Source organism: Aulonocara sp. 'chitande type north' Nkhata Bay, linkage group LG12 (assembly GCF_057382095.1).
Source record: "Aulonocara sp. 'chitande type north' Nkhata Bay isolate Kocher_YH1m ecotype deep benthic linkage group LG12, A_spYH_male_GT1.1, whole genome shotgun sequence".
NCBI classification, from domain to species: Eukaryota; Metazoa; Chordata; class Actinopteri; order Cichliformes; family Cichlidae; genus Aulonocara; species Aulonocara sp. 'chitande type north' Nkhata Bay.
In genome coordinates, this window is record NC_141355.1 from 32,200,866 (window position 1) to 32,271,290 (window position 70,425).

Sequence of the window (70,425 nt, forward strand, 5' to 3'; positions counted from 1 at the left end):
GGGAGTTTGCAGGTTCTCCACGTGTTTGCGTGGGTTCTCGCCTGCTTCCTCCCACAGTCCAAAGACCTGCAGTTAGTGAGGTTAGGTTAATTGGTAATTCTAAAGCAGCAATAGGTGTGGATGTACATCTCTCTATGTGTTAGCCTTGCGACAGGCTGGCGACCTGTCCAGGGTGTACCCTGCCTCTCGCTTTCTGGTAGCTGGGACAGGCTCCAGCCCCACCCTGTGACCCTGACAAGGATAAGCAGAAGAGGCTGGATGGATGGATATTTTCTGTATATTATTATTGCTAGCACATGCCCATACTACATTAGTGTTGGGCCTTTTTGCACTGATGAATAGGAGCGGTAGATTTTAATAATATGCTTTTAAAAATTTGCCCATTGATGACATAAATTAGATGTGGATATAAAGGAGATGTTTTTGTCGTAAAATGAAAATAGTACAATACGTACAATAAGGTGTTAAAGGTGCATAAAGGCTAAAAACAAGTCGTTTTCATCTGTTGTTAGGTGGCTGCAGGGCAATGAGATGACATCATAATACAGCATGCATAATTCAACTTCTGTGAATACAAATTAAATGTTACTGTCACGAAATAATAATAGTATAAAGCATAAATGCTTAATACTGATCATTTTTCCTCATTGTTGATTGGCTGCGAGGCAACATTTTGATGTCATACTGCCTGCAATAGATAAGAACCTTCAGGGGTCTTTTTGGATGTACTTTTGGTTACTCCAGTCCTGACCCTGTGGGATGAGTTAGCTATCAAAGACACACAGATTTTATTTATTATAACAAGATCAGAAAATATTTTGTTAACCAGTTTAAAAATCAAATTTCACATATAAAAATCATGAATATTTTACAGGTTAAGCTATAAGGATCGAGGCTTGTTTTTAATCATCTTGGTTTGGCAGCTCCTTTGATCACTGTTGAAAGTTATTGATTCTATAAAAATTGCAGCATATATCTAAAGTCACTTTTTTGTATGGTTTTTCATATACAATCATTGTTCACTACGAAGAGGGAAGAATTGAGGCTTGATTAGCACTGTGTTGCTGCAACAAGGTGGCAGAGATCCTCAGTGGCCATTGTTGCAGAGCAAGACCAGAAAATTGCACCACACAGTCTGTCTCAAGAAGTTTCTTAACTGTGTTGAATCTGTTGACTTTGTGGATCTTCCCTTTTCCTTTTTTTTTTTTAAATAATTTTTCGTCTTCTCCCTCATGCTCTTTATAATGTGTCTTTTCATATTTTTTTTAACAATGTATTTGCATGTTTTTCTTTTTCTGTTGCCCTTTAAGCATAATTTTTTACCTAAACAGTTCCAGATAAACTTTGAATGACTACTGTCTCCTTGCCGAAAGATATGAAAACAATATCATGGTGTGCAGAAAGCTTCTTGCTAGCATCTTGTCAGAGTGGACACACAGTGCATACAGGATATGGACTCATGAAGCACATGGTGACAGTTACAGCGTTTTAATAAAGTAATGCAACTAACATTTTAACAGCATGAAGGTGCTCCTCCAGTGTAACTATTTTTGGTGTACTGCCTACATGTTCACTGACATACCAGTTACCATCCTTTGGTTTCAAAAAGGTGTAACAGTCAACCTCAACATAATGATGAGTCATGAACCAAAACAGGTTTGCAGGACTGGATCACAAAAAAATTGCAAAGCATGTATCCTTGGCTGTTTAACAGAAAAAGACACAAATTACAGTATTTTTACTCAAACTACCCTACATCCATTTAGGCCTGTAAAACAGATAAATTCATACTACATATACATTTTCTCTTTCAGGGTTAAAGAACAAAACAAAACAACCTGACAGTAAACGTAGCCAATTAAGTATAACACATAAATTGTGCCCTAAAGCTAATAAATACATATATTAAGAAAAACAATGTGAATGCTAATACTGAATATTTGCTTCCTTAGTCAGCTGTTTTACATTCATTTTGGGAAATGTATTTGTATTCCTTGGCAAAAAGTGTGCATGAGGATTCCACTCATGCATCAAGTATGCAGCTAAAGCCAAGAAAACATTAGCACTGTTTGGTTATGACAACTAGAAACTGGGAAATCTGCTAACACTTACCTCTACTCGTCAATATTTAACAGATTTAATCTAGGTGTGTTAAATCCTTGCACAAACATAAAAAACTGTTTCGCACAATTGCTATGAATAGCACCTGTGACACTGCACAGATGTGTAAGGTGAACTGATAAACTGGGGTTTCATCAGCAACTACTGATGATGGCACATCATTATCTATAGCAAGTTTAGCTGGCCTTTCTGCTGGTTCTAGTTTCATACTTAATGGCAAAGAGAACTGAGTTATTATAATGTGTTCTTTTGCAAATTACTCAGGTGTCATATTACTTTGTCTTTTGCTGCAACTTTCCTCACTTTGTCACTTGCGGCATTTTCACACCTATAGGTGTTTGACTCTGGTCTGCATCACTTTTTTTCACATTTGTTTTTTTTTTTTTTCACACAGAAAAAATCTCTAAATGAACTCCAAGAGAAATATAATATTCTGCTTATCACCACTGGTGTAAAACACTCTTAAATGTGATTTGGATCAGCTAGACAGCCCGTTAGTAATCTATGCATTCCTATCTCCACACCATCAAGCTAGCCAAAGCTTTGTTCCCATTTCACTTAATGTGTGCCAGCACTGAAGATTTGTCCTATAATGTAGCTATTTACACTGATGCAGCCTGGAAGCTGACTGATCATTCTCCTGGCTGTTAGCTAACGTGGGGCTAAAAAGAGGTGCAGTCACTGCTGAGGAGTTTGAAACTGAATTAATGTGAGTACTAGTCCCTACTGCCATTGGAGCAGTAGCTGCAGGGTAAAAATGGACATCAACAGCTACTGTGGTGAGGCCCACAGAGACGTTGTGAGACAGCAACAGTGGAGGGTTGCCATGTGAAATGCTGAGACTGTGGTGGATAGGTGCAACGCATGGCTCAGCACTCTGCAGTGTTAAAGAAGAGTGCACGCTTTCCTCCCGCCTGGATGGTGGTGATGGGGAAGGAGAACGGGAGATTAAGGGTGAGGGAGGAGGCAACGTGTCCTGGCATGGGCTTTGGTTGTCTCCTCTGTTACTGGTCCAATCCTCAGTACAGTGCACCTGAATGCTGGGCTGGGACAAACTGCACCCTTTCTCCTCCTCCAGAGAAGGATCAATCTGAAAGTAGAGAGGATTTGTTAATAATAACATAGGGAAAAATGTTTAAAATGCAGTGAAATCATTACACTGTTGCCACATTGTTATCTTTAAAGACAACTCTGATGATTGAGCATTTTATTACTATAAGGCTGTTGGTTTAGTCCTTGCATGTGCCAGTTTAAATTAAATGGAGACATCAGCACTGTTTTCAGTGCAGTACTTTTTTTTATTATCTTAATGGTTTGTTCTTTTTATTAAACTGTGCAAACTGTGACCGTTTGTACACTTATATAGGGTTTTAGCTCCCCCTATAGGTTATATAGTATGCCACAGTTGTTAGTTAAATAAACGAAGCTGGATATGCTGTTTTCATAACTAAATATAATAATTTCTAATATTTATCATTAACAGTGTGACCCATCCAACCATCCTCTTCCAGTTATCCAGGCTGGATGGAGTGGGTTGAGATGAGTTTCAGGGGTGATTTGTGACAGAAGGATCGCAGCAAGAGGCAGCAATCAGGTTTTTATCTTCTATGTAAAGCATATGTGCTATTTAAATAAAATTATCATTGCCAAGAGGGAAAGCACTGACAAAAAGACAAGAGGCAGAGCGAGAGGTGGTAGACGTGAAGATGCTCAAATTTTGACTGAGAGTTACCAGGACAAAATTTGAAATGAGTATATTGGAGGGACAGCTCAGGTTGACCAGTTTGGAGACAAAGTTAGAGAGGGTAGGGTGAGATAGTTTGGATATGTGCAGAGGAGGGATAGTCAATATAGTAAGCAAAATATGTTAGTATTTTATGTTAATATGGAGCTGTCAGGCAGGAAGAAAAGGGGAAGACCCTAGAGAAAATTCATGGAGGTAGTGAAAGAGGACATAAAGAAGGTTGGAGGATGTAAGGGATGGGCTGAGATAGAGGCAGATGATCTGCTGTGTTGACCGCCTAAGAAGTCCAAAGAAGAAGAAGAATCATCAGTGGTTGTTCTGGACCCTATCCCAGCTGTCACAGGGTGAGAGGTGGGGCACACCTTGGATAGGTCACTAGTCTATCTAGTCTATCAGAAGGCCGGAGAACATGCACACTCCAAGATCCACACAGAAAGGCTGTTGCTGTGGCTCGGTGGATTCAATCCCAGGACCTTCTTGCTGTGGGACAATGGTGCTGACCACCATACTATTGGGTTTCCTCAATAAATTTGTAACTTTCTTAACTTCCCCTTAAACACGGATAAAAATGTCTGGATACATTTTTTTATGGTAAAGTGTTTCTGTGTTACCAGACCTTGATGTCAAGAATAGGCTCAGGGTACGTCTCTACAGTGACTGAGTGGTTGTCCAGAGAGCGCTGGGTATCCTCTTGTAGTTCATCAAACGTGCTCTCCATCTGCACCGTAACCAAGCTGGGCCCTGGGGGTCTGGCTCTGGTTTCTGATGTGTTGGGGCTCTGTTCAATCACTGCAACACAGTCGTCATCTTCAAACGCTCTGCATAAGACATACAACACTTGGTATTAGAATGCAGAAAGATGGGTTGTGAAGGATAATTTATTTTTCTATTCTGAGAAGTAGAGTACCTGTTTTCATACGTACGTCCTGCTGCTCGACGTTCAGCATGTCGTATGGGAACACCTAAATTCCTCTGAGCTGTCAAAGACATGTAATGTGGTTTTGACGTAATAATAAAAAGTAACATTTGGGTTAAAATGCTCTACATATGTGCTTTCTGGTAGAGTGACACAAGTGGATCAATTACCTGTTTAAAATAAAGCTAATTTAGCTTACCTTGGCAAAAAGATATAAGAGGTAACCAGACTGTGTTCAGTGTTAAAAATTCATCTGAAAGCACATGTAGAGCTCAGTTATTATTATGTTATATCATTTTTGTTTGAGCCAAGTATATATGGAAAACCTGCAGTTCTTTAAATGGCCACTTGAGGGTGGCTCTTTAAGCGAGTTAATTCATAAACAAGTCAATGTTAAAATGCCCAATGTATTGAAAGTCAAAATACAAATGTTCACTTCCTAAGTAAATTTAAACTATAAACTAAATTATAGTTTAATTTTACTAGCCAAACCTAGCACTCTAATACACAGTTAATTACAACTTGTTACACTAGCACCTCACTTGCTAGCCAGTGCAGTGTTGGTTAATAACTTTCTATCAATTCCATCAAGATCCATCCTCTTTCACTTATCCAATGCAGGGTCGAGGGTGGGCTGGAGTCTATCCCAGCTACCATAGGGTGAGAGGTGGGGTACTCCCTGGACAGATCACCAGACTGTCGCAGCCTCACCACCCCAATCATTTCGATTTTGCCAAAATATGGTCATGATTTTAGGAAAACCAAGACACTAGCATTTCATGCAGGGCGGATTGCTGACCTGCTCGGCTTGTTGGTGCGGGTTCATTCTTTTGTACCACAGAATAGAAGGTAACAGTGATAAAGATGAAAGCCAAAGATACACCCACTCCCACCACAATGGGGATGTCATGTTTTTCCAGCACAGGCAGCCATGATGGTGATTGCTGCTTCACTCTGAAATGGAGAAGATAGTGACTTATTGATGTTTTATTACTTTTGTTCCCTAAATGTAATAAACTCAGGTGAAATATTTATCAATCTATCATATTTTTATTTTGCCTACCTGGGATCATTGCTAGTCATGGGTGACTGGGAAGTGTTCCTTTTCAACCAGTCTGTGAGCTCTGGCTGAACTGGATGACTTTCATGAGTAGTATTCAGCCAATGTGACCTGTTGACCTGTTGGACTACCTCAGCGTCTAACAATGAAGGATGGAGTGACTGATCTGAAGGGCGGATGGTGGAGAATGGAAGCTGTGAATTTTGTGTTGGAGATGATTCAGGTTGGGTTTGAGAAAGTTTGGAACTGGCTGAAGGTGTTGTTGTTGAAAGATGAATTTCGGATATTGGAGGCGTGGGGATTAAAGAAGATGGAAGTTCTGTTGAAGGCAGATTATACTGAATTGTAGAAAGCTCAAGATGAAACTTTGGTAAAAAACTTAAGGTAGAGGAGTGTTGAGGATCAGTTTGAGTTGTTTGTGAGAGGGTTGGTGAAGGTTGCAAAGGCTGAAATGATGATGTTTTGTAGGCAACTGTCAGGGTGACTGAATCGGAGTGTCTCATCTTAGCGTGGGTAACAGGATTTGGTGTTGGAGTTGCCATGAAGGGGTCCGATTTTAGAAAGCCAAAAGGTCCAGTAACACGTAGCTGAGATGGTTGCTGAGTTACTGATGTCTCTGCAATTTGATTAACTTGAGGCACAGAATGGTCCTGAGAACTGGGCACTATAAACAACTTGTTACTGGCTGAATGCTGAAATTTTGATGGCATTTGTCTCAAATGGGATCGACTTTCACTGAATGAATGCTGAAGGGTTTCGACCAACACTCCACTGGTTACTTCAGGTGCCAGGCTCTGTGTTGCAGCTGGTTCACTGTGTGAAATAAAATGTGGTTTAATGGTCATTGGTACTTGGGTGTGTAGAGCTTCTGATTGGAGGTTCAGGTGAAGAGGAGGCTTGATCTGACTGAGTAACGACTGGGTAGAATTGGTTGTTGGCTGTTTCAAATGGTGATGTAAAACATGGGCAAGGGTCCTCAATGGCATATCTAGCTCAGCCCCGGCTTTTCTTAAAAATGTTGGAAGTGTAGTTGCACTGACTGGGTTGGTACCTGTAAATATTAAAAAAAGAGTTTGTGCTTTATTTTCTTTAATATATCCTAAACAATTTTATGTTGTGTGTTATTATTATGTGTCATTCAGAGGAAAAAAAAATCTGATTTCATCTGAAGGGATCCAGCCATACATTTTGTAAGCAGTTCGATTAGTAACGTGCGCACCAGAATAATGCCTCTCATAATTGTTGCTTTACATTTATATTTACTAATATTTCTTGTAACTGAATCATAAAGTAGCATTAACATAACACAGACACAAAAATATGATTTATTACTTTTTTAAACAAAATATTTCCATGTCAATTTTGAAATCTGAGCAGAAAAAACTCCTGCAGCTCTTATAGCAGGATTATTTGGCATTTAGCTTTTTTTTTTTAGCTTTTGGATGTCCTGACACATCTTTTTTGTCTTGTGGCAATGGTAACAGACACAAAATTGAAATGATACCTTTATCCTGGAAAGTTTGTGAGAACTTCTGGTTACCCAACTTCTAACTCTACCATCGCCTGATCTGAATCCCTCTTTGTGACCAATTTTACCTAGCAACTGCCAGCAACTACTAAAAACTTCCAAAAACCACTCACCAGCTGATCTGGGAATACACATTTTTCCTTAGTGACCTGTGGTTGCCAGGGGTAGTCACTGACTGGTCTCTAGGCCTGTATGACTGAGACCTTACCACTGCTTTCAGCCATATTAATTTTACCTTATAACCTTATAGCACCGTGTTTTAGCCTGTTAACTTGTAACTATATATTTGTTATGTTGAATGACCTACACAACACATGACTGGAGCTAAGTATTTTTTTTTTAAATACATACATGTTGTCTCATTATGCTTTTCCTGTACATGTGGATAACGTGTTGTTTTAAAGCGCTGCTCGGCTACTGAGTCGCTCCACTTGGAAGCTGGACGTTGTTCATTATCGCTGGTGCTCTAAAAAATATTCAAAACACTGATTATTTTCAGAGGAGACACATTTGACACAGTCAAAAGGAATAAGTCCATACACCAAATAATAAACAGGGGTAAACAATGCATGACCATCACATGATCTGTGCAAAAAAATGCACTTAGAGAATTTGCAGCTTCTACACTGGAACTGCTTATGAAAATAAAACCAAGGTCTAGCAAAATGATTTGAGAACAAAATACATAAGCAAAGACTTCCACATCCTCAATACTCACAGCAGACAAAACCAGTCTTGTCCGTCTCCCTCTATCAGAAGGTCGATCTTCAGCATAAGACAAAGGATGACATGAAAGAGAATCAACAAGCAAAAGAAACTTGGGTATATGGGGTCAAAGAAGTATTTTGTTGTTTAAGTATGCACTGAACTTCACCCACTCTAAATGACCAGAAGACAGTTGCGAATTCCCCTGAGAGAAGTATCTGAGTGACCCACATTTATTATACTGATCCAAACATACACTGATAGAAAAACATCTCAATGTCCTGAAAAAACTAGTCTGACCCCTCACAAAGCCTTGATCTCAACACATTGGAGTCTGTCACTTCAATTAAATTGCCAAATTGTTCATACATTTTACATCTTCAGTTTTGTTCATAGAGCTTTACCATTGCATACCAAATGCAGGTATGATTTTAGTAATATTGCCACTGAGAAGAAATAACACGAGGTGGTAAATCAACACACCTGTGATGATGAGGATCATCCGTTTCTGATGTCGTCCTGCTCGGTTCTCAGCAGTGCAGTAATACTCTCCTGCATCAGAGTACTGCACACTGGAAATATGCAGGGACCCATCTTCTGCAGGCCAGAAGACAAAACATTATAAAACACAAAGAGCTGAGATCTCACATACCGTTTAGAAATTAGAAAAAAAATTCCTGTATACTTCCATCTCTGCCGAGAATGCTACTTATTTTATATGCTGAAAACAACTCCAAATGATGGACCTGGTGATTAAAATAAATGTTGAGAAAGTTCAAGCTGCAGCAACACTTGTGGTATATAGAACAACTCTACTGCTTGACTGGATCTGTGGCCTTAATCAGGGTCATCAAACAATAAAGTTGTTCTATGTGTTACATTAACTTATTCAGATTTTATTCTCTTCTACATACCTATGAAGTAGGGGACGTTGTGCCTGAAACGGTTACTCTGTTTTCATGATGAAAAGTAATGCAGAATGACTCCAGACAAACTAGACTCACCATCTATGTGTCTGCCTTCGGTGGTACTGATAGGGGACTGTGGCTCTGTTCTGCCCCTCGTCCAGGTGTATGTGATAGGGAGAATCCCCATTGCTCTGCAGGGCAGGACCACTAAAGTCCCAATCGTGTAGGTCACCTGATCTTTAAAGACCACTATTAAAGGGCTCACTGGCCCAAGCAGAGGGGAAAATTGAAAAGACAATATCAAAAAAGTCACATAAAGCTCATAGATCATAGAAGTGCCTTAAAGAAATAACACATACAAGAACTGTTCCCCTATAAAGATTTTAGTAACTATGTAAAATTTTGAGGACACGGTATGTTCTGCTACCTGGACTATGACTCTTTAGAATTAGTTTATGAAACTAGCAATGTGTGCAGATGGCAAATAAAATGACAATTTCATTCAAATGGTCTGTTACTTTGATCACATTTGCAAGACTGGATTTCAAGGTGATCTCCATGTCCTTTAATTTCAAATTTGTAAGACGTTTGTACTACACAAGAAGAATTTCTCAGTTTCTTTCCTGTGTATAATTCAGTTCTTTTAGAAGGACCTTGGTTGCGAGCATGTACTTTTCTATAATAGCAACAGGTTTTTTCTTTTCTTTTCTTTAATGCATTTCAGCTTAATACCTATTAGATAATTATTCATGATTTTTCATTTTTGCAGCCTAGTTTTCCTGCACTCTCAAAACAACACAGTACAGCTGACATGTTAAAATGAATGATCACACACACTTGTTGATCTGCCAATGAGGACCACGCCCATGCTTTGATAATATTATGTACACTATATGAAGATACCTTATAGGGAATTACAAATTCACTGCAACTTAAAAGCAATATTAAATAGGGGCATAAAGCAGAGGGACAACAATCCCTTTGCCTTCCAGGCTAGGGTTTGCTTTATTTAGTACACTTATCAGTGGGTCAGACAAAACTCATATCTAAATCCTCACCTTCATTATGATCTAAAAGGTTTGCATTAACAAGAACATATCTGTCATCATACTTAGTATTGAACCAACCACAACATCTAAAGCAGGGGTAGGCAACTCCAGGCCTCGAGTGCCGGTATCCTGGAGGTTTTAGATTTGTCCATGATCCATCACAGCTGATTTAAAGGGCTAAATGACTCCTCAGCATTTCTTGAAGTTCTCCAGAGGTCTGTTAATGAACTAATCATTTGATTCATGTGTGTTAACCCAGGGTGGGATCTAAAACCTGCAGGACACCGGCACTCGAGGCCTGGAGTTGCCTACCCCTGATCTAAAGTGTATAAATGCTTAGTAAGTATCAGGCACATGCTCCTGACTTGACTTTGACTCGTCTATTGATCTGAGGAGTAAATACATTGCAAAACAGCAAGGTTTAAAATTTACCAGCAACTCTCAGGAGTGCTGTGCCATGGCTTTGTCCCAGTGTGTTGGATGCCTCGCACACATACACCCCCTCATCGTAGCTCCGGACTGACTGGATGTAGAGAGTGGCATTTCTCTGTCTGAATAGGAAACATGAAAGCTGCCATATATTATGAACTGCTTGTATACAAAATTTTCAAAAAGTCAGAACACTATAACTTACCCCAATGCAATTTTGCCTCCTGTCTGCTTGGTGTGGCCTCTTTTCATCCAGCTGATGGACGGTAAAGGGTGGCCAGACACCTGACATTCCAGCACCACCTGAGCACCCAAAGGCACCGTCAATACCTGGGGCCATAGCTTGACGGATGGAGGGGCTGCCAGGAAGGGAAAGCACTGTCTGGAATATTATTATGCACCTATACATGTATATATATATGTATATATACATATATATATATATGTATATATATATGTATATATACATATATATATATATGTATACATATATATATATATATATATGTATATATACATTTCCAGTGAGATAGTAGGGAGGGCTGCCAGATGTCATACCCAAAACACTGAGTGTTGCTCGTCTCGAGGTAAGAAATCTTTGAAGATGGGTGTTTGAGGCCCTGCAGAAGTAGCTGCCACTATCGTGCTCCTGCACACTACAGAGAAAATTATGAAAAGGGTCAGCAGAGCTTTTAAAAACAAAAATCAGCTGCCTGGAGCTGTATTTACAGGCACAATTTTATAACTCTATGACTTCATGTTAAGCGCTAAACATACCGTAAACAATGCAAATTAACTAAACTTTTTTAAAAGTTGTGGCCCAACCAGTTTTAATTTATACACAATTTTTGTGTTATATTTAATTTATCTAGTCATATAATGAGGCATGAACAATAAAGACCTGTGGATGAAGAGGTCTCCACTGGGCAGCATTGTTACATTTTCAGTGGGAGTGAGAAGCCGGTTGTTTTTAAACCAGGACACCTGCGCTGCTGGTCTGCTGTACGGAGGCCTACAGGTTACCGTAACATTTTTGCCGCTCTTCACCGTTAGATTTGTGGGCTGCTGCACAAAACTCCAGTCCATTTCTGTAAACACAAAATGTAAATCACTAATAAGTTTGGACATCTGCTCTTATTGGATTTTGCTGATTTTTACAGCATGGAATCTGCTGAAGCAGAAACCTAAACGGTTTTAACAAGGCAATTCACTTGCTTGAGTTAAACAGTTCAGAGTTTACAATACCAGCTGGAAGTAGGAAGGCTGGCTGCGACCTGATTGTCTCTTTCTGGTTTGATGCTTCACAGTGATATGAGCCCTCATGCTCCTTGCTCACATTTCTGGAGAAGACAAACACAAAAAATATTTTAAATGTAATTTTAACATTTAGGGATTCTTTTTGATTTTGTTTGCTTTTTTTTTTTTTCTTAGCCAGTTTAGAAACCAGTTTAGAAACACTAATTAATATTTGAACTGTGGGAGGAAGCCAGAGTTCCTGGAGGGAATCCCCCAGTGGCAGATTCAAACACAACAGTCTTGTTGTGAGGCAACCCTGCAGGGAATACAGAATATTTACAGAAATGTCTTCTTTCTCTAAAACACCCAATCTTTATCCTTCCTCTTTAGCCTTCCTTCTTTTATGCACCAGTAAGAACCAGAAACTATTATAATTGTACCAGAAGAAAAAAGACAAAATCTTTGACTGTATCATCAACTGTCAACCACAGTTGGAGTTAAACAATAAAGAATTAATATTCCTGTTCTGCCATGCAGTGTTGGACCTGAATGTGAGCAGCTGTCCATTGTTTTGGAGGCTGAACGAGCCGGAGCAGTTCATCAGGAGGCACCCGTCTTTGAACCAGTGCACCATGGGAACAGGGAAGCCGAGAACACTGCAGTGCATGGAGACTTCAGTTCCTATAGCAACAGTGATGTTGTCAGGGCCCTGGATGAACTGCAGCCTCCGAGGGACCCCTGCAAGGCGGACAGTCACAGTAAGATACTAACCCTCTGCAAACACACACAAGTATGATAAATTAGTTTAGTTTTTTTTAAATTAAAGCAGTATTTTTGTTAAAACCAGAGAGCTCAGGATTTATATTTAATAAACTCTCCTGGATCAGCTGCAATTTGAAAATTTGTCAGTGTGAATTAAAGAAAAAGCCTCACCCTGCACAGTAAGTCTGGCTTGTCTGCTCTTCTTGCTGATGTTCAGTGAAGGATTGTGTGTGACACAAACGTAAACCCCTTCATCTTCTAATGTTACGTTGAAAAGATGAAGAGTGCCTGACGTTTTCTTCTGGTGCCCACCTCCATATTCACCCTGAGCAGGATGACACATACAGTATGGAAAATATGTCCAATATCAAAGTTAAAAGAAACAACGTGTATTTTTCTGTTTTATTTTTGCCCTGAGTGAAATAAAAAGTGTTTTTTCTCATGAGGCTTTCAGAGTCTCCTTGAGGTTTGTGAGTTCTTCAAATCAATTTCTATTTGTAAGGTTGCCCAGCATTTAAGTCAGCACTGTGTTCTGTGTACAAGCTCTGCAGACAGAAAATTTTGCACCTACAAAAAAATTGCTATAGCAGTTTCAGTAAATGCTGTTTTAAAAAAAAGAAAAAGAAAAATCAGGGTAATCAAACTCCTAATCAATTAGTTTTTTTATATAATGAAGACGCCCAAGAGAGAAACTACAGCCTGATCTGATTATAGTAGTTTCCAGCAGTGCAGGTGGATGCCTTACACATGAAATTTATGTCCAACCATCAAGTTGAGGCTCAAACCATGGCTTTAAAATTCACAAGAAAACTGTTAAAAACATGAATTTGAGAATGAAATTGGCCTTTCTTTAGCCTGGATTTCTCTAAACTGCAGAAGAAATGCAAAGTGTAAAAACTGTTCTCCACTCTATGCCTGATTATTGTCTTGGAGTCTAATGGAGACTGTTACTACATTAATATCTACCAGATATATTTACTGCTTTTTGTCCTACTCTGCAAGAAAGTAGTCTTTGATGCCCTTCTAAAATCTGAAGTTGTTTTTTACCTGAATCTGTCTACCTCTTGTGACCACCTTTCCATCTTTGAGCCATGTGATGCTTGCAGGAGGTGAACTCTCCCCTGATACACACCGGAGGAAAACTCCCTCTCCTTCTCTGACTGTCTGGTCCTGCGGACTGAAGAAAACATCCTCCAAACCTGGAACACACACAGTGTATCCATTCAGTGTGCTTTGAATATGTTACTCAATATTTTATCCAGCACTAGTGGAAGTATTCAAAATATTTACTTAAGTAAAAGTATTGATATCACAGATATGGTCAGGCGAATGTTAAACTAAAACTGTTAAGCCTTACACTGCATCATCAGTTTGATATAAATGATGTGTCCATGTTGTTTTGCAGGGGACACCAACTAATGGTTATTTTCTTACTTGAATAGTAATAAATTGCTAATTTGCTGATATATTTCTTCAATCAGCAAATACAGATGATAAAATGTGAGCAACTTATCAATTTTACCCACAGCTGATAGTATCACTGTTGCTGAACCAGAAGTTAAAGCTTTAGTTTATTAGTAATTTCAATATTTGAACAGGATGGTAAAGGCATCTTCTTTAAAAAACCGGAACTATTAGTACTAGTAGTAGTAGTTTTATTATTAGTATATACATTTAAGAGTATATTCTCATGAGAGAATATGTCAGTTGCATGATTGTTTCCTTTTTTGTTTAAAAGTTTAAAAGTCATTATAAATGTAGTGTAAAATAATCCTCTGGAAGAAGAATAAGTGTAAAGTGCCATAACAGGCTACAGCACAAGTACATCTAAGCTTTACTTAAGCACAGTGCTACCACATTTCAACATTTTAATAAAAAAAATTTGTTATTTTTTTTTAATTTAGTGGCATTTTTATTGACCAACAACCCTTCTTTTGACTTTATCTCGTGGCCAAACTCAATAAAAACAAAAGAGTAGATGGACTCACCAAACTGGGATGAGACTGCCAAGCCAGACAGGATGAGTAAGCAAAGATGGGAAGTCATCTGTGGGAGCAAACAGATGGAGACACACACTTGCATCCTATTGCCGAGCTCCATGGGAGCCACTCGGAGACCATCCTGCAGCTTCATCCATGGTGTCAGCTGGAAGAGTGTGCACACATAAAGGAGCTCTTATTTCTCTTTACTTACTATCACTGATGGAGACTGCACATTTACTGGCAGCACTGAGGTGTGTGATCTTCATTTGGCAACAGACACGCTAAAATGGATCTTCAAAGCATCTCTGCAGCAGAGGCGATGCATGCTGTGTATCGCGAACTGCAAAGGGTTAAGTTTAAGGAGGAGACAGAAGCAAAACGTGACTATAAACGGTTATGTTGTTCTGAAGGGGTTTTTATCAGCTCTGTAGTGCTGTTGTTAAGCTACATGCAGACACACAAGAAAGCAATCAAATAGGTTTTTATAACACAAAGTTATCAACCAGTAAAAAAAATTTGGGGGGATGAGGGATGAGGTTCAGTTTGGATAAATATACTGACACAAAACTGAGTAAACCTACTCAGTTATATTAACATGGTGTAACTTTTATATTAATGTTGTCCTTTTGATTTAGTATTAAAATAATGACCCATTGTTAGACACAGTGGGTTAGCTCATACCCAAGACATCACTTACCATTAACAGGCAGTAGTACATAGCATCATATACTTCCAACTTTTAAATAACCAGAATATTTATTCATATTTTAAGGCAGTAATTCTCAGATTTTAAGTGTTCAATCTGATGTAAAAATATATGATAGTGTTCCAGAGATTCTCCACAGTGATATGACTTTTATTTTCATACACTACACACCACAGAGACTGAACCTGGTGTTGCATAGAACCATTTCTCATCAGTTTCCAGTAAATATATTCAGCAGATTAATTTAAAATCCCTCCCTCTCTCCCTCTCTTTCTGTTAACAGCCTCCCCTCCCTTTCCCCCTCTGCTTCATTCCTATTTTGGTTGTGAGTCTGTGGTGCCGCAGTGAGCTCAGCTTTGTCCTCTTTAGTCCCTTGAATGGGCCCAGCCACTTTATAGAGCTCGCACCGTGGCCCTCCACTCAATGAAAGTGACATGAAAAGAGGCTGCGGAGCTTTGTACTGTAAAGATCAGTTATTGGTCCCTGCGAGGACAGCTACCCGTCTGATCGTATAGGCTTTCATGATCCTCAGTATGGCCATGTAAGGGCTCACCCTTTATTATTTGAATGTGATGATGAAGTTCCACGAGTGAACAATTATAGTATATAGTTAAAGCCAGACAGTGACAAAGTCAAAAAGCTAATAATGGATACATTTATTAGTATTTTGGGGATGATTTTTTAAGACAACCTCTGTATATAAAAAGCAGACTGCTCATGAATATATTAAAAAAAATCAGAAAATACATTTTAAAAAATACAAATGATTAAGCGGAGCTTGATGTCTGGTCTACTGCCATTAAATTATTGCCGAAGAGTGAGCCATAAGAAAACCAAACGGCGAACAAGCATCAGGAAGCAACTAACTTGAAATAAAAATCAAAACAGTTCTATGATAATATTGACAGTGCCCGATTTTGCAAATTTGTCAAGAACACAACGCAATGAAAAAGTAGCAGATGAGACATTGGAGAGAGTTCACAGAAAATCGTATTCTAGGATTTTTCCTAGAATCACCAAAAAAGAAGACTCAGCAACAATGTTTCTTTCCACAATTCCTGATCTAGCTGCACAAAATAATAGTTCTAAGCAGATGGATTGGTCTACGTATTTCAGAAACTGTGGAACTCCCACACAACCATCTCTAGGGTTTGCAGAGAAAAAAGAGAAAATATCCAATGAGCAGCAGTTGCTTGTGTAAAAATGCCTTTTTGATGCCAGAAGTCAGAGCAGAATGGCCAGACTGCTTGACGCTGATAGTAAGACAATAGTAACTCAAATAACCACTTACTGTAAAATGACAGGATGCAGAAGAGCATCTCTGAACGCACAACACAGGAAAACGCACAACAGGAAAATGACGGTACAATTTATTCGAGCTATCGAAATTTGGACAATAGAAGATTATCATGACCTGATGAATCTCATTTTCTTCTGTGACATTTGGGACAGAATTTGGGATAAGAAATATGAAAGCCTTGTATCAACAGTTCAGGCTGGTGGTGTAATGGCGTGGGGGAGATTTCCTGGCGCACAAACTGAGCATCGTTCAAACACCACAGCCTGTCTGAGAATTGTTACTGACCATGTCTGAAAGCAGCCATGTTTAACACACCATGTCACAAAACTCGAATCATTTAAAAACTGCTTTGAACATGACATTGACTCACTGTACTCAAATGGCCTGCACAGTAGATTCAAGATTCAAGAAGTAATTGTATCTGGAACCTACAGAGCACCCTTGGAATGAATCAAGGGTGAATCAATGAATGAATCAATCTACATCAGCATGTTTAAGGAATGTTTCCAAACCCCTCATTGAATCTGTGCAACAAAGAGTTAAGGCTGCTCTAAAGCCAAAAGGGATGTGACCCTGTATAAGCAAAATGTACCTAATAAAGTGGTCAGTGAGCTTATTTTTACGAACTGATCCACCAACTGCAAAAAAAGAGGAAAAAAAAAACGGGAAGCTAGCAATTGCAGTTCAGCTTTGTGCCACAGACTTACTTTCCCGTTTCTTAGAAAGAAAACTGAAACTAAGTGAAACCGCTCAGCAGTAAGTAACCAGGCGAGTGCTTTCTGGTTCCATTACACTCTACAGTTGATATCTCCATACTGGACAATTTAAACCAAAAGCGGTGTGAATGGACAAACAGAACTACATGCCAAAAAAAAGAAGAAAAAAAAAACTATCAGTAAATTTAGTTTTATAATTATCACCTCAATTGCTTCTGAAGAACAAAAGAAATCACCAGTGATGATGTGCTTAAAGCAATGACAAAACAGACATTAGTACATTAGCCATCACTGCTGGTGAGTTCAGCGGGGCTACGGGCTGCTTATACTCACATAATGCTAAGAGCCCGGGGGTGTGTATTTGTTTGACTCACAAGGCTCACAATAGATCATTTACACTGTTTAGCATGTCATTAAGATGTTTCTAGCCCACACACTCACTTGTAAGCTTCCTTTCTACAGACAACATTTGGCACAAACACTGAATTTCTGTCACCACCACTGAGTGACACCAGAGTGAGATTTTTGGCCCCGCACTGTGTGGCACTACATAGAAACATTAATGATCCAGGTGATGATGTAGCAGTCAGTTCACGGTTGGTAAAATAAGATGTTATAGCTCAGGTTTGTATGAGGAGCTGTGACTGTAGTATGGTTTTAAATGGACATAAGTTAAATCACATGATCAGCTTCCAAGATGATAACTTTTGCTCATCTTTTAACAGTAATTCACATGTTCTGAGACATACAAGCAATACACAAACAGCTTTGCATTGTTTATGAAAAGCAACAATTACATATTACATGTAATAAATACAGTAGATTTAATATGATACCATGAGTTAATTCACTATTCCTACTTTTTTTATTGTTATGATTCCATTTATTTTATTACCTGCTGCCTACATCTCATCTTTTTCTTTGCTTATTGACACTTAAGACCATGCCTTCAGTAGATATACAATAGACATACAAATTCAGGACCTGTTGTGCAGCACAAGCACTTTCAGAAACTACAAAATTGCAGCTTTTAATGTGCTTTGATATTAAAAGCTAGTTTGATAGTTTAAAGGTACATGTTGTAAAAAATAAACCTCGGATACCCACACATGCTGTTTTCACAAGATTTCTATTAAAATGTATCCACCACAGGGTTAATGAAAGCTCATATAGAGAACTGATACTTACTCTAGAACAATTTTCTCTGCGCTGGTGCCCATTAATTTGCTCTCAGTCAGTTTCTGTGTGCCTCTGCTCTTTTCTCTCCTGATACATTTGCTGAGCTTCAAGCTGGGAGTGAACAGCAAGCAACAGCTCACATATTCTGGACACCCTCCACACCCACTTAACACACACAATCTGGCACACACACACACATACTCTGTGTTCTAATTCAACGCCATCAGCTATAATGAGACAAAAACCCCAGTTATTTAAATTATTAGTATGATCATAAAATGACACTAGTGCAAGGAACAATGTCAAGCAAAAATATCCACACATTATAAAAAATAGTAGCTATGGTATTAAAACAGATGGATAGATTTAAAGACTTTGCATGAGTAGAGCACAAGTAAAAGTTTTTCCACTATAATATGCTGTCGATTCCCAAATAAGCTTAAATACTCTATATCTCTGTTCTTCCATTTCTTCTTTCAGCTGCTCTCTTTAAGAGTCACTACATTGGATTATCTGCCTCCATCTCACCCTGTCACTTGCATCGTCTTTGCTCACACCAACCCTCTGCATGTTCTCCTTCTCTCCATCCATTAAATTTTCTTCCTGCCTGGTAGCTCCATAATTCACATCATTTGTCCAATATATCTACTATTCCTCCTCCTCTAAACCATTTCAACCTCACTTCTCCAACTTTGTCTTCAAAACACTTCAAAGAGAATTGAAGTGATAAAACATCAGTTGCAACTATAAAGGTTTGACTTCTTATACCAGTGTCTGTATAATACAGCGACTGATTCTAATGAATGAACACCTTGCTTCACATGTGGCTACCATCCACACCAAATACCAGGAGGGATGCAGAAAGAGGTCAATGATTCACTAAAGCTACTTCAGCGGGACTCCGCAGTACCTAATCTCCTCCTTAGATTAACTAGGGGCCTTTCACTTGTTTTGTAAATGTGTAAATCACTTCTCAGATACCTGCTGAAATCAGCTTGCTGCTGTCTGAGTTTTGAGCATTGCTGGCACAATGTTGTCTAAGCTGACGTCACAGCAACACTTAATAAAGAGCACTATTTAGCTCGTTTAACATGCAAGAGGTGGTTGAACTGCTCCCTCTTAAATGTAGGTTAATGGGAATGATAATGACTGTTGCAACAGAATGCAATCAACCTATGTAGAGGATCTGAGTACTTAGGAAATAATTCCCTTTGATTTTAGTCAACCATATATTATATGCAAAAAATGGCTTTAAAATGATTAGTTCTGCCATTTGGTGAGACATGCTCAGATTGTTTGATGGACTCAAGATTTAAAGACAAATTTTGGAGCTGGAAGGAATTGAGTCCTAACTATGTGTGTAATCCCTTGAATTTGCCTGATGTTTTTAGTGGTATACGTCAGGAAATGCATTTTCATCACCCTTAGCTTTAAATTTGGTGCTAATTAGCATGCTAACAGGCCAAACTAAGGTGGTGAACAGCTAAACCTCAAACTTAAAAGAATAAGTAGCCTGAAAGGATACTTATGTCTTAAGAGTTGCTAACATAGCTTTAGACTATTAATGTTGCCTAATCCACAAAGTGACCAATATTTTATATTAAAAAAGGAGAACAACACAGAAACTGTCCATATGGTGGCTTCTGTCTCATTTATTCACAAGGACATGTCTACAGCCAAATACTGGGTCCAGATGAAGTCCTTGCAAATGTAAATTGGCAATCCATTCAGCATAATCAAATGGAAATGAAAGTACAAATGCACCGATTTATAATCTATGCAGGAGGGGTCATTTTAATTAAGCAGACAAAGCAGACGTAGCGGGTGAAATGTAACACTGTTGGATTCAGGACAACATCAAACACATAAATCCACCAAAGACTCTCATAGTCCCAGTTTTCCCACTGTGGCAGAACTGTGTTTAATGTAGATTCTAAAAGACACTCTGACTTTGCTCAACACTGAGCAAAAATGTTGATAACAGTTGAAGTGATGACATATTGATACATGAGCTATTGACTTAAGTATTGTATATATTGTATTTCCTTAGGACTGAAGGATGATGGATTTCTTCTTTCCAAACTGCATGTCTGCACAAACAAGATATAGAATTTGTATTGTATACATATTAATTCTAATATTTTTTTAATGTATTTTTTACATTTAGTACAACTATAGAACATCACATTACATTTCACAACACATATTACCTGCATAATAAACCATATTGTTTCAGTGCATAAGTTACTGTTTTGCAAAACACAAAAGGGCACAATAGCACAAACAAATGACAATTAGATTTGCAAGAAAATAAATACCACTCATTGCAGGGGATTGTATCTAGTCTAAAATGTTATCCAAACAAATTTCCACATCATTCTTAAGTAATTTTCTGTTTGTAAACACAATAAATATACCAATAAATAAATACAACCTGTGCAGTACCCTTTCTCTGCTTCTATATAAAAATACAGGAGGATGAAATATGACCTTAAAACTAAAATCTTTAGATTTATCTAAGGCCAAAAGGGGTGTGACCCAGTAGATAGATCTAAAATTAGATCTATCAAAATTTATCTTATCATTTTTATGCTGCTTTAACTGTGTTACCATGGTATCCCTTTTTTCATCATTTGACTTTTGTTTTGGTCGTTAAAGCCTGAGCTGAGTAAATCTGCAGATGTGTGTAGGTTGTTGAATAAGATGGTTATTTGTCCATTCATCTTAGTACAAGGCATTCATATATATCCTCAAGGGCTACCTTTATTTCATTTATGTCCAATTTTAGATCTAAAAGTCAATCTGATTTTTGATCCTGAACTTTAATGTAGGAAAATTTTCTTATTATAATGTGTCATATCTGTGTGAAAGTTTAATATGTTTGTTGGGTTGTTGGTCAAAGTCATGACAGCAGTGCCAGAAACATAACAGGTGAGAGGAGGAGGAAAACCGGAGTGATGAAGATGTGATCCGCTGCATCGTGGAGCTCGTTTAAACACAGGGCCTGCTCCAGCATTTGGTGGGTCTCAGCACTTATCCCTAAAGGACACAGTACAGAGTTTTTTTGTTGGGATAGAGACAACTAAGTGCTACAACAAAGTCTGCTCTGAAAACCAGAATTGGAGAGCTCACCATGTTGGGACCACTCCTTCCAGGCGTGCAGATATTCAGGGTCATGCTCCCCACCAGTAGCTATATTCAAATTTGATAAAAGTATCTATTAAGGCTTTGTATTTTTGAAACTCTATCCACTTGTAACAAGAAAGCTCTGTTTTTACCTTTGGAGTGCTCAATCAGAAGATGTTTCAAATCCCTGAGAGCCCTGGTGAGGTTCTCCAGTTGGTGCTGCAGGTGGAGGTTTTCTTCTTTCAGAGTGTGGATGGTATCCTGGAGCTCGTAAGCTGAGCCGGAGTGTGAAAACAGAGAAATTATCCAAAGCACTGCGGTGACATGCATAATGGAGAACATTGTGGCAAATAATAAATGTGCTGTTGCTGGTCACAGTCCTGCTGAATCTCTCTTCAGCTGCAGAGTGCTTTAAAGTCAGGTGGAAGTGTTAATGTTATTGAGGAGCTGACTTGTTTCTGTGTCAGAATTGATTCACTGATGGGTAGTTAAATGCTCTTGGCCCGCTTACCCACTCAAATGGATCAATTGTTCTGTTTTTGGATCTGGATTCTTCATTACTTTGCTTGCCTAAAACTAAACTGGTTCTCAAATGATTATTTATTTATGTATTTGTTGCTTTTGGTTTCCTGTAAATAAATAAAATACTTTTTATTTACTTATGCTATTTAGGTACGCTGCACTGAGCTGTGGCCACAAGGTGGTTGATGCCTGTCCTGGGGGTAACCCCCAAACCAGATGGTGGACACCAGAGGTAAAGGGAACCATCAGGCTGAAGAATGAGTCCTATTGGGCTTGGTTAGCCTGCAGAACTTCGCAGGCAGCCGATATATACCAACAGGCCAAGCGGAACACTGCCCAGGCAGTGGCAATAAGTTGGACGTGTTCCTGGTGGGTGTTGGACTCTGCCAGGGCTGCCCTTTGTCACCAATTGTGTTTCTAATTTTTATGGGCAGAATTTTTAGACGTAACCAAGTGGCGGAAGGCTTCCACTTGGGTGGTCTCCGAATCTCGTCTCTGCTTTTCTCACCTGATGTGGTTCTGTTGGCTTCATCAGGTTGTGGCCTCCAGCTTGCACTGGAGTGGTTCACAGCTGAGCGTGAAGCTGCGGGAATGAGAATCAGAACCTTTGAGTCTGATGCCATGGTCCTCAGCTGGAAAAGGTTTGAGTTATTGCCCCAAATGGAGAAGTTTAAGTATCTCGGGGTTTTGTTCACAAGTGAGGGGAGAGTGGAGTGTGAAATTAACTGACGGCTTGTGCTGCAGCTGCAATGATGCGGACGCTGTACCAGCCCATCATGGAAAAGAGAGGGCTGAGCGTAAAAGTGAAGCTCTCGATTTACCATTTGATGGTAAATCAAATGGTCAATCAAGCTTTGTGTAGTGACCGAAAGAACGAGATCGCAGATACGAGCAGCAAAATGAGCTTTCTCGTGCCACTGATGTGTGGCTGGACTCTCTCCTTTAGAGATAAGGTGAGTTCGGCCAGCCAGACGGGGCTCAGAGTAGAGCCACTATTCCTCCACATCGATAGGAGCCAGTTGAGGTGTTTCAGGCTTCTGACTAGGATGCCTCTTGGACACCTCTAGTTGAGGTGTTCTTAGCATGTCCCATCGGGATAGGCCAAGGGCACACAGACTATATCTCCTGGCTGGCCTGGGAACACCATGGTGTTCCCCTGGACAAGCTGGAGGAGGTGGGTGGTGCATCCTCTGGCTGCTACCCAGTGGAAGACAATGGATAGGCTGTCATAAAATGGATGGATGGATGGATGGATGGATGGATGGATGGATGGATGGATGGATGGATGGATGGATAATTCTTGAGAAAGCTGCAACCCCAGATCTGCCAGCTGTGACTGCCCTGTGAGGCGGCCGACACTTGGAGCTGTTCTGTTTTCAAAACTCTGCTTTATGACTGCCTGTGTGTGATGCATTTACAGAACATCTATAAAATGTACATAGAGAAAAAATAATCTGGGTTACTATCTCCCCAGACAGGTACTGTCAATCTTCTAGATCAGGGGTGTGCTATAAATTTTCAAAATGGATTTCTGCTCAATGTTGATTTGAGTTTGTTGAATTTTTAAGTGTAATTTTTATGGTTGTTTCATTTTAATGGAGAAAAACAGAATATCAACCAAAGGTCTACCTGCCCAAGAAGGGACATATACAGGGTAATCTTAAGTTTCCCAACAAACACTTAATGAACACCTAAAGGATTTAGAGAAAGCATGGAAGAAAGTTCTGTAGTCAAATGAAACTATCTGGCATCAGCTTGACCTGTCGTGTTTGGAGGAAGAGAAATGCTTAATATTTTCCAAAGCACACCATTCCCACACTCAAGCACAGAGGTGGAAACATGACGCTTCGGGGCTGTTTTTCTGTTAAGGTTGCAGGGTGACTTCACCACACTGAGGAGGTAATGGACGGGTCATGTACTTGGATGGCAATAACCTAAAACATGTGTTTGTCCCCCTTAGCTGAAATTGCAGTGTTTTTTATTTAACAATTATAACTGATTATTAAATAATTATTAATGACTTCACTGTGATGTTCTTATTATTCAGTAACATCGTGTGGTTTTGGCCCCTGGGCTGCATGTTCAACAACCGTCAGCTGGTTGAAAGCGGAAGTGCTTCGAGTAGCTTTCGTCGTCATCCGGGTTGATCTCCGTCACAGAGGATCCAGGATGGCGACTCACATGTCGAGGTGCAGAACCTGGAGTCGGGTTCAGAGGTAACACGTTTTAAATAAACGCTCTTACAGTGTCGCTAATGTGGAGTTTAACGCGAACAGACTGCAGCAGCACCGATACACCCACTGTCTCCCACCTGACGTTTCCGCTCATCCCTGCGGGTTTAGAAATTCTCTACGTCCTCGTCACCGTTAATTAGCAGCTAGCATGATGCTAAGTTACATCATAACCCGTTAATGAAGCTAAAAATGCTCCTCTCGCTTAAGCTTTGGCATTATTTTAGCGGCTTTCTGTAATGTCCGAGATAAAGAATTGTTCTACTTTGTTTTAATATATTTTAAATAGACGTGCTAGTTAGGCTGTTTTTGTTGAGAATTTGAATACGAAGAGACATATTTGGGTAAAAGAGAATAGATTGCTGGACTTAATAATGTGCGTTTGCCTGAGGATGGTGGAGGATTATACGTGCTGACTTTGAATTTATCACTGTGTGGCTGAGATTCTGATATTATAGAAGTGCTATAAGAGGAATGTTAAACTTTTAAGCTCCAAACACGTTTGGACAATGAAGTCGATAATAGTATCTATGTGCACCTAATCTGTTTGAGTCAAAAGGCGAAAATAGTCATTTTCAGAGAGTTTTTACGTACTTTTGGTGCTATATGATGTCAGTGAATATGCTGATCCCTGTTGCGTGGCTGTAAACACAAAACCCACACTGTTCTTTTTATGATGGACAGCCAATCAGAACAGAGTTTTCTCACAGCTAGAGGAGCTTAACCATGGCCAGGGCTCTGTACTACGAAGCCACTTCAGTATACTCAAGTGATGTTATCTGGATTCATTTACCCTAACACTGGCAATCATGATAAGCAGTCATGTCAAGCTTGTTTTCAGCTGGCTAAGTTAACCGAAAGTTTTCCCTGTGTGTTCATTTAATTGGTGTAAATTGTAATATTTGAAAAATATGAGGGGGTTAAATGCATAAACTGAAAGGATTACAGCTGTTAGAATTTAGGGCTGCAACAATTCATCAAGTAATTCGATTTTCATTTTCTTACTGGGTAAAATATGCTGCAAAGCTAACCTGGTCCAGACTAGAGATCAGCAGTAATGAAATCACCACCTACTGACCAAAAAGTCTGCAGACAATAGTATGTCTTTGCAAAATGGCTGTTTCCCTCTGAAGAGTATGGAAAACATGCAAGCTGGATTTTCTTTTCCTTTTTTATTCTTTTTCCCCACGGGGACCAATAAAGTACACTTTCTTCTTCTTCTTCTTTCATTGCTGTTTGTTGTACTGTTTGTTTTTATTTTTGTATTGGCACATTGTTTGTCAGAAGACCAATTGGTGAGGTCTTTAAAGTAGCTGTGGCTAGAAGGGCTATGTACAATGTAAAGGTTGTACAAAAATTAAACCCAGCAATGTTAATATTTATTGGTCATGTTGTATAAGCTGCAGTTTTTTCAAAAGTTGGCTTTTGAAATTCAGCTTTTAAAAGTCGATGAGTTTTTTGTTTTTTTTTATAGCAGTTGTTTTATTGTCATCCAAGGTATGGGATAGCAGCTTACCGGAAATACAGCAGTGGTGGCGGATACCCAAATATCTCCCTCTCTACACCGTTGCCTGGGATCCCCAAACCAGTGTTCGCTTCAGTGGATGGTCAGGAAAAATATGAGACCAAGATTACCACTCTAGAAAATGGCCTCAAAGTTGCTTCCCAAAACAAGTTTGGTGAATTCTGCACAGTTGGAGGTAAGTTGTGTCTTTGATGTGCTGATATATTCACAGTTCTTTGTCACCTGCAAGAACTGGATAAAGTGAGATTCTCTCTCTTTCTTCCTTTTGTTAGTTTTGGTTAATTCGGGATCCAGACATGAAGCAAAGTATCCAAGTGGGATTGCACACTTCTTAGAAAAACTTGCATTTTCTGTAAGTATTAAATAAAATCCAATGAAAAAGACCAAAAAGGTGGAGGTGCGAGCAATAAACCTGACAACAACATTTATGTCTTTAGTCCACTGCACAGTATGGGAGTAAAGATGAAATCCTTCTTACGTTAGAGAAACACGGGGGGATCTGTGACTGCCAGACATCCAGGTATTTAACACAGTTCCCGTCTCAGTGTGGAATGATGTAATGATAAACGCAAACAACACACAGCTGATTTGAGGTGTGTTGATTGGTTGTTTTGCTTTGCAGAGACACCACAATGTATGCAGTGTCTGCTGAAGTGAAAGGTCTGGACACAGTGGTCAGTCTTCTGTCTGATGCTGTTCTGCAGCCTCGCCTGCTGGGTAAGGACATATAATTTAGGGTCAGTCCTCACAAACGGTCCAAGAGTCTCCACCGGTAATACAAACTGTTTCTTTGTGTGCAGATGAAGAGCTCGAGATGACCAGAATGGCGGTGCGCTTTGAGTTAGAAGATCTCAACATGAGGCCAGATCCTGAGCCATTACTCACTGAGATGATCCATGCTGTGAGTTATGCCTCATTATTCCTTAGCTAGTCCATCCAGCCATTCATCCCATTTTATTATTAATCAGTGAATTACTAATGAAACCAAAATCCACTGTCAAAATTTCAATGCTCATTTCTACTCTGATAGAGTAACTTTGCATGATTCACAGTCCAAAATGATCCATTTGCCTTAGCTGAGCTTTTGTGCAGCCTCTCCATTCACTCACAGTCTGAACCAAGCTGTTTTGCTTCTTCCCTCTTTGAGTCCACCCTTCCTTTAAGCCAAATTTCTTCTTATTGGAGGCCTCGTGCAAACAGAAGATTTGAACAAGGAGTGAAAAAGGCTTCTGTATGTCAGGGTTAATCACATTAAGGAGCTTCGCTCTTGTTGATATCATACAGAGTCAGGAGTGGCAAAAATTATGAAAATGAGTGTTTGGAGTAATTTGAAGTCTGATTGGGTTAGAGGGATTACTTTTAGATATTCTGACCTCATTAATGTCAAACTCAATGGTGAGTAGTCCTAGTTTGTTTTCATCTTTAAATCTATATGTGACCCTTCTTTGTTGTTTTGTTTCCAGGCTGCGTATCGAGGCAACACAGTCGGACTGCCTCGTTTTTGTCCTGCAGATAATGTGGATAAGATTGACAAGAATGTGCTTCACAGTTACCTGCGTAACTATTACCGTCCAGAGCGCATGGTGCTGGCAGGAGTGGGCATCGAGCACGAGCAGCTGGTCGAAAGTGCCAGGAAATACCTGCTGGACGTAAAACCAGTGTGGGGAACGAGTTCAGCGCCCAACGTGGACCTCTCTGTAGCACAGTACACTGGTGGCATCGTCAAGGTGATTAACCAGGCTCTGTTTAAAATCAAAGTTTGGCAGATACCTGTTTTTGTTATTATTCCTCCGTTCTGCTGGAGAAAGCAAATGATCTTTTTAACGGATCTTTAAAAGTTGGACATTGTGTTTTATTCTGTTAGATGGAGAAGGATATGTCAGACGTGAGCCTCGGCCCCACCCCCATCCCAGAACTTACCCACATCATGATCGGCCTGGAGAGCTGCTCCTACCTGGTGGGTGTTTGCAGTGTCTTGGAAAGTCTCCAATCAGGGGCCTGAGACATGTTAAAGGGTAAAAATGTTCCCTTTACAGGAGGATGACTTTATCCCATTCGCTGTGCTCAACATGATGATGGGTGGAGGCGGCTCCTTCTCTGCAGGAGGACCCGGGAAAGGCATGTTTACCCGACTGTACCTGAACGTCCTTAACAGGTGAGCGTCTCACAAGAAAATTGTACTAAAACTATTCCAATTAGTCGTCACCGACTGTTAAATTTTTGTTATCTGTTGTAGACATCATTGGATGTACAACGCCACCTCCTACCATCATAGCTACGAGGACAGCGGCCTACTGTGTATCCATGCTAGTGCAGACCCCAGACAGGTTGGTACAGTCTCAATACAGGACAGCTGCAGAGTATCTGTTAGGATTCTGTAACAAATTTCTCAATTAAATTTTGAAACTTTTTCTGATGAGGCTTTGGCAGCTCTGGTGCTCTGGGGTAGGTGGTTTCACAGGACACGGCCTACAACTGGAAAGGCCCGATCCCCTCTGTTTTTGACCTTGTCCTGGGAACATCCAGAATCCTCTGATTAGAAAACCTTAGTGCCCTAACTTGAGGGTGGATGCTTAAAGGCTTAGATAAAAAAGGGGGCAAAGGTCAAAGACTTAAGAACAAGCAAGCAAGGCAAGGCAAGTTTATTTGTATAGCACAATTCAACAACAAGGTGATTCAAAGTGCTTTACAGAGACATTAGAAACAAGAACAAATAAAAAGCATGATTTAAAATTGATTAAAACAAGCAAATAAACTAACTAACTAATTAACAAACAAACAAACAACAGTATATAAAATCAAAACAGATAAAATCAGAACAGTAGATAAAATCAGTAGTTAAATGTAAGTTTTGAAATTTAAGCTTAAAGTGTGGATTTGGTGCTTTATTCAAATGCAGCTGAGAACAGGTGAGTCTTCAACCTGGATTTAAATAAACTGAGTGTTTCAGCTGATCTGAGGCTTTCTGGGAGTTTGTTCCAGATATAAGGAGCATAAAAGCTGAATGCAGCTTCTCCGTGAAAATCTAAAACTAAATTCTAAAAGTGGCAGGAAGCCAGTAAAGAGAGGATGAATGGGTAATGTGCTCTTGCTTTTTTCTCCCTGTAAGGAGCTGAGTGTATATTTGGGAAAAGTTCACCTCCAGTGAATAGTTTGTCATGTTTTTTGTGGTTCTTTTTCTTATTTCTTATTTCATTTATTCATTTCCAGGTGAGAGAAATGGTGGAAATAATCACCAGAGAGTTCATTCAGATGGGCGGCAGTGCAGGAGAGGTAATGATCGCCACAAGCTTTGTCATCATCATTTAGCAGAATAAAAATTACACAGTTCTTTTAATAAATTTCCCTTATGTGCCCAGATGGAGCTGGAGAGGGCAAAGACTCAGCTTAAGTCCATGTTGATGATGAACCTTGAATCACGGCCGGTTATTTTTGAAGACGTTGGTCGTCAGGTTCTCTCCACAGGAAAGAGAAAGCTGCCACATGAGCTCTGTCATCTAATAAGTGAGTACTGGAAGGATTTTTGTGTTATTTTCTTTGCAAGTCATCTAAATTTGTGTGACGATAATATTCAAATAATTTTCAGGCAGCGTGACACCTGGTGACATTAAAAGAGTGACCACCAAGATGCTGCGCAGTAAGCCAGCTGTCGCAGCGCTTGGAGATCTCATGGAGCTGCCCTCGTACGAACACATCCAGGCCGCCTTGTCCAGCAAGGACGGACGTCTGCCCCGCACATACCGCCTCTTCAGATAGACCCGCATCATCACTTTACATAAACTGGACTTGAAGATTACACTAGTGTTCCCTCCGAACACGGAAATCACCACAGCGTACTGTGAAGGGTGACAAATACCTCTGAGAGAAGGGGTGATTTTAAAGAAATGACACATTGTACTCTACAGTAATCCTAGTCTGTATACAACTGTATTTTTGTTTTGTTGCCAGGAAGTCAATAATTCATTATTTTTATGGGAGGTTTGCAGGAGTTTGCTTTTAAAGAAACACAAAATTATCATGTAAGGTTCCCATTTAAAAACCCCATCAGTGTCACAGAGCCACTCAGAGTAGACTGTGTTCTGGATGCCCCTAAAACTCTTTCGTTTTTTTTATTCCACCATTACTTTCTTTGCAGATCGCAGCTCTCTAAAAATTCTTTATTCCAGAGTCAGTGGATTAAACTGTTATTTATACGACAAGACTTCATAATGTCCTTTTATAGGTACAGAGACAGCAGAAAGTTACATAATATATGATTAAAAACAAAATGGAGATTTTTGGATCAGTCACTGACTTGACTGCTTGTCCTCCAGTTTGAAATTGTGATTCGTGTATTGTACAGTAAAAAGATGGTTAAACAAGTGTGGTGTTTGTTTTTACGGTTACGCTGAATGCTTTGCAAATCACATTGGTTATGAAGAGCCACAGCTGTGTGACGACCACATAAGGGCAAAGAAAAAGCAGGTTATAGTCTGAGTGTTTGACCTGCAGTGATTGTCTACATATGTTGACTTGATTCTTTTTTTGTCTGTGTTTCATGGATATTCTCACAGAAACGCACAATCTAAGAGTCAAAACTTTGAACACAACCTCTCATTTAATGTTTTTTTTTTGTTCTTACTACTTTCTATATTGTAGATACACATTGAAGACATCAAATATATAAAACAAAATATATGGAATTATGAAGCAAAGAAATGCAGATAATTAACTCTAAATATGTTTTATATTTTAGTAGGGTGACCATATTTTGGTTTCCCAAAAAGTGGACACTTGGCCCAGTCATGAAGAACTTTAATAATACTGTTTGTTTAAAGAAAACAATGCCTTCTCTGTGCCGTTAATGAATGGTAAAATAAAAAATATCATATAGGCTTTTACAAGTCAACAAGTGCAAAAAAGGAGGATGGTTGGTCACCCTAATTCCTCAAAGTAGTCACCCTTTTCTTTGTTGACAACACTGCAAACCTTGGCCTTCTCTCAATAAGCTTCATGATGTAGTCACCTGAAATAGTTTTCACTTCACAGGTGTGCCTTGTCAGGGTTCATTTGTGTAATTTCTTGCCTTCTCAGTGGGTTTGGGACCATCAGTTGTGTTGTGCAGAAGTAAGGTTTGTACACAGCTAACAGCTGTGACAACTTAAAATTCATAATATGGCAAGAACCAGTCAGCTAAGTAAAGAGAAACAACAGTCCATCATTACTTTAAGAACTGAAGGTCAGTGAGTACGAAAAATTGCTAAAACTTTGAATGTGTCCCCAAGTGCAGTCGCAAAAACCATCAAGCGCTACGATGAAACTCTTGAGGACCACCCCAGGAAAGGAAGACCAAGAGTCACCTCTGCTCCTGAGGATAAATTCATTTGCGTCACCAGCCTCAGAAAATCATGTTAACAGCACCTCAAATTAGAGCCCAGATAAATGCCTCACAGAGTCAGTGGAAGACACATCTCTACATTAACTGTTCAGAGGAGACTGCTCGAGTCCAAATCTGAGATCTTTGGTTACACCTGCTGTGTCTTTCTGCGACAGAAAAGATCAAAAGATGGTCTCTACATGCATGGTTCCCACTGTGAAGCGTGGAGGTGTGATGGATTGGAGGTGCTTTGCTGGTACACTGTTGGGGATTTTTTCAAAGCTGAAGGTACGTTGAACCAGATTGGCTACCACAGCATTTTGTAGCAACATGCCATCCCATCTCAGGTTTGCGTTTAGTTGGACCATCATTTATTTTTCAACAGGACAGTCACCCCAAACACACCTATGGGCTGCGTAAGGGCTATTTGACCAAGAAGGAAAGTGATGGAGTGCTGCACCAAATGGCTTGGCCTTTACAGTCACCTGACCTAAACCCAGTCTAGATGGGTTGGGATCTGATGGACTGCAGAGTGACGGGGAAAGGGCCAACAAGTGGAAAACCATTTCAGCTGACTATCACATGAAGCTCGTCGAGAGAATGCCTAGAGTGTGCAGAGCAGTAATCAAAGAAAAGAATAGCTATTTTGAAGAATCTAGACTATAAAACATGAGTTATTTCACACTTTCTTTTTACTACATGATTGTTGACAAGAGGCTGTAAGCCTGTACATCATGCCCCTAACTTTAACCTTTGTTAGTGACAAAGGGACAACTATTTTTGACTCAGTTTAAGAAGCACCCTCAAGTGGCCATTGGAGAAACTGCAGTTTTGGGGATTCCCACACAGGCTTCATCTTTAAGCTCTGGAAGCTGGTGCTCAGCTTCACCTTAGATTTAACACAGTATTATAACTACTATATTAAGTTGATAACATTGCAACACATTGTGCTCCCCCACACTTAAATACATCTGTTATGGGCAAAATGTATCCAACAAACAAAGGTGTTTTCAAACCTTTATTATGGGATGTTACATCAGGTGACATAAAAAGATACAGTTATGGATAAGAGGTCCCGATGATGTAAAAACAATACCCACAGGCACTTTTTTTTTAAAAACAGAATGCTCTTCATGCTGGGAATGCAGATGATTAATGTGCTGCTACATACAGTACATGGACAGTTTACACAGTAATAAGATGAGAGGTAAGGCATTGCGTTTAGTGTTGCAAAGGTTCACTTGGCCTAATCACACAAAAGGTAGCAATAATGGTAGTAATATAGTAGTAATATCATTAAAATGCTCAAACGTTTTTTTTTATAGCAAGTGAGTTCCTTTAAGAAATATTGAATAAAAGCATCAAATAACTGTAATTTCCCTGAATTTAACAGTAGCTCTTAACAAGGTGCAACATGCTCTTCAGAGTCTATATTTGACCTGATCCTCAAAACTCCCCCACAAAACGGACACCTAAAAGTGTGCTGTAGTTATGTTTAGTACATTACTTCATGACAAAAATCACAAGGCATTTGAACACTGGTATAGCATTCAGAAAAACAGAGTATTATAGTATATGATGCTTCTTAAACGGCTACAAAAAATAGAGAGAAAATAGGTATTGTTACTGTCTGTAAGGTCTTATCAGTCCACACTGGAGCATGTGACTGAACTTTAAGCCACAAAGGGAGACCCCCCTTCCCTAGTTATGTTTGAGTACAGGGGGCAGAATAAATAAAGGCCAGAATGCTGATATCTGCATGACCTCGAGATCCCTGCCCTCGAGTCTAGCCAGCTTCTTCGGGACACAGCTGCACCTCAGTTACCTCGACCACAGCTGGGATTTGTGTAGTTAAGACAACTTTGGTTTTTCCTTTTTGTCCTTTCTGGCCTTCCTGTTTCTGGCACAGGTCTGATCCAATCCAGCCTGATCTGGTCCAGAGTGTTCCTTAATGGGTTTTAAGAGATGGTGCAGATCGTGCTGCTTTGGTTCTTCATGGCCTCCTTTGTCTTTATTTCTCTGGTGATCCGCCTCCTCCTGATACCTTCCAAGTACAAGCTTCGGTCAAACTGTCCGGCACACAGAGGAATGCTGACAAAAATACAAGCAAATACAACATTACAGGTGTTAGAAAGTCAAAATGCATAAAGCACAACTGATCGTTTACCAAATGATCAATTGCAGTCCAGTGAAAAAGAACCATCATTTAAGGCATGGATTTTTGCATTGTAATATTTCAGCAACACTTTAATTTAACCCTTTGCTTAGGCTGCTGCCCCCGCGACCCGGCCCCGGACAAAGCGGATGAAGATGGATGGATGGATGGACTTTAATTTAACTGCAACCCACACAGTGCAACATGAACTTAATAAACCTGGGTAGGCCATCAAATTTGTATGACACAGAGCTACTGTTTTGTGACCACAGCTAAAGATTGTCAGGATTCTTTCACAATGATAACCTTTGCACTACCTACGAAAATCCACGACAGCACAGTTTATTACATCACTAAAGCCTGGAGCCTCTGGGGGACTCTCTTACTCTCCCCCTTTATATGTCACTGCTGCACGTAGTTTCATCCTGTTTGTGTTTCATTCTCTCTCTATTCTACTCTGTTCTGTCTTCTCAAGGCTGCTTCTGCTTGGGGATGACTTTTTCTTCCTTTATTTTCTAAATGCTTAGTCAAAGGAGATTCTTGGGTTTCTACTGATGCAGAGCTCTTAACCTTACAATACAAAGAGCTTGAGACTGACTACTACTGTGATTTGGTGTCACTAAAAAACCCATCTGAATCTGATCTAACATATTACTTCATAAATTGTGTTACTTGTTGAAAACTTGAATGGGATAACAGGAGTGGGAACCAAAAAAAAGCTCATCTCTTTTCCCTAGACCCTGTGCCAGCGCCTAATCTCAATAAGTCTCCACACATGCCTACACCAGTGACTCTCTAGAAACAAGTGCTAGGCCCAAACGTGACACCGCTGAGAGTGAAGGCTCTCAGTCAAATAGGTCATAGTAAAAGGCAACTTTTACTTATGCCTTCTTTCAGGCTATTAAATTCCAACTTTATGTGAAATTAAATTTAATTGAAAAGGACTACAGCACTAAGGTGTATGTGTGAATGTTAGTGGGACTCACTTGTCTCTTCCTGGCCTGAGTTTGACCTGAAAGACACCAATGACAGGCCGGTGGTCCGAGGTCTTGATGTTTGAGCAGCTGGTATACATGAGTGTTTTTATGTCATTAGCCTGCCTGCTCCTGAATAGGATCCTGTCCTGTGAACACAGAGAGGTTCTATGTGTTTGAGAGCCACTTTAATAGAAATAACAAAGTGTTTTTAAAAAACTTAAGGCGTTTATCTTTTGTCATGTGCGACACGTCTTTGTTCTACTTACTGTGTATGAAGGTGTTCTCTGTTTAGAAGTGGTGTCATAGACATCGCGACCAATGTCAAATTTGTACGTGGGTAAGAAGTGTATTGATGCCTCTTGGAAACCTTTAAAGATTGACCCTGGAGGGACAAACAACTCACAGGATAAGAATCAATGGAAAACAACAACCTATTTCTATAAAAACTTTTGCAACTGTTTAGATGCATAAAAAATCATGTAGGGAAGAAAATCCAAGAAAGTTGGTTCTGCTCATCCAGTCGTTGCATTTCCTGTGGGAAAATCATTTTCATCACTCAGCCAAGCCACTTTTTCAGTCTGAAGTGACAAAATGTTTCTCCCACTGAAAGCGCGACGTCCAGATGAACAAAATCAACTTTCTGAGTTTTTGCAAATGTTGACGCTTTGGCTTCCTATGTGCATACCTTCCTTCATTTCCTTGGAGAGCTGATCGTGCTCCAGCAGAGGGCTCATATCGCCACCTACTGTGGAGCTTATGATGGCCTCCACCTCACTCCGGTCTTTATCCAGCCGAAAGTTAAAGTCTCCAAACCAGAAGACCTGATCGAATCTTGTAGTGACGTCAGCTGCAGTGAAAAATTATATTCCAACAATTTTCACTGAATACTGGCAATTAGTGTTATAAGCACTAAGATTTTAACCACATATAGATCATCAGTAACTGCTGGTACAAAGATGGCCATGGAAACAAATACAAAAATAGATTGTTATATTTATAGAGAAAAACCTTCCTGTACATTAGCCAGACCGCTTATTCCTTCCTCCTGCAAATAATCCTAAACCTAGGTGTCTAGGAATGTTTAATCTAATTACAGTTGTTGCAATCAATCATGTTGTGATTTGATTGAAAAAGAAGGACAATTAGAAAATGAATGCAATGTTTTAAGATTATTTGTCTTATCAGAATGAATGCATGCCACTTTTATACTGTTACATCTTTAAAAGATTAAGTATTCTGATGCATAAACCATCCAAATAGCTTTAACATTTTAAATTATTCACACAAAGTAGCTTCAGAGAGTCTTACATGGTGTGGAGCGGTACGGGTTGGTATCTGGAAGGCCTTTTGGAAGAGCTAGAGCCTCGACAATCTTGTTGTAATCAAGTATTCTCTCGTAGACTTTGGCATCACCGGCTGGGAGAAAAACAGAAAAACACATTAGAAATGTGCAACATTGGCCGGCTGTAGGGTTTAAATGCAATACACTAATGTGCAGTGTAAAAAAAAGCTTCTCTGACTTGGAAAAGCTGCTACTAACAGGTAAAATGGGAAGTAACGAAAAGGAAAGAAGTGCCAAAAAAGGTGAAGGCAATCCCCACTGCGCCTTTGGTCTTGATCTGCGAGATGATCCTCGTTGTGACTGTGGCGTGCTCCGCCTCTGTGCAAAAAAATAAAGAAGAAGAAAGGTAAATGGCGTGTATTTGTATAGCGCTTTTCAGGTGGTTCATGTCTGTGCACACAAATCAACATGTCACTACAACAAAATCCTTGTCACAATCCTCTGGCCAGTTATAGTAGGTGGAGCATTTCATCCAAAGCAACAAGGATATCAGTCGAGAGTTGTAAGTTGAAACTAAAGGATCTTTTCAAGTGTTTTGATATTCATATCGACTTGTAAACAGCATTTTAAGTATATTATAGAAAGGTTTAATCTAGAAAACTAAACATTCACAGCTTAGCTTTGATTATTTTTTTCAGATTTTAAAGCTCAAATAATTGATTAGTTAAGAAAATTAATTCAACAGTATAAAAGACCTATCTGAATTAAAGACTATTTAAACCTTTTAAAGCCTGTTTTGAGGAACAAGAAATCAATTTTAATCATTTAATACCTCCAGAAACCCTGTCTTTAAGACAACATGCTATTAAATACACAAGTCACCACAGAAATATGAGCAATTTAGAAATATCATTTCATAATCACCATCCCTCCTCAACTAATACGTAGAGTAGGACAGACCTGAGCAGAACCAGATGAGGTCTCTTCTGACAAATACAGTGAGATATAAAACACCATGTGAAGCTGCATATAACATGACATAGTAAGGTCCCAGACTCTCCTGAAGTCTGGTCTCCCACTCCCTCCTGCACACAAACAAAGTTACATATTAGTAAGCGGAAAATGAAAGCCATTACGGAGTAATTCATCATAATAACCGGCTTTTATTTAAAACATTAAATGATCCACCTGTCAGGACAGCCCTCCTGGACCCCAATAACATAAAAGTCTTGTGCAAATTCAGAGTCTGTTGGAAGGAGGAGATCATCTAAGTTGACTGGAAGGCCCTGAAAATGGCAGGAATTTGGTTATGATTCAGTTTCTCCATCAGAAAAACCTTTGTGAGAGATGCTGCAGGTCACAACATCCTCCCACCTTCTCTCCTTGCATGTTCCAAGTGGCGATGTAGATGCCAACTCTCCTGTCGGGGAAGAGGCGGTCCAGCTCCTCAGCCCCAAGCAAGGCACCACTACCCAGCACGCTGCCCTCCATAAAACTCCTGGATGACGAAAAGTAAAATCAGCACATATATCGAGTTTAATCACAGCTGTAAGGCTGCTATCTCTGAGGTCAGGTCAATAATTTATCTTTATAAGTATTAAAGCAGTGGACTAAGAACCATTTTACCACTCATCCTGTCAAAAACCCTGCTGAATCTCCTCACACCTATGTTCTTCTTTGCTCCAGTAATGGAGGCTGTTTATTCTTATTTGTGCATTTTTAGCTAAAGCAGCTCAGATGTTGATTTCTTTACCACAAAGTATCGCAGACTAACGTGTAAACATTTCAAATTTAGTTTGGAAAGAGGAATGAAAGATGAATGATGAAAGATGAATTAAATCTAACACAGCTTGCAGGGGAGCGTGGGGGTTTTGGAGCTAAAGTGTACTGTAATAAAGGAAAAATAGAAGGGTAATATGAGTATAAAGTGGGTGAGCTTAGAAAGGGCTCATCCAGACAAAAAAACAAAAACAAAACAAAAACACACCCCATCTTACTTCTTTTGTTTTTAAGTGTCACTAGCTTAATACCCTTGAAAGAGACTGGTAAGTAACTACAGTTTAACAGGAAGCTGAGTGCAGTTACTTTAATCTACAGGACATCTTACAATAGAGCCTTCAAATCCAGCACAAGGATGATGACTACAGGTGCATCTTTATATTACCTGCTAAACCTACCTGTTCCTCATATCCTGCGGTCTGATGGGGCTGAGTACGCTGTAGGTGGACCTCATGGAGTTGACAGAGGCACTATCCGACCCCATGTTCTCCAAAAGCCGGCTGTCGCTCAGGTTCCTGTGGAGCCTTTCTCCAAGCTTCTCTCTGGCCGGCATGGCATAATCCAAACAATCCCTGTCAATCCTATTAGCTGCCCTCAAAGTGGCTGACGCAAAGCTCTTCTCCAGAGCAGGCAGTGGTCCGGTGGGTTGCACCGGAGACAGGCGCACCTTGGCGGCCCTCCACTGCTGGACTGTAAGGTCGCTCTGCTGGCTGCGGGGTCTCCTTTCATAGTCAGAAAGACTACTCCCTCTGTCCCGGAAGGCTGGGGATCCAGTTGGAACAGCAGAATGGGGTCTCGCACTGGGATCCCGCTCATTCCTCACTGCAGCTGTACCCTGGATAACGAACCCACTTGGAGCTACAACAGTTTCATCCTCTTTAAGCGAGTCTGTGGAGGAGCCGGTCTCAGCTGGGTCGCTCAGACTCTCTTGGCTGTTTCTCAGCCTCCTGGTTCTCACAGTCTCCTCCAATGAAATGCTTTTGCTGGACTTCGACAGTCTGGGTAGCAAGGGGGGGCGGGGCTGATACGGACTGATCCCTTCCCCTGTTTTTCTAAGCCTAAGGTCATCCTTGTGCCCGTTGGTGGATTTTACATCTACTATGGAGGTATTGAGTTTGCTGCTGTCATTGGCAATTGAGTCTCCTTTACCAGGAGCCTCACAGGAGTGATGGAGGGGGCCGTCCTCTCCATCCTCAGTCATCCTCTTCTCATGTCTGAGTCCAGCTGTGGTGAGGTGGATGAAGCGCTCTCATTTTCAAGTGGCACAAGACCTGTTCAGACACACGGCGGAGTTTGTTTTACTGACATGGCCTTCAAACGATCACTTTACTGTCTGATATACGTTCTGATATCAGCCACGGCAGAGGGTTACTGCATCAAATACCCAATCAGTGGAAACAACAAACATTTTTGATTTCAAGCAATTAAAAGCAAGAGCTGTAGCTAAAAAAAGACAAAGCACATGAGCTAACGCAATTACTGCTTGTTTCAACAACTTTAATGCTGAACGAAAAGTCCCGTTAAAGTCTACTTTAACAATTCTACTTAAGCCATCATCTAAATCACGTTTACATACACAACAATGTCATCTGTTAAGCTTTTCTCTTCACTGGATAACAACCTGCAGCTGCAGCTAACAAAGCTAAAATGCTAAAGCTGTGCTAACTATTGCCTAAAGCGTACGTTTCTGTGACCACATTAACAAACGGATAACTTTGGTAGTTTCTGTCGTTTGCACTAACAATTTATGTCTCTTTTATCAGGCTGAAAGTAAAGCTACCTTTTGTGCACTGTTGGTGTCAGGGAGACTGACTAAAAGTAGCTCCGTGACTTCCTTAGCAACGCTTGACAACACAGATTTCTGTTACCAAGAGAGTCGCAGTCTGAACTCAGCATGTATCACAGCGCCCCTGTGTGCTAAGAAGGGGTATTACTTCCATACCTGTGCGTCAACTACTAGGATAACCACCTGCTTTCTCATTTCTGCAGCTTACACATCTTCGAATAATTTCCAGGGAGCTTCTTCTTATACGAGGAGAGAGGACTCCAGGCAACAGACATCTGACCTAAATTAGCCTACTAAGAGGCTAATTTTTACTAAATTTACACTGTAGCTCAATGTGCTGGCATAAGAACTCTGTAACACCGTGAGTGCACATTTTCAAAAGATAAGTATTAGTAATACTTAAAAAACAAAAAGACAAGGCAACTCACCTCTCAGAACATCACCAAAGTTATTGACAACACTGCTCAAATCCAAAGTCCATCCTGCGCTCCTACTCCCTTCCTCTTTTGAGCACCACTTTTTTTGCTTTGGCTCTCTAAATATATCATTTAAAATGCCAAGAAAAAAATGTTATATAATTGACATCAAAAGACTCATGGGTGTTTTATAAAAATGACAGAGAACAAAGGTCAGGAAGCACAAGTAACATGCCCACCCCTCATCAAAATGTCATAAAACATGCCTATTTTAATCAGTGTAGTGTAATACGATTGAGTAGATATTTGCAGCTACAATTTAATTTCTAATTCTCTTACAATTTGTCCACTTTGCCTCACATCACAATCAAGAGCATAGCCTTTGTTCTCAGCGAGTAGACCTAAAGATGACCTAAGCTTTGATCTGCTCAGATCAAAGCTTAGATCATATATATATATATATATATATATATATATATATATATATATATATATATATATATATATCCAGTATATATTTGAATGATGTATTTAAAAGTATTAGTCAGCTTACAAAGATTTTTTTAAAGAAACATACTATGGGGCTATAAATTATAATGCTTTAAATTATAATCCAGTCAGATACATTTACTAGTTATTTGGCCATAGTCAGATGATAAAGAATTACGTTTATGGACTCTGAACTTAAACTTCTGACTTTTATTTACTCAATTGCTCAATATTATTGTGCACTACATTGCTAATATCCAAGATCCTCTGTTCTTTAAGTAACTTATTTTGCCGTCATTAGTTTAGCTCAGTTGATTGAAAAAAAAATGCTTGTCTGGGTGTTTTCATGAAAAGACAAAAGCTTTTCCATTCACTACAACACGTTAAAGTCAGTCACTTTACAAATAGCACAAAGAAACGGCAGAAAAACGCTGCTGCTGACAAAACAGTGTAAGTCACACTGAATAAACAATGTCAAGGTGTGACCTCCGATTGTTAACCCTTTCACCCATTCCCTGACCCTGTGATGTACGAGAACCGCAGCTGAATGGATTTTCTAAGCTCGCTGGCCCCTGGAAATGTGGACAAAACCCTCCATATTCAGTGCATGTCTATGACACAGCTGCTGACTCAGGAGGTTTGGACAATGGGCTGGTGCGGTCGGGTCTAGTATAAAAGGAAAGGGTTAAACCAGGTAGGATACAGTTTGGTGCAAGAGCAGAAACATCAGCAGCAACCAGCAGCTCAACCAGCAGCTCAGCCAGCAGCCCAATAATCAGCAATATGACTACCACTGGAATGAACATGATGAGCAGGGTAAGAGAATTGCCTTTAAGGTCTTAAACATGTGTTTATAAAAATATAATATTTATATTTGTAACAGCAACCAATCATGAGGTGTGGCACGAATGGTGTATCGTATAATTTTCCTCCGCTTTAAAGCATCTCTGAGTCCTATTTTTGCTTTCCAGCCAGAGCCTGTGCTTGTTTGGTTCAGTAACTACAGCTTGCAGATATTTCTTCTAGTAAAAAAGCTCTAAAATTCTAAGCCAACAAAATAGAAACAGACTTTGCGAGATAAAATGTCACTATGTACATATTAGCTTCTGTTAAGAGCTTCTCTCATGAGCTGAACAGCTCAGTAAGAGAACTTTGCTGTGCTTTGAGTGCCCATCTGACTCTGTGGATTCAAATGTGTGCACTTCTTGTATAAATGATTTATACTGCTGCTGGGTCTGACCTGATAAAACTAGATTAGTTACCTTTATAGAAAAATCATAGATCGCTCATTCAGACATGGAGCTGACACATTAAGAGTTAACAGAAAGGTATAAATGTCTAAATTGATTTATTCCTCATTAGAAGTTTAAAGCTGCACCTGAACTTTCTACTTAACAGCACTACTGTTGAACTCACCAATTCTTTCAGCTTCAAAAATTAAATGCCTCACATGTGCTCGTTTCCTCTCTCTCCTCAGATCATCTTCTACGAGGACAGGAACTTCCTGGGTCGTTCCTATGAGGTCATGAACGACTGCCCTGACATGTCCTCCTACCTGAGCAGGTGCCACTCCTGCAGGGTTGAGAGAGGCTGCTTCATGGTGTACGACCGCACCAACTACATGGGCAACCAGTACTTCCTGAGGAGGGGTGAATATTCTGACTACATGAGCATGATGGGGATGAACGACTGCATCAGGTCCTGCCGTATGATCCCCATGGTAAGATTTTACGCCAGTCGTCATTTACCCTGGATGACATCATTAAAATACTCTGAGTTAAATCCATTTGTCTTCTGCCTCACAGTACAGGGGATCCTACAGGATGAGGATCTACGAGAGAGAGAACTTTGGTGGTCAGATGTATGAGCTGATGGACGACTGTGATAACATCATGGACCGTTACCGCATGTCCAACTGCATGTCCTGCAATGTGATGGATGGCCACTGGCTGATGTACGAGCAGCCCCACTACAGAGGCAGAATGATGTACATGAGGCCTGGAGAGTACAGGAGCTTCATGAACATGGGATTCAGCGGCATGAGGTTCATGAGCATGAGGCGCATCAATGACTCCTGCTACTAGGCTGTCTTTGCACTAAATAAAGCTGTCATGAACTGAACTACTGGTGTGTTTAAGTCATGGATTATTTTGAGTAGATTTTGAGTACTTACGTTCATTCAGAAATTCTAACGTTTCAGTAATTCAGAAGAAGCAAGTCATTTGCTTTTTATTCTTATTTTCAAACCACATTCTTTCAAAAATCAACTACAAGTGAAATTTGTGCAACCTTTTAGCACAAAATGTTCACTTATATGTACCACAACTTCACTGTCACAGTGAACCTCTTATAACCTTCTTTTCATATCTTTTTACATTAAAAGCCATAGACTGTGGGGCCCAAATTTAGCTCACTGGGATGAGCCAAATGGCTGAAATCGGCAGGCCCAGGTTCAAATATGACCATTGCCACATGTCTTCCCCTCTCTCTCCCTCTGCTTTCCTGTCACTCTTCACTGCATCTATCAAAAAAAAATAATTAAAAATTAAAAGGCAAAACAAACCCCCAAAAAACCAAAACATAGACTGTATATTAAAGATGGAAGTAGACATTTATTGTTTAGTTATATTCTGGTCTTGAGCCTAGCCTTTTCACCAGGGGGGCTAAATAAGAGAAACCCTGAGACATTTCAGTTTGATACAACAGAGACCCAAAGCATAGTTTGCTTTTTTGACCCCTCTACTCTAACTGGGACTCAAATTTAAAAAAAAAAAAAGAACATCATATTCTATTCATTAAGGCTTCAAGCTAGAGACTGAGAGCATGAGCACTTTAGAAAAGTGTTTATTGAGGGTAAGAACATTCATTTTCTCTGGTTGTAAACAGTCTTCTTTGTAACCAGAAGAGTCGCCCTCTGCTGGCCATTAGAAAGAATACAGATTTAACTTACAGGCTTATAGGTTACTGGTATGACATTTTTGATTTCTTCTAGAAGGATACTTTAGTTTTTTACAGTATTTGTAGACTTCACCCTTTGTGAAGACTATCTTTCCACAGAACCAAAACACACACTGAGTACTTATGCTTGTAAAGAGCAGTAAGTGTTTCTGAGCATGCTGTAAGAAGGAGGCCTTCATTTAGAGTCACTGTAAATTTCTGGGCCTGTAACTATCTGTAAAGCCTTTTGTTTAATAGCAGAGAAATCATAATACATGATGCTGATCTGCAGCTTTGTTGTTTATAAAACAATAGTTGCAATTGTTGAAATAAAGGAAGTTTAGTCTCACTCTGAGTAGAACTAAAACAGTTGTGTCTAGAGTCTTCTATAGTAAACTTGGACAATGGCATGTAAATACTTGCATAGCTGAAATTCTCTGATTATATTTACATTGTACCAGTTAGGTTTCAGCGTGAGTTGTTATTAGATCCAAATGTTGTTGGACCACCTAGGTTTGTTTCTGCAAGACTGTTTCCCTCAGTCCTGTTCTCATTAGAGCAAAAGAATAGAGCAGGCATACAGGTAAGCACCCTGAAAGCACAGTGTATATACAGCAGCTACATAATAACAATATGCACATGGTCTGTTTTTATTCTCTATTTGTTGTTCTGACATATTGATATATCTCAACAACCATGACATTTGGTGATGGCGTGCATGTTTTCTGAATTTTCACATGGCCTAACAGCAGTTGATTCTATCATTTCAGTACAAAGAAATTAATTACAAGACACCAAGATTCATCAGGTCCATGCAACATTTTCCCAATTTTCTGTTGTCAAGTTTTGCTGTGGCCCATCTGCTTCAAAGTTTGATGTGTAGCACATTCAGAGATGCTCTTCTGCATATTGTGGTTGTAAAGCAGTCTGGTCTGTATTTCGTGGTCCCAGTAGATCACGAGTTTCTCAACTATTAAGACCATTTGGCACCAACAGCTACACCACTTTCTTTTTTTTTTCTTTTATAAAAAGGTACTTTAATTTAGCAATACACACAAACAAAAAAAAAAAACCCCAACCCCCCCCCCCCCCCCCCCCCCCAAAAAAAAACAACAACAAAAAAAAAACAACCAAACAAACAAAGATACTACGCACTAACGATGACATAATGGCACAGTGAAACCCGCAGATCTGCTCGGTCTGGGGGAGCTCCCCTCCACCTCTTTACAGGTCCCATGTCGTTAGGTTTTTACTACTGTCCACTCAGCACTTTACAGTCCATCCCTGATCATATTCGGAAGGGTATTTCCAGTCTCTTTTATAAACTACCTTAAAAAAAAAAAACTAAAAAAAAAAACGTGACCACGTCCTTAGCAGACCTTCCTTCTTCCAGTAGTTGTGTGAATATCTCACACTGAAAAAAATATGTTGTTGGATTTACTTAATTCAATGGTGGACATTTGTTGCACACAGATGTTTTGCTTTGGCAGCAACTTAAACAATTGAGTTAAATTAACACAATTTATTCATGTTCAATAAACCTGTGCAATTTGTGTTGATAAAATGTGACTTAAACATGTTTTGATGAAGTAATTTGAGCTCTTGAAATATTTTAATCCTTCACAATTTTCTCACTTTATCCCAACACCATTCAATAACTTTTACCCAATACTACTTGGTCACTTAAATGCTACATGTTATCTTCAAATTACATTTTGCTATTATATTCTAGCATCAAATACACAATTTTCAAATGGAGGCCTTATAACAGATTGTATTGTTCTCTTCCAAGATGGTTGCTGGCATCCACCAGTAACCTTTAAAAACAACATGTCTAATTTCACTGCATTGACAGTAGGTAAAGAATTAAACTGACATTACTCCTCTACTGAATCTACATAAATCAACAGTTAAATAATGTCAGTTCTTCCGTGTTCTCTGGAATCAATCACAGCAAAGAAATTAGACTGTTTCTTTTGAAAAATGTTGGGAAAGAACAAATCAAAACATTCTATTTAAGGCCTCTGACATCAAGATTCAGTTAAACAACAATTATAACTAAACAATTTGAGGTAGTGTTAGTTTCCATTAACATTAAATTAGGTTACTGAATTGGCAAACACCTTCCTATTAACACTACCCATTTTACCCCAATAACTAAAGAAATTAGCACCTGCAGGTCAAAACCTTTATTCAAGAGATGCAAAAATAACATTGATACAGTGACTGTCAAAAATTACAGCACTGATCATACTGTGACATCTTGGTTCAAAACAGCACACTTAGAAATATTCAACGTTCTTTACTTCAACTGAATGAAACTGAAAATACCATTTCACACGACCCATATGGGATATTTAGACTGCATAACTGTTCACGCTACATCTCTTCACTAGTAAAAGAAAGAAAAAATACAAAGAGAAATTTAAAAATGCTGCCAAAATGCTGTACAGAGCAAAAGGAAAAACAAACAACAACAAAAAACGGCTCGTCCTCATGGCAGTTGCAGAGTATATAAAAATGAACCCTGCGATCTGTTCCTGGAATTGAGCTTCAAAAATGCAGCAGAACAAGTGTGAGATTTAAATGTCCTCTCACCTAGAGCTGATCAGCTTGCATGCATAACAGTGAGCTTTCCTTGCAGGAGTAGTTTTGTCTTAGTTGTGAGCTTTTCTTGAGAGCTGAGTTGCATCCAACTCCATTACCACCCTTTGAATCACCTCAAAAGTGTAGCAGAGTTGTGATGGGTAACTCATCTTGAAGGAATAAAAAAGGTCCAAACAGCATGGCTACTGCAAAGGTCACGTTATCCAGATCTTGAAGAACTACTATACCCTCGATGATGATGCCAACATCAGAAAAGTCATTGCCTGGTGCATCCTCTGGAGACAGATGTTCATTGTGGTTTTCTCAATCCATGCAGTGGCCTCAGTCAAGTCCTGGTTAAACACAAAACATTTCTTTAAGATTTCCTTTTAAACTCATCTCTTTTGAATCTACCAGTTCTAATGTTAGAGTAATTTAAACCAATGCAAGCAACATAGTAAATAGCTATAGCCAAAGAGTGGCCTGCCATGCTGCCATTCATGGTCTAACAGAGTTTCTAAGACAGAGTGAAAAACATAATAATTTCAAATGCTTTACATTAGTTTTTGTTAGAAAGACTAACAAAAACCCATCAGAAATCCAGGTTATGTCACTCAGAAGATGTTAGAATTTAGACTTTCCCCACAATTTGGTTAGCTGTTGGTCAGTTGGTCTTTTTTTTTTTTTTTTTTTCAAACGAAAGCTAATGTAAATACTGGTGGGATTTTCCTTTGTTCACTAGAATGACAAATTTAAAGTTTTTTCACACTGATGTGACCCCTAATATAGGGGGGTGGGGCCTCAAGGGGGGGCGGCCGAGTTCACTACCAGGCCTCATGTGAACTTCAAATTATTAAAGAGGACTACTGGTCCTAACCAGTCCAATGAGGATCAAGTGGATAACTAAATGCATTTTTAAATGTTGCAAAGCCACAATCTACTCATAAAACACCATGAACTCCTGCACTAAGATGTTGCAATTGTCTTTCACACAGATGCGGAGCACTTTGATGAGACTCCCTTCGAGCATTAATGTCATCCTAAAGTATTATAACAAAGAAAACAGAGATTTGTGAACTTTTCAGTAGCACAGAAGAAAATGATCCCAGACAAAAACTTAAACCAGTCAACATGCAACACCAGCATCTACAAAGAAATATCAAAAGTTCCTGTTTGACATCAACTTTATGGATATATAGTTTCCAGAACATATATTTTAAAAAAAAGATTTTTTCTCAGTGGGCCAGTAAATGCATAACGAAAATTATGGCATCCTTTCGGTGGAATCAGTACTCACGGGTAATAGTTGACTGTTTCAATGGATGCAGCATAAAAATCTTTTACTGACCTAATGCAATACATATACACTTTGTAGTTAAAGAATTTTAAAGTTCTTACTGTCATCATGGCAGCTACATCCTTTAGCTTTGTGCCCTGTTCCCCCGATCACTTTGCAAACACTTTCAGCAGACTGTCAGAGAGAAACTCAGCTCCGTCAGAAACCTTGACTGTAAAGGCATGGTTGGGATGCACTGGAATGCTGCATTTCATCTAAAATGACATAAAATTATTTTGAAATAACAGCAGGCACTGTGCTTGGTTAATCAGTAATGTTTTGTTGAATCAGATCTTATGGGATTAAAAAAATCCAAAGATGTTTGTTTCTGATTTGCAACCCAAGAACCCACAAGTTACAACCTCATTTCAGTTCAAGTGTGCATTAATGCGAGTCCAGTAATCACCTTTCTGACAATACATACAGGTTAAACCTATGGCAGATTTTGGATTTCTCAGTTGTATTAATAGGGTGAGTATGCATGCACCTAATAATTATAAAAAACCTATTATAATTAAGTTACAGAAACCTTAAGCGAAAATAGTATATACTTTCTTACCATAACACCTTGAACCCACAATCCATCAGCTGACTCCTGGTGAAATGCAGAATAGAGGTCGTCTCTCAATGTGCATCAACAAAAACAAAAACAAAAACAAAAGGACAGCAGGTGAGGGCAGGAGGGGTAGGGATGTAAGCTAGCATAATGCCGCTGATGATATTAGCTAAAGCTGTTCAATGTCCAAAATCTCACTAACACCACGGTGCAGTAAATACACAATGTAACTGAAGAGTCAGTTGGCAAATCTATTCACACAGAAAACCAAATTATGTTATGAGTGCCTCGTAATTAGGTTTAATGTGATATTACGGCTCTTGTGCCAAAGACAAATTCAAATGAAAAAGCGCCAATTCTTTGACAACAGATAAAACAGCAAATAAGCTAACGGCTCTTTTTTAGCATGTTACATGGCGACACTCTAGACGTTTAACTACATTTGGCTGAAATATGGTAAACATTAATTCAAAAAATCAAGACATACCAAAAACGTAGAGTTGGCTGCTCGACTTGACTGAGATGGATGCATTTTTTAAACCACGATCCAAAGCCCGCGAGATGAAATCACGCGTGGTTTCACGAGATTTAACGTTGCTATCTTATTGACTTACTTCACCTGAACATGATATGAACAATTTAATACACCCTTTCTGCATATCATGTAGTTTTTACACTATATAGTTACATTTATCTTTAAAACATGAGGCAATTGTGTTAAATACATGCAAGATGCTTACATAAATCCAAGAGATGGCCAGTCCCTTTTTTTCAGTGCATCCCATGTTACCACCTTCAACAAATCTCTCCCACTTCCTCCAGTTTTTATGAAATTGGTCCATTTTGAGGTAAAAAAAAAAGTAAATTTTTCCATTCTATATATTTCCTCCATTATTCCTATCCAATCTTTCTTTGTTGGGGGCTCTTTCTCCAGCCACCTCCTGGTAAGCGCTTTTTTGCCAAGCTACACCACTTTCATAGTCACTTAAATCTGTTGCTTGGTCATTTTAACTCTAGATGCCTAAATGTGTCTAGCTAATTAGATGTTTGTGTTAACAAACAGCTGATCAAAGTAGCTGGTGAGTGTATTCTGTTACAATGGTGGATGCTCCTATTAAATATGGTCAAACCTTCAAATAATGAGGCCAGGATGTTGAAGAAATCTTTATGAGCCAAACGCTCAGGCTTCAGGCAGCTCTAAATAACACAGTTTATTTCTGCTCTTGTGATATCAGTATGAAGGGATGTCTTGTTTATTCGAATACTGAATAAACTAAGGGGGGCACCAAGGCCTAATATAACATGGAGCTGGAAAACAAGTTAGCCTGTCCCTTTAAGTGATTCTTAAATTATTGTTTGACTTAAAGTCACCTTTTTTTTAAATTCATGGTTCTGTTCACGGAGCAGTTTTCACTTTTAACTCTGACACTGTTTTAATTTAGACGAGAGAGAAAACAATTTTTGACTGTTTTAATATTGATGTAATGTGCACATAACCTGCATACTACAGAAAAAATGTCACCCTCCATGATGCCCTATTATAGCCTCTGTTAAAAAACGTGTACGTCTACCATTACAGAACTCAAACTACTACGGTGCTTAAAGACAGCCACAAAGAGCCGTCAGTATGGCTGTAGACTCTTAATCCTGTGAAAGTGATGAGAAGTAATGTCTGTTGTATGAGGATGACATACTAAAATTTAGATTTTGGTTTGTTTTCGTTAATTGTCCTGCGTGGGTCCTCGTTTAAATTAGTGATATAAAAGTCTCAACAATAACGACAAAAGAAATATGCACAATTCACTGCCTGTCTCGTAATTTTTTTAGTTCCCATTCCTCCGAGGAGCATATTAGCAGTGCATGTCTTTCTATCATTCTTTCTCACTCTTCTTTCTTTCCTTTCCACTCTTCCTCCAGAGAACAGCCAATCCAGTGAGCAAGCAGGGAATCGATGCCCTGATACAAGATTCAGCCTAATGAGGATCAGAAACATCTTAATAAAGACCCATAATCCACCACTTAATCCCTCATTACAGAATCATCTGCATTCTCTCGTCCTGCTCCGTACCGCCGCAGCGACAGCACATTCTGGTCCATTGTTCTGCTTCGCCTCATCTCTCACCCAGGGCTACGTCTCCCTTTGTCTCCCTTCGGTGTCAGTTATATTTGATCTGCTCTCATTAGACTTTCAGACGAGGGCCTGAAAATAGTGCTTTTGTGAGCACTTCTATGCTATCTCTTGTCTGAAATGGAAAATGAGACATATGCTTAATGAGGAAAGGATGGACTGGGACCTGCCGTCTGACAGCGAGATAGGAAGCGTATTGTGTGGAGGAAGTGCTGTGACCGATACTGTTAAAGGACACACTTTCTAGGCAACATCCGTGTCAGTAATTATGACTTCTGAGAATGTGAAAATTACTGTGAAGTGAGACAGATGGATTAACGTTTCATGCTGAACCCTGGAGACACTCGGAGTCGAGGTTTTTACTTTTGTGCAGCATTAACAAAAAAGTTACAGGAGTTTTACATATACTTCGTGCTATGGAAAGCTAGTTTCACCTTAGAAATACACAAATGTATTGTGTACGTAACACGAAAATAAACAAAAGCATGTGAAACATAATATTATTACGATTGTATGACTAAATACAATGACAAAAAAACTTAAGTAAAGATAAAGTTTCTTACAAAAGAATACCTGAAAGAGCTCTAAATACTCTAACTTCTGCCCACAAAACCTGGAAAGAGTCATACTCATATTATCCATGTTAGATATCAGTGATAGCCTTTAGCATGGCCTGATCAATGCAGAAATAATAATACAGTAATCCTCTCTGTAAAGTGCATGGAGAGCAGTGCTGTGTAAATGTGTAAAGACATAGCCACCAAAACATCCTCTACTTTTTATTGAGGTCCTCTGTTAACTCCTCAAATTGGACATTTTCACAGTCATCATGTTAGAAATTTTGAAACATGATAAACAATGGGTGGATCTGGCTGAAAAATGGAGAACACTGCATATTCATATGATAGTGACTTAAAAGCATGCTCCACTTTATCCTCCTTTGTGACTCAAATGAAAACCATAATTTACAAAAATAACATCATATAAATTAAATAAAAAGTCAAACCTATCAACTGAGACTGTGAACTCATGAGAAAAGCTTTTACTGTGATCATAGTTCAGCGGAGTCAAGGCTTTAACAAGAGACAACAAGAGACATTTCCCTCTGCTAGCCATTAGAATTAATAATAAATTATAATACTTTTGCCTTGGATTCATTTTTTAAATATGGCCTGGTTCTGCTGTTTCTTCCTGCAGGTGTTTTTCCGTCACCAAAGCAGTTCCTAATAGGGGGGTCATATGATTGTAACCAAGGGTCCAAAAAACAGGGACCATTACAGTTTGTCCTGCTGGTCCAAATGGGCAAACTGTTTTCTATTCAAATCTCTCCAGACCCTGAGCTACAAATAGAGTTCAACATACCCAGGGTATCTTTCTGTTATCTAAATTAACTTCTCTAAGTTATCGCAGGGTTACAAAAAGTTATTTTCAAGAGCGAAATAATCTATGAAAACTATACCTATTCCACAAAATTAGGAAATATAATTAATAATAAGTAAAACAAATGCAACATTGCTCATAATAGTTTAATTTGTTGAGATCTTACCTTTTTGTTTGTACAGCAAAATATCATGCTATGACTCCCGTGGATGCGAATAGTTATCATGAAAATGCCAGGCACTATTTGCCCCCTCCACACTAACAATATGCATGGAGACAAACATGCAGTATTCCAATTTACTCTAACAAAGGGGGTTAATGTGGACTTATGTGTCAAGAGAAAAGGAGAAATCTCACTTCCTTTAGCTAGGAGATGATCCTCAAGAGGGTCAGATAATTAGCCCCGTGAAGGTGTGGAGAGGGCTGATTCCTAACTAGTATTACCCCTCCCTCATCATTACTCTGTGTGCTGAGGTGATAGGAGGTGGAGGGGGATAAAACAAAACAAATAAAACTCATTAAAGGGGCCTGTGTGGCTACAAATTCCCCTCTGCAGCATGCTAACACTCCGCAGACGTCAATAGCTCTGGTCAGAGGTATCATCGTTATTCTGCCTAGGTATGAACTCAGATCAAAGCCTTGTATAGTTCGTTGCCTCTTAACCTGAGGCGGCATTCTCAAAATCAGATCCCCTTGTTTGGCAGGTTTCCATTTTTTACTCTCTGATTAAAGCCTGTGGAGACCCAGAAAATCACTCTGCATAGCAAATCCTGAGATGAAAAAAGATCCAAATGATTTCTCCAACAATGCACCCATGGCATTTTGTTATTTTAAAGAATGGAGTTAATTTTTGATGATGCAAAACAGATGAGGGCTCTTTGTAGTTGTGTAAAAGAAACTAGCTAAATCCTCAAGGAAAGTTGTTTTCATGTACAGTGACAACGTCAGCATCAAGGAGCCACGGGCCTGATTTTACACATATTTCTAACCTGTGGAGCAATATGGCTTCAAGAAAAGTTTCACCAGTTTGGATTATCCCAAAATTTGGTTCTAACCTTTTATGTTTTCAGAGGATTGGCCAAAATGTATTTAGTTATTTTCTCGTGGAAGATGTGTATATGTTTTATTTATTTATTTATTTAAAGGCATCTATCAATTCCTAATGGCTTCATGTACTGTGAGAAGTTGACCACATGTTGTATGAGTTGTATGAGTCCTGGGTCAAGCACAGCCATAACGTGAAAACTGCTAAAGGTTATACGGACCCAAGTAAGAAGGATCAGCAGGACAGGCAGCATTTTACCAGCATAGAAAGTTAATGAGGCTGTTAGTATATCTAATCTTTTTGTGCAGAAGAGTTCTGTTTCATCCAAGCTGTACTGAAGTTTGAATCTATAGGAAAACACAGACTTTTACTAGAATCAGGGCCTCTTTAAAGCTATAGACTTTGAGTATACTCAAAGGTTAGAAGATCATTGTGAGTATGATAATACAAGCATTTATCTCAAATAAAATTATAAGATTCTATTATAAGAAAAATAAGATTCTTCATCTGGTGCTATTGTTATGTCTAAATTTGTCAAAATGATAAATGTGCTCTAAAGCAGGACTCGTGCAGACAAGTTCAAAAGGTTTCTTAAGTAATGGTGACACTGAAGGTGAACTCTGTCGTGGGAATTCCTGGGGACAGTTCAGAGGACTGGAGACCATGAGAAGAGGGGAGAGATAGGCTAGCCTTGGTTAGCCCACTGACATCAGCTCCACAGAATTTTTCCAGATAGTGTTACAGGGAGTGCAGAATTATTAGGCAAATGAGTATTTTGTCCACATCATCCTCTTCATGCATGTTGTCTTACTCCAAGCTGTATAGGCTCGAAAGCCTACTACCAATTAAGCATATTAGGTGATGTGCATCTCTGTAATGAGAAGGGGTGTGGTCTAATGACATCAACACCCTATATCAGGTGTGCATAATTATTAGGCAACTTCCTTTCCTTTGGCAAAATGGGTCAAAAGAAGGACTTGACAGGCTCAAAAAAGTCAAAAATAGTGAGATATCTTGCAGAGGGATGCAGCAGTCTCAAAATTGCAAAGCTTCTGAAGCGTGATCATCGAACAATCAAGCGTTTCATTCAAAATAGTCAACAGGGTCGCAAGAAGCGTGTGGAAAAACCAAGGCGCAAAATAACTGCCCATGAACTGAGAAAAGTCAAGCGTGCAGCTGCCAAGATGCCACTTGCCACCAGTTTGGCCATATTTCAGAGCTGCAACATGACTGGAGTGCCCAAAAGCACAAGGTGTGCAATACTCAGAGACATGGCCAAGGTAAGAAAGGCTGAAAGACGACCACCACTGAACAAGACACACAAGCTGAAACGTCAAGACTGGGCCAAGAAATATCTCAAGACTGGTTTTTCTAAGGTTTTATGGACTGATGAAATGAGAGTGAGTCTTGATGGGCCAGATGGATGGGCCCGTGGCTGGATTGGTAAAGGGCAGAGAGCTCCAGTCCGACTCAGAGGCCAGCAAGGTGGAGGTGGAGTACTGGTTTGGGCTGGTATCATCAAAGATGAGCTTGTGGGGCCTTTTCGGGTTGAGGATGGAGTCAAGCTCAACTCCCAGTCCTACTGCCAGTTTCTGGAAGACACCTTCTTCAAGCAGTGGTACAGGAAGAAGTCTGCATCCTTCAAGAAAAACATGATTTCCATGCAGGACAATGCTCCATCACACGTGTCCAAGTACTCCACAGTGTGGCTGGCAAGAAAGGGTATAAAAGAAGAAAAACTAATGACATGGCCACCTTGTTCACCTGATCTGAACCCCATTGAGAACCTGTGGTCCATCATCAAATGTGAGATTTACAAGGAGGGAAAACAGTACACCTCTCTGAACAGTGTCTGGGAGGCTGTGGTTGCTGCTGCACGCAATGTTGATGGTGAACAGATCCAAACACTGACAGAATCCATGGATGGCAGGCTTTTGAGTGTCCTTGCAAAGAAAGGTGGCTATATTGGTCGCTGATTTGTTTTTGTTTTGTTTTTGAATGTCAGAAATGTATATTTGTGAATGTGGAGATGTTATATTGGTTTCACTGGTAAAAATAAATAATTGAAATGGGTATATATTTGTTTTTTGTTAAGTTGCCTAATAATTATGCACAGTAATAGTCACCTGCACACACAGATATCCCCCTAAAATAGCCAAAACTAAAAACAAACTAAAAACTACTTCCAAAAACATTCAGCTTTGATATTAATGAGTTTTTTGGGTTCATTGAGAACATGGTTGTTGTTCAATGATAAAATTATTCCTCAAAAATACAACTTGCCTAATAATTCTGCACTCCCTGTATATGAGATTGCTTACTTGATCATTCTGGGAAACATACTTGAAGTGGGCCACTGGTCTGTTTGCCACAGTGGGGAAGTCAACAGGCAGGTGAGCTGTCAGTTTTTTGAGAAAGAATTCAAGAAGGTACAGACCAGCTCAACAGGGACAGGAATGAGAGTTCCCCACACAGGGAACTCTCTGAAACAAAAAAACTTAAAACAACAGGAGAATCATAGAGGAGCCTGATTACCACTATAAGGAGGCAGAGAATCTATTGGAGATCAAACGTTGGAGCTGGTCCTTAAGTAAAAGCAAAAGATGAGATTCACAAGTAAAAGATGTGACAGGTAAAGATCAGGAATCTTAAACTCCACTCACCGGCACCTGGAAACTCAACCTGGATTTGGAGGGAATAAAACCCAAATAACATAGATGAAGACACCTAGATTTTTCTTACTTTTGTGGTTTTAGTGGTATTAATTAGTAAATGTTAGTATGTTAAAACATTAAAGAGTGGCAGTCACTGTTACATGTTCATGTTAGCATTGATTTTGTGAGTATTTTACGATTTAGCTCAAGGCCCCTCTGCTTTTTTCATACTTTTTCTTGCTGTTTTTGTGAGTCATATATTTAAAAAAAAAAAAAATCATGCTGAATTGATGTTAATATAAAACTTTAGCTTGTCTTGAGAATATGAAGTGAACAGCGAGTCAGAGTTTGAAACTTTTCCTGAGGTGATGTTTTGCCCCAACATGCAAGGTGCACTTCACATCTTCTCCATCAGCTCTTCCAGGTCTTCTCCTAAATGACCCCATTAGATATATTCTGAGAACAATGTTTAGTGTTTTTGTATTTATTTTATTTGTATTTGTTTAACCTGTTCTGTGTCACAATTTTATCAAGTAGAATCACGGTCTGTTGTACATTAACTTTGCAAAGGTGAGCGCTATATACTACAGGCTCCTCTGGTTAGTCTTTTTCTTTTCTTTCTTTATTATTAACATTATTATTTGTGTGGTTATACAATGTCGACAGGAGGTGGAGGTCAGGTTGGCAAAAGAGAGGAGTTGGAATAATGGCATAAAGTGAAGAAGGAGAAGGACAAGAAAAAGAAAAGGGCCAGGGGGCAGGGCCGAGGAGGATGTACTGTGTAATTTTTCCTCCATATGTATGATGGCCTCATGACATCCTGACAGCTTGAGCTCATCTGTACAAATAACTCCATTTACTCCTGCTCACACTTTTTGTTTAGCCCATAAGAAACAGAGGCAGGTGCAGGGGTTTTGTCCTTAGGGCAGTATACAGCTGTGACAACTCTAACTGCTATAACACACACACACACACACACACACACACACACACACAGAGAGAGAGAGAGAGAGAGAGAGAGAGAGAGAGAGAGAGAGAACATGTGCCAACAAACATGCTGTTCATTAATCACGCATAATAGCATCTCCAGCTAACAGACAGCAGGCACAGGTTACAGGCCTCAGGCATATTACTGCAGGTGTGATCATGGGCCCACCTGTTATACAGAAGGGATCAGAGTTTGCCGGCACTTAAACTTTAATGTGTTTAATGTAAAAGAATAAGTGAAAGTAAAAACAGCACAGTGGAACTTCTGGAAAAGAGTCAAAAGTTGAGTGGATGGTTTAACTTTCTACAACGAAGCAGTTAAAAGAGTTGGGAGAACTCTTTGTTAACTCCTTATGAATGTCTTTGAGGTCTGTGTTTCTCTATAGTTTATATGGACAGTAAAAGGGCCAAGATTTCTGTGATCTGTAAAGTTCCCCTATGAACACGCTATGGAGTGTTTATGTCACCAACATAGATGGAGACATATAGAAAGGCAGGAGTTTTGTGCCATATTTAACCAGTTATTTATGTTTGGCTGTGACTCTGCTTAAGATTCTGAAATTGGAATAAATGAACACAATTTGAACAAAAAAGAACAACAACTTTGTTTAGCCATTGTAAGAGGAGGCTGGGGGACGGAATCATTGTATTTCCCACATGTATCAAAGAGATACTTTTTATACATAGGACTTTGATACATAGTTTCCTTATAGTATGGTAAAAAATGTATTTTAGACACATCTGCAAGTGACTTCTGCAATCACATCATAATTATAAGAATATTCATCTTGCGGCACACTTTTATAGTCCCTTGCAACTTGCAACAGCTGGATCTGTCATTCGTTTTTTGTTAAATTTGGCTTTTCACCTTCTAAGCAGGATTTTTTCAAACATTTCAAAGGTGTTTGGGGAGGAATGTTTCCTGTTACAACTTGTGCAAAAGCGAGGATCACAAAAAAAAAAGGAAAAAAAAAGATGAAGAAAAACAGAATTCTGACCTCAACCTCCTCCACCACCTGCTCATTGGTTGGGTACAAGCCCCTGCGGGTTGGGCATGCATCACCAGGGGGAAAATATAACTGAAACTTTAGTATTACCAAAAATACTAAATCAGCTGTTAAATATTTCCCTATTGTGTATATTTATTCATTGTGTTTGTGTTTTAAATACTGTCTGTTTTAAGCTGTGAACTACTGCACAGAATGTTGTTGTGTGACTGCATAATCACAATAAAGCCTCTTTAAAGAAACAGAATATTTTCTTGCCTTTCTCTTGGATCTGACTTTGCTCAGATATATATAAGGTGCCAACGCTGTCCTCACTTCCTGGGCCTCCCCTCCTCTGTTTCCAGGCATCGCTGATAACGGCCCAGATCTGCAGCAGGAATGTGGGCTCTGGCGCTGTGTGTTTCCCTCTGAGTATTTGTCCAGGTCAGCTTTGACTGTGTGTTTGTTGCAGTTGGAAGGCTTGGGAGAGAAACAAACACTGCGCTCCAGTCTGTTGTAAAACCAGATGCCCAGGAAGTGGTGAATGGAGAGTGGATGTGGCAGTAATGGGAGAGAGAGCTGAGACCATTGTGTTCTAATGCACTATTGTGTTCTAATGCATATACTACATCCCTCCACACACACACACACACACACACACACACACACACACCCTGCTGCACTGGTTAGCAGTATTTGGGTCAAACATTGAACTCTGACCTCTGACCTTTTAATGGAGCCACAAGTTAGTTAAAACTTCAAGAGAAAGTTATTTAATAAGCTTGAGGTTTCTTATGTGTTTGTGTTTGTTTTGTTTTTGAGTTATTTTTTAATCATCATAAATGATTTTTTTATGAAGGCCATATAAAGGCAAATTAACTTGCTTCCCATTAGATAGTTTTCAAATATTTACTGTGTTTTTACCTTATGAATGGTTACATTTATTTAATATTAAATAAATTTGAATCCAAGTTCAGCACTATTTATACCTTCATTCATGTCATCAGCTACTATCTGTTTCTTTTTCTGCTTAACATCATTCACCACATATACTCTGTGTCTGTGGTGGCTATTTTGTGACCCATACAAAACAGATGCTATAAAATGCTGGGCAAACTGAGTGAGGTGATCATTCTTCGTGGGTTTGTCTCTACAAGGAACACCATTTGTGTAAATAGAAATTCAGGTTTTGCCATATCAGCTCTTTATGTGTCCATTATGTTTTACTTTTGACCTCAACCTGCATGTTTATTTTGTTTAAATGAGGGCCTCATTATGAGCTGAGAGACTCCCTCATCTGATTAACCTCTGCCCTTTACGACCTTTGATGAGGTAAACACTTTTTACATCAGCACTCAAGTTCATTTGTTGAGAAAATGTTTCAGTCATTGGAATAAAAAAACCCAAATGAAATTCCAATTCACTGCAAGTTTTCCACAGCAGTGAACTCCAGTTAAGGGTTAAGTGTGCTTTAGTGTTCCCTGTAAGACTTTCAATGACCTCATATGACCTCTAATAACACAAAGCAGACCTTTGACTTTGGCCAGGCTTTTGTTTTCTATGCAGAAAGCTCCTCTTTAACCAGTAAATCAGCATCCATGTTGTATGGCAGATGCAGCTGATTTGGCTTCAGGCAGTTGTGGTGTGAAGATACTCATGGGGCCCTAATGACCTGCAGCAACCTTTGACCTGAGCCCAGGCCCTTTAATATAACCAGCAGATCAGTTCCATATGGTGATTCAGAGAGAGATGCCACTTACAGTAATGTATTCAGAGCTCTACTTAAGTCTGGATAAGTGGAACATACCAAACCTTCTGGTGGTGATAGGAATTTATTTTGCTGTAAATGATGATGGTATAATTCGTCATCATAAGTGTGTGGGAGAAAGATCAAGATCAAGATTAACACTTTTTTAATGTCACAAATGTCAAACTCTACATTTTAAAGTCTAAGAGAGTTTGCAAACTTATTATGCATCTTATCTGTGCCCTCAGTCATACACTGACAGATTATCACTATCTTGCGTGGGCAATGCTGTTGACACAGCTGCAGTCTGGGCGTAAACTAACGTGTTCAGGATGCACCTCGTCGCTGCCCGCCAGCCCGACAGCCCGACAGCTTCACACAAAAAATAAAACAGAGACTGGAAAGATTATCTCGCACATGCCCAGGGTGTGAAAACAGTCTCTGTAACTTTCTTTGACCTGAAAAGGAAAATGTCAGTGACTTTACGGTCACTCTTTTGTCAGTGGTGGAACAATTTTCATAACATCTTAAAATGAGCTCTTAGTTTTCAACAGAAAGGAGCTTTTCTCTTTTTTGGCTTGTGCAGCTTGACAGCTATGAGAGCTGTGACAGTTGTCTACTTCTATTATACACTGATTCTATTTATAATTCTACTTATACACTGATCCATTAGTATAAAATCATCCATGGCAGAAAGTGCCTTTAATTTTGTCATATACTGTACTTCTACTCAAAATGCCTGATCTTTGCTGTGTCATAACTTTAACTTCCGTAAAGCTACCACCTCTGCATCTCCAGACACAGCAGGCACTGCATCAAGAAGTCAAACTGCCTCTTCTTAGTCAATATTGACTTGGCCAGGAGGGGGCAGTGGCACCATTACTGGCTTTGCACAATGCTGCACAGCACTCTGCCCAGATCTCTTTCATGAAGCTTGAAACATCTGAAACAAAACCTGACTCGTGAGTCAACTCTGACCTTTGGTTGATAACAGATCAGAGACCCCGCCGGGATTTTTCTCCTTTCCTCTGGTATCTTCAGGTGCCAGGAAAGCTCTGCCCTGTAGGCAGATAGGGAGAGAGGAAGGCACTGTGGTGTATAAACTGCCCTTTGTCTAGCTCTTTACCTTGTCCTCCAGCTGAGCTCATAGATTCAGCTTTGTGTGAGTGTGGGGTGTAATGTACCCAGAGACAATGGTATCAGATTGGTGCTCCTCGGGGACAAATGTTGAGAGACCTATATTTAACACTGTATATCCATGTGTTGTGTTTCGGAGGAGTATAGGGTTGGCTGTATTGTATGTGCTGGTGAGGGGCTAGTAGATGAGAGGACATCCTCCTCTCTGAAAAATGTAACAGGTGCCACACAGATGGGATTTCCCCAAGGATCAATAGGGAAGAGCTCTCCCTGTGTGGTGCACAGTTGAATAAAGAACATTGGGGGGGGATACATGAGGAATGTGTAGTACAGAGAACATGTGTATTATCTAAAAATAATCAGCAACATTTTATTTCCTCCATAGCTGTTAAAGTTTAATTTGTGTGTTTGTGTAAATTCATATCAAAAGTAATACAAAGATCAGTTCCTTGTACAGCTGCTCATAGCTCGACTGTGCAGCTGTGTGATACTGATTATCTGCCAGACAGGCAAATGGCAGTAATTAGTGGCGGTAACATGAATTGACCTTTTTGGCCAAATGATACTAACTTACACTTAATATCGCAAGTCTGTTAAGAATCAAATAATGTCAAGGTTGTCCAGCCCCACTTTCTCCTCTCAGTTCTGCCCCTACAATTAATATTCTCACAGTTCATCATTAATTGGTCAATGGTCAATGGGGCAATGGCATTTATCATGTCTTTATGTGTGGTCTGACTCCAGAAGAAAATGAACTCATCTTCTTGCAGTATTACTCAATAAACTTCTGTGATTGTAATTTTGGTATTTACAGAAATCCTTTGGCAGAACGATCTCCATTAAAGGTCATCTTAGTTGCTTTGTTTCAGTTATTTTAACCATCAGTTGACAATCAGTTAGAGGTATAAATGTAATCAGATATCAAGATATTTAAAATATATATATATATCAGGCAACTTCACTGTGAGCACTTCTAGGACTTCCCTTGAGCTTAACTGATCCTTTTGAACCTAATGAAGATTATCTGATGAGGTGAAGCAAAGGTTGGTAAACAATGAGCCACCAGCTCAAGTCTATGAGCTCCTTGATCTGTAACTGTATTATGTTGTAACATTTCATCACACTATTGTGCAAATCTCATCAATTAGTGTGAAAAACGTTGGATATGTTTCTGTTTGATTATAAAAAACACCATTCGGCACGTTCATGTCCTAGAAGGATGGTTTCCCTCAGGACATGAACGTGTCCGTTCTTTCACAGAGGATCTGAGGTCATATCCTGTTTGTTATTCCCGAAACTCTCATCTTGAATGGCCCGGCATTTGTTTTCCAACCATCCAGGAAGTCTCCGCTTAATTTGTTATGCCTCCATCATCTCTGCTCCTTTTCTTTCTAATTCCCATTGCAAAACTGGCCCAAAGCGAGCGCTCTCTTATCACTCAGGGTCTTAAAACATGTTTATTTTCAGAAGCCTCAAAGAGAGCTGCCTGCTGGTATTCAAACCCAGAGATTTGGTCCCTCAGTGAGGCGTCAGAGGTCGGGCTCCTGCTGCCATGTTTGATGGGCGTCGACAGCCACTCGCGGGACTTCAAAGAGCAACGTGGTGGCTACAGATGTGTGACTACTCACAGGGTCCTAATCTGTTCAGAGAAAGGAGGCATCCAATCCGGATCTTTTTCATCAAGCCGCACAGAGCACAGGGCTTTTTCCAAGAGGCCTGCTGTAATACAGTGCATTAGTGAGATAAAGGCCTCTCCTCACAGCTGTCTCATGCTGACAGACTCTTGGAGAAACTGATCTTTTCATTCTTTTCTGCTGTATCTCCTCTTCAGGTCTCTGCCTTGGAGCCTTTGCAATTCCTTTCAAACTTAAGCTTGGCCTTCTTTTTACCCATAAATCTCTCTTCTTATTGGTCTCCTTGTGGCTGTGGTTCATAACACTGTTCACTTCACTGCAAAGCCTCAGACATTTTTTCTGTTTTTCTCAGACACATGATTTAACAAACAGTGAAACCACAATCTCTGTGCTACAATTCAGTGGAGCATGTATGCAGGGATTTCTACTTTAAATTTTAAGCTGACATTCATTTTAGATTAATGATAAATTGCATTTTGGGTAGTAGGTTGTATTGGTACTGTAGTATGAATTAGAAGAACTACGTTACTAAGATTAGAAGACCTTTGACACAGAACTTACAGTTATAAAAACTGTATGTACAATGATAAGTGATGAGTCTCTATTTAGTTACTTCCTGTTTTGACATCTCAGTTTGTCTTCACTGGCTATCTTTGTTCACTGGGAAAAACCCTTAACATCCATCACCTCTTTTACAAAAAAACAATAATTAGAACCTTTTTTAATGCTTATGTCCAAAACAACAGTGATTGAACAAGTACCTACGAACAAGATAAGGAACTTTTGCTCTTTTGGTGCGGACGTTTTTAAATGTTTTACACAATTTGAACTGTGAGGCATGATGCTTTCAAACAAAGTTAGTCAAATTTGATCCAAATGCCTCAGAGCTACTCAGAGCACAGCTTTAAAACTCTGCTGCCTGTTGCTTACCTGATGTCTGTTTAGGAGTTAATGAGCCAAATTTTGTTGACCCATCCATCTAGCTTGACTTTCTTTATAATGCGATTTTATGGCTTTATAACAAAATCACTTTCACTTCTCTTTTAAATCCTCCTCTAATTGAATTTGGTCAGCATTTACAGAAATGTGATGCAAGTTGGGAAAACCCAGAAAAAGACACAAACCGAAAATGCTAGTTGCACACAATAACCGCCAAAAAATGACAAGAAAGAACAACTGGACTCTCCAATGTTTGCAGTGTTTGCTATCTTAACGTCACAGTCTGCAGGTATCTCTTAAAACTAGGGCAGACAATTTAAATTTATTTCACAGTTTCTGATGCATAAACTGCAAGCAATGAGCTATTTTTGCCCCCAGTCCTTGTCCAACAAACCTCTCAGTGCAGCCACACATTATGACAGTTGTTGGGTTTTCTGCTGAAGTTTGAGTTTTCGCATTCATTTTCTGATTCTTGTGTTTTTGATGTTTTAAAACCTTTTTGAGATTTGTATTGTATTCATGTATTGTTTATTTTGGTTATGATTATATTCCCAGTTTAGTCTCTCAGTTTTCTTACGTTTTCACTTTGCTGTTATCTGCATTATAGTTTCTGTTCATGGTTATAGTTTAATTTATATTTTATTCCTGGAGTTTCCGTTTATGGCTGCCTCCCCTGTGTTTTTTATTTCCATCTCCTGTTTGATGTCTTCATGTTCCTGTTTTATTTGCCTTTATGTCTTTTTGTCTTTTGTGCTTTTATATTTAGTTTTATTTGTCTTGTCTCTGATTAGTTTCAGCTGTGTTACCTTTCTGTTTCCACTCCTCGCTGATTGCCTTTGTATCTGTGCGTATTTAAACCATCGTTTTTTGTCTGTTCGTTGTTGTGATGTGTGTCTGCCTTCTCTGTGTACTCAGCCTGTGTGTCCCAAGCTCCTTCCAAGTGGTCTCCAAGTATTGCTTTTGTCATAGTTATCCTTTTGTTTCCTTTTCTTATCTATGGATCAATATCAGCTTAAACAAACCGCTTCATTTTGTCTGCACTCCAACTCGCTCCATCTTTGCACTTGGGTCCTCTCTGTACCACATCCCAGTATGAAAACAGTCCCCTTAATTCAAACTTTATTGAAAATATTAACTTCCTAAATCCCTTAAATTGTAAATTAAAAGGAACATTTCTTTTGTATGGGAATCCAGTCTCTTTCTTGGGAATTTAGTGCTTAAAAATAATAATGTAAGTATTTCATCTTCTGAAAAATAACAAATTTAAGTCAGTAAGACCATTAAAAAGAAGTTTGTGGTCCATTCCTTTGGCACAACATCTCTGACTGGACATGTAACAATGCACAAAAAGAATTCTCGCCTAGTCTTTTTAAAAATTAAATAGTAAACGAAGGCAGAGTGACAGATTTTGATTATCTTCAGTAGACTTGCAGCAGAGAAACCAGAACATCTAGGCTAGGGAGGAAGAGCGACACAGATGAAGGGAGGGAGGCCGGGCTCCAGACGTCACATCTGCCACCGCTACTCCCCAGGGAACTACAGGGCATGGGAACTTCACACATCTCCACCCAACCCTCCCCCAACTCTGGTCCCGCCACTGAACATGGACTCTCTGTGGCTGACTGGGACCCCTGCTTCTCCCACTCATTTCCCTAACTCCATCACGCTACCGTCTTTGCTTTTTATATTCTTCCTGCTTCCTAATCGTTGTCTTTTTCTGTCTTTCTCTATGTGGCTCCACCATCCTCTGCAGATGTCATGGCATCAAGGATGGTTGTACACAATCCAAGCATACACTGAGTGCAGTCTTCCCATAAATACACAGTTACATATGATCTCATTCTTACTGGTTTTACTGAATTTGAAATCACTGTATCAAGTTCAAGGGCCTCCTTTTAGATTTAATGTTCAGCTGTAAACACAACTATAGCGTTATCTGAAACTCAATACGCATGTGTTCAAACAAGGAGCAGGTATACGCTTATTTATTGTCACCCTGTGGTCATTTATATTGATTCCCCATTTGCTTTAGATGGGTGGCATACAGTAGCTTTATGCACATGCTCATAAGAAATGAAGAGTTTGGGAGAATTAAAGTGTTACTCAGAAAATAGACAATTAGAATTTCACCCAAAGCTAAAAACAGCTGTTTGGTTGTTAAATGTGACCCATTAGCTGATCCAGTGTAAAACAAATATGTGCAGCTTCAGTTAGAGTTTTTTTCCCATCCAGTTAGAGGAGATGGCACATTATGTGGCAACATAAAGTTGTTGAAGTTCAAATTTTCTTTTGAAGACAAACTTGCAAGATGTCAGACATCCAGTTTATGTTTCAAAATGGAGCATTATCTGTGGTGTGAAACTGCATGTTAATTGGCTGATTTCTTGTAGATCACAAGACCGTAGCTAATGAATGTGCAGTTTTACAGTTTGACCTAACCCTTTTTTTGACATGTGCAACTTTTTGCAACCAAGGTTGTGTTGGAAACGCTCATCTCAAGGCTTCAAAACTTGGTTTCAGAAATCACTGGGTGACATCTTATACATAGCTACATCCAGTGTAACTGTGGGCCCAGTGCAGAACCTTTTTGGAACCTTTATCTTATCTGAGTTTGGGTGGCAGGGGCACCAGACTGAGCAGAGACGCCCAAACCTCCCTCTCCCAGGCCAACCCCTCCAGCTCTTCCAGGAGCACACAAAGGTGTTATCAATCCAACCAAGACATATATCTCCCCAGCAGATCCTGGGTCTGCCCCAGGGCTCCATTTCAGGAGGAAGTCTTTGGAGCGCCTAACCCAGGAGGTACCCTAGAGGCATCCTGGTCAGATACACAAAACACCACAACTGGCTCCTGTTTTTTCAGACAATAAATAAATTAATAGTTGTCAATGACCATAATTAGACATGAGGAATAAAACTTAGTAGCACTAGCACTATCTAGCCGGTTTAGCCATTTTAACACCATTTTAACATTTTATAACCTATTTTTTTAACTGACTTGCTTTTAGATCCAGTCTCATGTGAAAGTTTTAAGAACTGACGTTTTGGCTGGCTGGCTTTAATTTTCAGTTCCAGAAATTGCCATCTGGGAAAATTAAAGCTTTTTATACAAGCATTAAAGCAGGTTTCAAACTCGTCAGATTGACTGCCTGCTCTCAGACAGAGGAATAATTTGTTGGTGCAATTTCTTTTTTTTAAAGGAAAAATATTGTTTTCTAAGCCATGTAAAGATATATAATGATGTTAATAGCAGATAAAATAGGAGGGCCAACTATTTTTAAGAGTCATCATGGATTCACCTAAATTTGCTTGACCTTGCATGCATTAAAATGTGTCCTGTACATCTTTATTCATATTCTGTATATTAAGACATTCAAGCGCAAACTCACAATTTGATGCTGTGTTTATTGCAAAGGTGGCTTCTTGCAAACTGGCTTCTTTACAAATATTATGGATGTTTCACTATAATCGCGTTTGTTATGAATGTGCCCCAGCATTCCTTCACAGTTACACAGGGATTACACGGTTTCGCAATCACTTGCGAACAAAATGGCTATTTGTGTCACAGTGTTACATTTACATCCCAGTTTTGACAGTCAAGGTTACCATGCCACATTATCTCCTCTCCTTTGCGTGTCTAGAGTAAAATAGCACTTAAACCCCTGCCAGCTGTTAACAATGGCATGCTGTGTGTGTAAAGACCTCTATGAAGGCTTTCTGTGAGTAAGTGTGCGTGCATGCATGTGCAGCAGCTGTCGGCAGCATGTACATCTTCCAGTCAGCGGCCAAAACACAGCAGCCGGCTGCTCCCAAAGCTCACAGCAGTGCAGCAGCCTTCACAAGTTTACAGCTAACTACTGCTGTTCTTTTAGACTGTGTCAATATTTTTACAACAATACCCATTCCAGACTTCACGCTTCAGCCAAAAATATCATTATAATATGGGATGGATATGCTGAGCACAATGGACAAACTGTCTTTTATCCTTTAGAGTACTTATCAAAGAAGAGTTAAAAGAAAAACTATTTCTTAAAATTGTGATGAAGCATAAAAATAATATAGTCAACTTGTTACAGCTCAGAAAGTTTTTGAGGGAACTGAATAGCTGACAGTAAACTAAGTAGTGCTGCTCTGAGGGAAACCAGCAAACTAAACCAAATCCAACAAGATAACTAGAATAAACCAAAAGTAGGAAGTGAATACAATAGATGACTCAAAGGAAAAACGAGTGAGAGATTAGACAAAGACCTGACAAAGGCTGAAGCAGAAAACACAGACACACTCCAGGGAGATGGGGAATAAGGCCCGGGCGAACTTAGTCGAGAGAGAGCAAACGAGGCAAGTAAAACATGAACTTTCAAAATAAAAAGGGAATAAACTGACAGAGGGGAAGAAGAATAAACACAGTATGTCTGTGAAGGTTCTCAGTCATCCAGGTCATCGTAGTCAAAGGAGCTTGCAAAGAAAAGCGTCTGGACTTCTTTAAGTTGCTTGAAGACGTTTCACCTCTCATCCGAGAAGCTTCTTCAGTTCTAAGGTCAAATGGTGAACACACTGAAAACAAAAGGAGAAGATATTTAAGGATTGCCACAGATAGCTACAAATGCAATGACATGACCTTCTGTAAAGAGCACCCTTTAAAGGAAACAGAAAACATGAAGTTAAATAAAAGTAAAGGATAGCAGTTTCGGAATGACTGGATGGACAAGATATAAAGTCATCACCCTTTGTACTTTTAGTTAGTTCAGTTTTATCCATATGGCACCAAATCCCAGTGTTAAATGTTCCAATAACATTTAACACTGTTGCTTTCAGTTGGGGTCCATCCGTGAGGTTTCTTATAAGACTCATAATTAACTGACAAAGAAAAAGCTTGCAGCTAAAGGTTCCACTTTTTATTTTCATCATAATCCACAAAATTCAGCTTGCCTTGGGAGCCTTTGTGTTGTGCCAAGCCCAACGCTGTGTACCTCATGCTAGACCATCACAGCTGATATTTCATAAAGCGTATTGTGTTTCCTCTTGGACCCACAACAATTCAACATCAAGCAGCTGAGGCATACTTGACATGGTTTCAGGTTTTCAGGTTTCATCCACGACACCACCAGGGAATTGAACTGTCAGTGCCTCACATGCCTCACATGTGTGTTTTGTCACAGACATGTCTGTTTCCAGAATAGTCATCTGTGATTTGCTGTCAACAAAAGGCTTAGATATTTGCTAAGGATTGTTTTCTTGAGACTGAGATTTATGATGTTTAGAGGTTCAGCACAAAGTAACGTAACTGTCAAATACTTTTCTTTTTTGTCTGAGAAAATCTGGCACATGTAAACTTGGCTCGTACATTCAAGATACACCTAAAATAAACTACTGTAGCAGCCTGTCGCACAGAGCTCCCCGTAGTGTGGCTTGTATTCAGATAACCAACCTGTTTATCTAAGAAAGAAGACTAAAGAACTGTACACAGTCAGAATACATGGCAGAAAATCTATCAGCTCATTTTTTCACGTTTTATTTTTTCTTATATACTTCTAAAAACTCCACATGCTACATGTGGATCACATGGTCATAATCACTCACATTTTTAAGGTCAAGCTCAGTCTTGATTTTAGAAAGTTGCCGATATAATATCATATCTCAAGGTCCATTTAGTAGATTTTCCAGACTTTTCAGTTGTATCTGTGAGATGGATTGTTATTGGACTTGGCAAATCTGGTGGAGATTTCACAGGACTTTAAGACTCCTGTGAAAAACTGAGTATACCCCTACTGCTTCCATAAGAAATAAGAGGGTAAAGTGTTGCCAGGTCCTGCTAATTAAATGCACTTGATTAATTGATCATAAAAAAAACTGTGATCAACTCTATAAAAGCAGAGGTTTGAGCAGTTTGTGGTCATTCAGTGTTATGCAATGCCAGAATAATTCCAGGAATGAATGTCTAAGCACATTTGCTCAGAGAATTTACAAAAAATCAAAACAAAAAGTATTTTGAATATCTTAGACTATACAGGCCTAAGTTAGCATGTTAAATGCTAAAGTACAATGTGCAAAAAGACTGAGCAAGTACAGCATGTTTGGAGAGGGAGAAGGTATTTTTGCACAGGTTAGGATTGCGGCATTGCATCTTAACAAATCACAACAAGGATCAATGTCCTTTGCACAGACATGACCAAAATCAAAACTGTACTCTGGTATTCTAGACTCAAAGTGAAGTCATTTGTCCGACAGCTAAAGCTGAACTGAAAGCTAAGAAAGAAAAGAATCGAGGTGTTGCAACGGCTCAGTCAAAATCCACACCGCTGTGGCAAGATCTTAAGCGAGCTGTGCAAATGAATGCCTGCAAACTTCAATTAACTAAAGCAAGAAGTGAACTAAAACTCCTCCACAGTGACGCAAGAGACTGAAATTAATACAAAAAACTGTTACTTCAAGTTACTTATTGCTGCTAAAGGAGGTTCTACAAGGTATTGATTCACAGGGCTCTGTGCAGTCCTGTCAAAAATTTAAGTCCACTAACTAATTTTATTTTTTACATGATGGTAGCTTTCTATTTTTTTGCAAGTATTTAAAACTTTAAAGACTTGATTCTCTTTAAACCCTTTAACACTAAAATGTGTTACAAGCTCTCATACAAAGCTCAGCCAAACCAATTTAGCACAAATCAGGACAAATCCTCGGTCAGTCTGCCAGAGGACACATATGTGGCTGCTCGTTCCTGTCGTATGTCTTCTAATCTACGGTCAACAGATGTTTTAATCTTTATTAATCCAAAAACATCTGACTTCATATTATATAGCTTATGTTATAATGGAGGGTTGGTGTTTTCAAAAACATAGTCCAGGGTATAAACTTTATCATCCAGGCACCAGCAAGCACATGAGCTTCTGAGCTTTGGTCACCTGTTTGTTTGTAACTTTAACTAAAAGCGACCTTGTACAAACAGCTTCAGCTGTAGCTGTTTGCCTTGTTTATTTGTTTGTCATCCAGCATTTTGTAGTGAAATCAACTTTGCTGCCTTCTGGCTGGCAGAAGCTGAATGGAGGGAACAAGCTTAATACTTTCCGGAGATTTGCACTCATGTAGACAATAGAGCTGGAATGACACCTCATCACTACAGGAACAATGGTCTCCTTAAGGTCACAATCATAAACAGCCACCGGTTCACACACAGATTATCCTGACAGCTACATAGGTACAGGTATACCTATGTAGCTGTCAGGATAATGTATTTAACTAATTTTATCTCTTATCTCTCCTTAGGTTTATGATAATGTGTGGGTACTCGCTACTTTTGAGAGTTATTGTAATTTTGTGGTTAATTTTTGTTTTTCAATGCAGTTTTGTTTCACTTTGTTGTTTGAAAGAGGTTCGTTTTTATTATAATTTTAGTCTTTGTAATTATTATTGTATGGACATATTGCCAGAAGTAGATCAGTGGAAGTATAACAACAAAAACACAGAGGCTTTTAAATGCAGTTGACTCGCTCAATAAACACCTTATTCAAACAAATAAGAAAACTTATTTTGTCAGTTTTCAAACTTCACAAAGTAATTTCAGTTAGTAATGGCCTCCAGGGGCATTACATTTGAAGTAAGTGGTTAGAATTGCAAAACAGTGTGCAGTTTTAACCCCTGCCTTTTTGTGCCAAGCCTTCTTGTAATTTATTGTAGTTTTCAGGAAGAGTTCTTGAAGGATATTCAAGCTTTTCTTTGAATATTGGCTGCCTTTAAATAATCCCACATTCAGTAATGTTGAAACCCAGGCTCTAAGGAGGACAATCCATGACTAATAGTGTTCTGCTGTGTGTTTTCCAGGTAGGCTTTGACTGCTCTGGCAGTGTGTCTGGGCTCATTTCCATGCTGAAAAATGGAGCCACTGATGTTTTTCAGTTAGTCTTGCGCAAAAATCTGATGCTTCTTTTCGGGGATCATAATTCCAATCCCCTTCAGTTTTGTCAAGATTCCAAATAACGATGGCTGAAATGCTCAAATGATGACAGAGCCTCCACTCTGTTTCACAGATGGCTGTACCCACCCACTGTTGTAACTCTCTCCTGACCTCTTCCATGTGTACTGATGATAATTTGAACCAAAACGTTCAAATGTGAATTCACTACTATATAGTTATAGAACCACAAATAAGCAAAGACTGGGGATCTCTATTTGGGAATAACTGCATTCTGAACAGTGCACATAATGAAGACCTTAAAACTCACAAGAACAATAAATTGTCTGTTTATTTGTTTTTTAATTCAGCAGTCTGTTGGCCATGTTTATGCTGATACAGCTTTACTGCAAAATCTCCAGACCTTTCAATGACTTGTAGCCCCCTGTGTTTCATTTTGGAATAGGTGACATTTACTAACTTTTTATTACCTCACACAAAAAT

At 39.4% G+C, this 70,425-nt stretch overlaps 5 protein-coding genes and 1 long non-coding RNA gene across 7 annotated transcripts; 2 read left to right on the forward strand and 4 right to left on the reverse strand.

The window, feature by feature from the left end:
* Window positions 1-1,371: 1,371 nt before the first annotated feature.
* Window positions 1,372-19,768, reverse strand: LOC147317819 (uncharacterized). The gene is made up of 20 exons (XM_086315163.1): window positions 18,351-19,768; window positions 14,447-14,603; window positions 13,506-13,657; window positions 12,630-12,783; window positions 12,242-12,434; window positions 11,706-11,800; window positions 11,362-11,548; window positions 11,019-11,116; window positions 10,666-10,819; window positions 10,464-10,582; window positions 9,079-9,246; window positions 8,558-8,671; window positions 8,088-8,134; window positions 7,721-7,835; window positions 5,845-6,892; window positions 5,581-5,735; window positions 4,981-5,034; window positions 4,773-4,842; window positions 4,482-4,683; window positions 1,372-3,211 (listed from the first exon to the last, which is right to left on the reverse strand). Exons 2-20 carry the CDS (start codon window positions 14,589-14,591, stop codon window positions 2,720-2,722), a joined length of 3,762 nt encoding a protein of 1,253 aa, XP_086171289.1. The 5' UTR covers window positions 14,592-14,603; window positions 18,351-19,768; the 3' UTR covers window positions 1,372-2,719.
* Window positions 19,769-20,020: 252 nt separating this feature from the next.
* LOC147317820 (uncharacterized) lies at window positions 20,021-21,897 on the reverse strand. The gene is made up of 3 exons (XM_086315164.1): window positions 21,620-21,897; window positions 21,474-21,533; window positions 20,021-21,380 (listed from the first exon to the last, which is right to left on the reverse strand). Exons 1-3 carry the CDS (start codon window positions 21,807-21,809, stop codon window positions 21,244-21,246), a joined length of 387 nt encoding a protein of 128 aa, XP_086171290.1. The 5' UTR covers window positions 21,810-21,897; the 3' UTR covers window positions 20,021-21,243.
* A 2,203-nt stretch (window positions 21,898-24,100) lies between these two features.
* Window positions 24,101-30,106, forward strand: pmpca (peptidase, mitochondrial processing subunit alpha). The gene is made up of 13 exons (XM_086315165.1): window positions 24,101-24,205; window positions 25,718-25,920; window positions 26,018-26,097; window positions 26,183-26,265; window positions 26,368-26,462; window positions 26,546-26,646; window positions 27,209-27,472; window positions 27,610-27,702; window positions 27,782-27,900; window positions 27,982-28,072; window positions 28,956-29,018; window positions 29,105-29,249; window positions 29,332-30,106. The coding sequence occupies exons 1-13, from the start codon at window positions 24,159-24,161 to the stop codon at window positions 29,499-29,501; spliced, it is 1,554 nt and encodes a 517-aa protein (XP_086171291.1). The 5' UTR covers window positions 24,101-24,158; the 3' UTR covers window positions 29,502-30,106.
* A 2,789-nt stretch (window positions 30,107-32,895) lies between these two features.
* Window positions 32,896-39,164, reverse strand: inpp5e (inositol polyphosphate-5-phosphatase E). Its single transcript, XM_086315166.1, has 11 exons — window positions 39,075-39,164; window positions 37,693-38,565; window positions 36,890-37,013; window positions 36,704-36,801; window positions 36,476-36,600; window positions 35,774-35,893; window positions 35,542-35,649; window positions 34,919-35,080; window positions 34,500-34,615; window positions 34,243-34,379; window positions 32,896-33,192 (listed from the first exon to the last, which is right to left on the reverse strand). Exons 2-11 carry the CDS (start codon window positions 38,493-38,495, stop codon window positions 33,060-33,062), a joined length of 1,926 nt encoding a protein of 641 aa, XP_086171292.1. The 5' UTR covers window positions 38,496-38,565; window positions 39,075-39,164; the 3' UTR covers window positions 32,896-33,059.
* A 1,479-nt stretch (window positions 39,165-40,643) lies between these two features.
* On the forward strand, window positions 40,644-42,106 carry LOC147317823 (gamma-crystallin M2-like). Of its 2 annotated transcripts, XM_086315168.1 has the most exons (3): window positions 40,644-40,801; window positions 41,463-41,705; window positions 41,791-42,106. In XM_086315168.1, the coding sequence occupies exons 1-3, from the start codon at window positions 40,769-40,771 to the stop codon at window positions 42,067-42,069; spliced, it is 555 nt and encodes a 184-aa protein (XP_086171294.1). In that variant the 5' UTR covers window positions 40,644-40,768; the 3' UTR covers window positions 42,070-42,106. The 2 variants fall into 2 exon arrangements, with proteins under 2 accessions (XP_086171294.1, XP_086171293.1); XM_086315167.1 differs by lacking the exon at window positions 40,644-40,801 and having other exon boundaries at window positions 41,412-41,705.
* A 4,183-nt stretch (window positions 42,107-46,289) lies between these two features.
* Window positions 46,290-48,174, reverse strand: LOC147317824 (uncharacterized). The gene is made up of 3 exons (XR_015131887.1): window positions 47,404-48,174; window positions 46,907-47,059; window positions 46,290-46,548 (listed from the first exon to the last, which is right to left on the reverse strand). It is a non-coding gene; the product is annotated as an uncharacterized LOC147317824 (long non-coding RNA).
* Window positions 48,175-70,425: the final 22,251 nt, after the last annotated feature.

Excerpts from the sequence above, each read along its gene's own strand:
- inpp5e (XM_086315166.1), bottom strand. The coding sequence starts at position 38,495 with ATGACTGAGGATGGAGAGGACGGCCCCCTCCATCACTCCTGTGAGGCT. Across the intron at positions 35,894-36,475 it reads CCTCATCTGGTTCTGCTCAG|AGGCGGAGCACGCCACAGTC; the intron begins GTCTGTCCTACT and ends TTTTTTGCACAG. Across the intron at positions 35,650-35,773 it reads CGTTACTTCCCATTTTACCT|CCGGTGATGCCAAAGTCTAC; the intron begins GTTAGTAGCAGC and ends TTTTTCTCCCAG.
- pmpca (XM_086315165.1), top strand. The coding sequence starts at position 24,159 with ATGGCGACTCACATGTCGAGGTGCAGAACCTGGAGTCGGGTTCAGAG. Across the intron at positions 24,206-25,717 it reads ACCTGGAGTCGGGTTCAGAG|GTATGGGATAGCAGCTTACC; the intron begins GTAACACGTTTT and ends TTGTCATCCAAG. Across the intron at positions 25,921-26,017 it reads TGAATTCTGCACAGTTGGAG|TTTTGGTTAATTCGGGATCC; the intron begins GTAAGTTGTGTC and ends TCCTTTTGTTAG.
- LOC147317820 (XM_086315164.1), bottom strand. The coding sequence starts at position 21,809 with ATGTTCTCCATTATGCATGTCACCGCAGTGCTTTGGATAATTTCTCTG. Across the intron at positions 21,534-21,619 it reads TCTGATTGAGCACTCCAAAG|CTACTGGTGGGGAGCATGAC; the intron begins GTAAAAACAGAG and ends ATTTGAATATAG. Across the intron at positions 21,381-21,473 it reads GAAGGAGTGGTCCCAACATG|GGATAAGTGCTGAGACCCAC; the intron begins GTGAGCTCTCCA and ends TGTGTCCTTTAG.
- LOC147317823 (XM_086315167.1), top strand. The coding sequence starts at position 41,427 with ATGCCTCACATGTGCTCGTTTCCTCTCTCTCCTCAGATCATCTTCTAC. Across the intron at positions 41,706-41,790 it reads CCTGCCGTATGATCCCCATG|TACAGGGGATCCTACAGGAT; the intron begins GTAAGATTTTAC and ends TCTGCCTCACAG.
- LOC147317819 (XM_086315163.1), bottom strand. The coding sequence starts at position 14,591 with ATGAAGCTGCAGGATGGTCTCCGAGTGGCTCCCATGGAGCTCGGCAAT. Across the intron at positions 8,672-9,078 it reads CGAAGGCAGACACATAGATG|AAGATGGGTCCCTGCATATT; the intron begins GTGAGTCTAGTT and ends TCTGGCCTGCAG. Across the intron at positions 8,135-8,557 it reads GATGATCCTCATCATCACAG|ATCGACCTTCTGATAGAGGG; the intron begins GTGTGTTGATTT and ends CTTATGCTGAAG.